The 72,089-nt window shown below is 45.6% G+C and overlaps 1 long non-coding RNA gene across 2 annotated transcripts; it reads right to left on the bottom strand.

Moving 5' to 3' along the window:
- Window positions 1-5,841: 5,841 nt before the first annotated feature.
- LOC108585337 lies at window positions 5,842-37,507 on the bottom strand. Of its 2 annotated transcripts, XR_004184161.1 has the most exons (8): window positions 37,142-37,507; window positions 22,830-23,136; window positions 15,460-15,564; window positions 14,857-15,029; window positions 11,070-11,240; window positions 8,269-8,376; window positions 7,767-8,000; window positions 5,842-7,356 (listed from the first exon to the last, which is right to left on the bottom strand). It is a non-coding gene; the product is annotated as an uncharacterized LOC108585337 (long non-coding RNA). The 2 variants fall into 2 exon arrangements; XR_004184162.1 differs by lacking the exons at window positions 22,830-23,136; window positions 37,142-37,507 and adding an exon at window positions 16,434-16,594.
- Between the last annotated feature and the right edge of the window lie 34,582 nt (window positions 37,508-72,089).

The raw sequence follows: 72,089 nt of genomic DNA on the forward strand, positions 1-72,089 counted from the left end.
CGTAAAACCATCAGATATCGTGAGTACTCATCACTACCATGAGAACAGCAGCACTGGGGTCACTGCCCCCATGACTCATATACCTCCTACCAGGCCCCTCTAACAACACATGGGGATGATGGGAACTACAATTCAAGATGAGATTTGGGTGGGGACACAGCAAACCGTATCATTTCCTTACCCCTCCCTAATTCTGTTTAACACTCCTTCCTCACTATATAAACTCCCCAGTTTTAGTCAATCAAGGAGACAGATTTGAGACAGATCTCCCTTCTCCTCAGCTGCAGCACCCAGTTAAAGCCTTCTTCCCCAGCAAAACTCATCTCAGTGATTGGCTCTCTGAGCAACAAGCAATAAGACCTAGACCAAACCCCTGGTGTTTCGGTAACAGAATCACTTGGGGATCTTCTTAACGTACAAAATCAGTTTCATCAGGTCAGGCCCTAGATGCTGTTTTCTCAGGTGGTTCTGATTCTACTGGTCAGCAGACCACACTTTTAAGTAGCAAAACTCTAAAATGTTTGTATGTATAGGTGGATGTAACCCTCGGAGGAGACTTAGTTCTGTCTGTTCAATTTGTGTGTCGGTTTCATCACTTAGTGTCCATGTGACTGAGGAGAAAGAATCTCTGAGCCTCAGATGCTTCAAGGTGCCCAAGGTAACCATTCCTATAATTATTTCAGGGATTTAAGCAAAGTAATTTTACACTGATACTCATTTTAACAGCCACTTATGGTGAGTGAGGCAAGATAGATACCATTGTCTCCATTTTACAGATGAGAAAACTAAAGCTTAGGGAGGTTAATAATGTATCCAGTGCTAAAGCATATAAGCGATAGTGAGGGCTCAAAACTTCATCTTTATGTGTGTATGTATGTATGTATGTATTTATTTATTTATTTTTGAGATAAGGTCTTGCTTGCTCTGTTGCCCAGGCTGGAGTGCAGTGGCACAATCTTGGCTCACTACAGCCTGGACCTCCTGGGCTCAAGTGGTCCTCCCACCTCAGCCTCCTGAGTAACTGGGACTACAGGCATGCACCACCATGCCCAGCTAATTTTTATGTGTTTTTGTAGAGACAGGCTCTCGCTTTGTTCCCCAGGTTGGTCTCAAACTCCTGGGCTCAAGAAATCCTCTCACTATGGTCTCTTAAAGTGCTGGAGCCCCTGTGCCAGACAAAGGTTTATCTTTTCACTCGGAACCCCTTGGTCTTTGTTTCACTCGAAGATTTTGAGGGTCTACTGTATACACCAGTCTCTTGTCTTTGCGTCATTCTGACTTACGGAAGGGCTTGCTTCGCAGGGAAGTTTCAAGTTACTATCCTTTTCTAGATGGGATCCTTTTTCTTCCTTTTCAAAATGAATTCATTATTCTTCATCAAAATGATAAATGTTCATTGCTTAAAGGAGTCAAGCAATACAGAAGAGAACAAACAACAACAATCTCACCGTGGCCTTCATTAACATCTTAGTGACTGTTCTTCAGTCCCCTCTTTGTGACCTATGGGTGACCCCTTTGGGTAAAGGAAAGGGCAGCAGGGGAGCGGTTCCTCTGGTCAAATAATTTTGAGAAGTTTCTGGGTATTAGAGTCCCCACCTGGAGGTCACAGAGAGCATTAGAGTTTTCAAGACTCACAAAACTTACAGCAAAAAGTTTTGCCACTACAAACAAGTATCCCTAAGTGTCTGTATTTTTTCAATTGTGTTATTATTTTCTTAGGGGAAACAAGGCATGCACGGTGCCCTCCCCAAAGGCTGTGCAACTTTATACTCCCACTAATTGCCCATGAGAGTTCCCATTTCCTAAACCCTACTGCTACAGACTTCACCAATTCCTTTGCTGTTGATCAATCTGATAACACAAACAAAGCTAACTGCTGTTTCTATTGTTTCTTCAATCGTTCATGAGGTGTTTATTAATTTATAAATTGTCAATTCATGTTCTTTCCAAATTTGGATTTTTTTTCTTTTTTTACTTTTTTTTGAGTTCTTTGTTTAATAAGAAAATTTATCTTTTAGTATGTGGGTTGCAAATATTTTTACCAATTTAGTTTTCAACATTCTTATTTTATTGTGTTATAAAGTCATTTTCCCCAGCACTTTGGGAGGCCGAAGCGGGCAGATCACTTGAGATCAGGAATTAAAGACCAGCCTGGCCAACAAGGTGAAAAACCGTCTCTACCAAAAATACAAAAATTAGCTGGGAGTGGTGGCACATGCCCGTAATCCCAGCTACCAGGGACGCTGAGGCAGGAGAATCACTTGAACCCGGGAGGTGGAGGCTGCAGTGAGCCTAGATCACGTCTCCAGCCTGGGCGACAGAGCAGGACTCCATCTTAAACAAACAACAAAAAAGTAGTTTTGAATTTGTGTATCACCAAATACGTGGATTTGGGGTTTGGGGATTTCTGATCTGTTCATTTGAAGGACCTCCTGCAACCAAGATTATAAAAATATTCACCCATATTTTCTTACGCTATTTTATAATTTCTACATTTACAATTAAATCATCAATCCACCTAGACGCTATTTTCATGTGAGGTCTGAAGTAAAGCTCTACCTCTATTTTTTGTCTAAGTCACCAGCCTAGTTATCATACCTCATTTATTAGTTTATTTTTTAACTCAAAGATGACATGACGTCTTTTTAAGTTTGTTTTATATTTTGCATTGCATAAAATTCTCTTCTGGTGTATAGTTGCATGATGTGGGCAAATGTGTCGACTTGTGTAACCACCATCCCAAGGCACCCCCCAAAACTCCCTCCCCCTGCCCCTCTGTAGTGATTCCGCACTCCCAACCCACAGGACTCCACAGCCCTCTTCTCCCTCCCAGGCTTTTGCCCCTTCCAGAATGTCCTAAGGACGGAATGGCATGGAGTGCACCTCTGAGCATCGCTTCTTTCACTTAGAGCCACCCGTGAGATCCCGCGTGTTGCCGTGTGTGTCTGTGGACAGCTGACGGCTTTTCACTGCTGAGTAGTATTCCGTTGGCCATAGTCTGTTTAACCATTTGCTGGCGTAGGCAGATAACCAGCCATGAACAGGTTAGGGAAGCCCTGAAAAAGGAAGCTCTGGAAAATCTCACACCCTTGGGATCCCCTGAAACATGCTAGATACGCGCAGAGAGGAGGGGAGACTCCTGTGCAGAAGGGGACACCCCGAAATGCTCCTCAGGAAACCCAGTCACTGCTCACTCTGCAGTTAACCTGTCAGAAGGTCGATAGCCGTGTGCTGATAAGAGTGGAAGAAGGGCGAAAGGGAAATTCCTACGAGATACACAGGCGCGATAGGCACAAATTTAACCGCTGTAGGACCTTCCTGGGGTGGCGGACATGAGCAAGGCTGCCATCAGCCAAGATTCATGTTGATCTGGACCAGCACATGCATGTTAACTGACAGTAACAGAGAATCCACAAACTTGGGGTGGGAACCAGGCAGGAACAAGGTGGAGACTCCAGACAGAGGCAGGAACTTAAGGAAACAGTCTGACATAATGAACAGCCCAACACAGAGCCCTCAGGCCAGCCCAGCCCTTTCCTGGGATGTGCCCTCACATCCTTCATAACCCACACTTCCCAGTAACACATTCACCAGTTAAAGGACATTTGGGGAGTTTTCCGCTTTTTGTGGTTACGAGTGAGTTTGCTATTCACACTCGCCTACAGGTTTTCGGAAGACAATACATTTTCATTTGTCTTGGGCAAAAGGCTAGGGGTAGCGTCACTGGGCCATCGCATCTAGCAAGTGTTTCTTACCTTTCTGAGAGGCTCTAGCTGGTTTCCAAAGCAGCGGCCCGGCCGGCTTTGCCTTCCCCCGGGGAGCACCTGGGAGTTGCAGTTGCCCCACGTTCCCATCAGCACCTGCTCTTTTCCATTGCTGTGTTGTTCTGGCTGTTTTCTTAATCACTCTAACAGGCTTGTAGTGGCCTCTCATTTCCCTAATGGGGAATGGCGTGGAGCATCTTTTCGTGCGTTTATTTGCCATTTATAGATCTTCTCTGGTGAAGTGTCTCTTCAAATCTTGTGCCAATTTTTTTATTAGGTTGTTTTCTATTTCTGAGTTGACACAGTGTCTTTCTTTGTGCAGCATTTCCAGGTCCGTGGAAGTCTATTTTGAACCTTCTGTTCCAGTCTATTAATCTACCTGTCTATTCCTGGGCCAGGACCACACTGTTTTTATTACTGTAACTGTTTTCTTACTATAAGAATGTATTTCATTTGTATAAGACAATTCTTCCCTTATTATTCTTCTCCAAAATATTCTCAGTGAATTTCAAATATTTATTTTCCAGCTCAACTCTAGAATAATTTTGTCAGGTTCTCCCCAAATTCTGTTGCGATGTTTACCTTTAATGATATTGAATTAAATAGAATAATTGAGGAGAGATTATCCTTTAAAATACTGTCTCCTAGTCCAAGAACAGACAGATTATTCCCTTCATTAAAGTCTTTATTTGTGTCTGAGAGGTCAACTGCTTTTCAGGTGTTTGTATTCAGTCTGTTTTCACAGTCGGCGTGCACAGGATCGGGGTAAAATCAGTCATGAAAACAGGACGCACTGGCAGAACTCTGATTCACTCACAAACTGGATGGGTTTGAGATCAGATGATGTTAGTGATGTGTTTTACCTCTGTCCTAATTTTAGCTATTTGTAAAACTTACAACATTAAACTTGAGGATTAGAAAACAAATCGCCTCCATCACAGTGACAGCTCCATCTCTGTGCCGCCCATAACTCTTCACAGTGGATAAAACTCTTTATTTTTCACAACAGAAAGCTGACCTCATTTTTAAAAAAAATCAGTAGCTTTTGGGGTACAAGTGGCTTTTGGCTACATGGATGAAGTGTATAATGGTGAAGTCTGAGATTTTAGTGCACTCATCATCTGAATAGTGTACAATTACCCAATATGTAATTTTTCTGTTTTGTTTTTTTGAGACAGGGTCTTGCTCTGTCACCCAGGTTGGAGTGCAGTGGCACAATCACAGCTCTCTGCAGCCTCAACTTCCTGGGCTCAAGTGATCCTCCTGTCCCAGCCTCCCAAGAAGTTGGGACTACAGGTGGAGGTCACCACACCCAGAAACTTTTAATATTTTTTTGTAGAGATGGGGTTTTACCATGTTGCCCAGGCTGGTCTCACACTCCTGAGCTCAAGTGATCCACTCACCTTGGCCTCCCAAAGTGCTGGAATTACAGGTGTAAGCCACTGCACCTGGCCTCCAATATGCAGTTCATTATTCCTCATTTCCACCCCCCACCCTCCCCGTTTCTGAGTCTCCAGTCTCCATTATACCACACAGTATTCCTTTGCGTTCCCATAGTTTAGCTCCTACTCATAAATGAAAATATATGGTATTTGGTTTTCCATTCCTGAGTTACTTCACTTAGAATAATGGCCTCCAGTTCCACCCAAGTTGCTGCAAAAACATCATTTCATTCTGTTTTATGGCTGAGTAATATTCCATGGTGCATACGTATCAGTTTTTTGTTTGTTTTGTTTTTGAGACGGAGTCTCGTTCTGTCGTCCAGGCTATAGTGCAGTGGCGTGATCTCGGCTCACTGTAAGCACCACCTCTGAGTTCACGCCATTCTCCTGCCTCAGCCTCCCGAGTAGCTGGGACTACAGGCGCCCGCCACCATGCACGGCAAACTTTTTGTATTTTTAGTAGAGACTGGGTTTCACAGTGTTAGCCAGGATGGTCTCGATCTCCTGACCTCGTGATCCGCCCACCTCGGCCTCCCAAAGTGCTGGGATTACAGGCGTGATCCGCCCACCTCGGCCTCCCAAAGTGCTGGGATTACAGGCGGGAGCCACTGTGCCTGGCCTATATCAGGTTTTCTTTATCCACTCATTTGTTGATGGGCACTTAGGTTGGTTCCATATCTTTGTAATTGTGAATTGTTCCGTAATCAACAGACAGATGTCTTTTTGATGTAATTACTTTTCCTTTGGGTATATACCCAGTAGTGGGATTGGTGGATTGAATGGTTGATCAACTTTTGGTTCTCTGAGAAATCTCCACACTGTTTTCCGTGAGGTTGCACTCATTTACATTCCCACCAGCAGTGTGTGAGCGTTCCCTCTTTGCCACATCCTCCTGAGGCATTTCAGAAGGAATTTACATTGCTGCTGTGGGTTGCAGCCATGCATACGTAGCTACACATTGGTGGCACATTTAAAATGCCGCTTTATTAGCTTTCAATATAAACATGATCCCATGCAGACACTTGTTTTCTTTTGAAAAGAGCTATTTAGCCTGATCTACAAAAGAATTCTTGTGAATAAGAATGCAAATCATCAGTCTGCCTGCTGACTGCCCAGACCCCTTCTCAGCTGCCAACATGATCCATTCCATCCTCAAGTTTTCTCTTCCCGACATTCCCAAGTCTCGCCTTTGCTTCATTTTGAAGAGACTAGTTTCCATAATTTACAGTTTGGGAGGAAGAAAATGACTCTTACATATCTGACTTCAAGTCTCTTGATAAGCTTTCAGTAACATGAGCATTCTCAGTTTCTTTGAAAAACCTTTGTTTCAGGACATTTTGCTTCCTGGAGCCTTTGCATTCAACAGAATTCAAGTAAATGTTTTGGTCATGATGTAGGCTCAGCTTCCTTACAAGACACCCAAAATCATTGTGGCTTAAATGAGAGAGAAACTTATTTTTCTCTAAGAGTCCAAGCTGATGCAGCAGTTGAGCTCTGTGAAATTGTCAGGGGCCCAGACTCCTTCTGCCTTAGAGCCCTGCCACCCTTCTGCTGTCTCCTTTGTGGGCACGGACTGGCGGCATCCCAAAGAGGCACTCCAGCACAGACGCAGCGAGGACTCCGTTACACAGCCACGTCCTAGCTTCAGGGGAGGCAGGGCAATGTCACCTTGTCGTATGCACTTCTCTGCCCTGCTAAAAATTCTCTGTTAATCTAAGAAATAAGAGGAGAACAGATATCGAGACACAAGTAGCAGCCTCGGAGCCCGCCTGGGCATTAAGAGACATTTATAGGGCTAGGCTGGGCTTTAGTCAGGATGGGCAAGATGGAGCAGGAACAAAGGAACCCCAAGGTTTCATTGTCTAACTACACAAAAGGTGAGCTCTTCCTCAGTCCATTGAAGGCCTAGGACACCTTCTGAGACAACTGTCTCCCTGGGAGAGTTCAGTATTCCAGGTTGCTTCACGCATGCCAACCTGGGCTCCGTCATCACACTGGCTGGGAGGATATGGCATGGTAAACCTGGCGCCAGCTCCCAAATGCTTCCTCCTGCAAGTGGCATCCAGTGTGTCTGCTCAGATTTCCCTGACTGAAGCAAGTCACATGGCCACTCCGAACTCCAAGGGGACAGGGCACACCCCTGCATGAACCTGGAGGAAGAAGAGGCCAAAGGAATGAGCAAGAACATGGTCTATGGCACCTTGAGGAGCTGCAGGTCAGCCCCACTGCCGCAGGACAGTCCTAGAAAGGCAGCAGGCAGTCTGGCACCTGTGCGTGGCTCCAGCCCTGGGATCCCCTCACAGCCCACCACACCAAGGTAGGAGCTAGTGGGCCCCTGGGTTTGGATGACAGATCATTCACTTGCTTACAACCAAGTACAGTTTTTGATTTTAGCTCTGAACGAGGTTTGTGAAGGTGGAACTCATTCCAACAGTGGGAACTGAAAGGACCACAGATGAATTATATTGTTTACCCTTCAACATAGACCACCCACCTTTCATTACCCTGGTGCTTGGGTGACCTATTAAATGACTTAGACAGAAAGCATCACGCACAATACCTTCAACATGAAAAGCCCGAACAGTGGAAGCCGACATAAACACACACGCTGTGCCTTCTCTGCCATGGCTGTCACTTAGCGGCATGGACCCCACAGTTTATCTTACTGAGAATCACTCCACCAAGGGTTCTCGTCCTGGATCCTAGTGTCTTTCTTGTGGCATCATGTGGTTTTAGCATTTACCTCCCCTCCACTTGCAGGACCGTATCGTAATACCGACCTAAAAGGAAGATGCTGAGGCAAAATTTACATAAGTAGAGTTTCTTTGGATCAGGCTTTCAACTTGCAAGCTGGGAGCACAGATTCCGGTTGCCCTGAGTATGCCCTCCAATTAGCAACAGTTACAAGGAGGCTTTAAAGGGAAAGAAGGGGCGGTTCCCAAATTGTTTACCAAGCAGATACATTCAAATAACATCAGCTATTGATTGTCTATACATTGTTCTTTGTATCACAAAAATCCAGGAACTCAATGAGTGAGGCAGCTTGTCAGTAACAAAATTACCTGAAGTAATTGTCACTGGACTGAGTGGCTCATGCCTGTAATCCCAGCACTTTGGGAAGTTGAAGCAGGAGGATCCCATGAGCTCAGGAGTTTGAGACTCCCCCATCTCTACAAAAAATATAAAAAAAATTAGCCAGGTGTAGTGGCACGCATCTGTGGCCCCAGCTACTCAGCACTCAGGGCTGTGAGCAGGAGAGTTGCAGGTTGAGGCTGCAGTGAGCCGTGATTGAGTCACTGAACTCCAGCCTGGGTGACAGAACTAGACCCTGTCTCAAAAGAATAAAACGAAAACACTAGGTCCTGAGGATGGGTGCAGGGGTAGGGATTGGCTCAACCCTTTTCTCTCTGGGTCTGCATGCCTCACAGAGCTCAGACTTCTCTGAGCTATTTTTCTTTTCCCAGTAATTAATGAGGCATCTTAGTAGCTTTAGTTCATCCTTCCTAGGCCACCCCAAGTGCTCTGCGGCTGAGGGAGGCAGCCCTTCGCATTTCACTGCTGCCCCCCTTCTTCCGGGGGTGGCCACCTGTCTCCTTTAATCTACTTGCAAGGTTTCTCCATTTGGAAAGAGTAACTGTGACTGTTGTAATGAATAAATCTCAACATTTCCATGGCTTCATATGAAGCAAATTTGATCCTCATTTACGTAAAATCCCAAATGGATATTTCAGACTATCATCAACAGTAGGCTCCAAACCACAGAGTTATGCAGAAATCTAGGCTAAGAGGGGACCCACCGTCTTCAGCAATGCTTCCAAGTTTGTTCTGGACACCCACAGCCCACCCAGCAAGGATAGGAAGAAAGAGAACAGAGGAGGTGCCCCTACAGTCACCTAATGGGTTCTTTCTGCCCACGGCACGGACAAAACTCAGCACACTGAGACAATAGCGTTGCAGAAGAGAAAGACTTGAAGTGACTGGAGGCTGTTCCACACGGGAGAACAGGAGTTAACACTCAAATTAGCCTCCCTGAAGACTCAGAGGTTAGGGTTTTTACGGACAGTTTGGTAAGCAGGGGGCTAGGGAATGGGTGTTGCTAATTGGTGGGGATGCAACAATAGGGGTGTGGAAAATGGTCCTTCAGCATTAAGTCTGCACCAGCTGAGTCACAAGTCTGGGTGGGGTCAGTCTGAAAAACATCTCAAAAAAGCCCTTAGGTTCTACAATAGTGATGTTATCTATAAACGAGAAAGTCACAAATCTTGTGACCTCTAGCCACGTTTTCTATAATCCCAAAGCAGTAAAAGATTACAGAAAATATGTCTATATCTTAGCGGAGTTCAGACCCCTCTCATAGTCCTATTCTTGCTTACAGAGTTGTTGCTGGTCCATGAGCAAGGAGGGAGTTAGTTTCTGGGAAGGACTCTTATCATCTTTACTTTATTATCATTTAAGTTACACTATAAACTAAATTTCTCCCACAGTTAGCCTGGCCTACGCCCAGGAATGACCAAAGACAGCTTGTGTTACCATGAGCTCGTGGCTCTCAATGCGATAGAAATTGACATAAGGCTGGAAGAGCTTTCCAGACAAGGCTTCATTGGAGCTTATGCCTGGACATAAGGGAGGCAGCACAGGAGGCAGAGGAAGAGAGAGAGAGAAGGAGAACTCCCTGACTCACTCCCTCAAAAGAGCTGGTGGGCCTTTTTTGTTAGGCAAAGCATGGGAACTGACATGTGCGCAGGCTGGGCTGGGCGAAGCACCTGAAGGGTAGGGTATGCAGGTCAGCATTATTTGGTTGTAATGGTTCTCTTGATTAATAATAGGTCACCTGGTGGTCTGGCCAACAGCCACAAGGCTACGAATCAATTGTTCAGCATTCCTTCCTGAGGCGGGACACTCCACAACCTTGGTTATCTCCTAAGGCCAGTTTCTGGAATTCTTTAGTAAAAGGCACGGTTAAACGCGGTGTCAGTGAGGTAGTGCTGTGGGTTTTGTGACCAGCGGGAACGCTCTGGTGGGGATGAAACTCCACCTCTACTTGGTCTCACTTGGAGGCCAGAAGCGAGATGCAGTCAGCTATGTCAGATTTATCTTACTGTCATAATTTTGCAAAGGCAGTTACACACCCCGTCTTCAGGAGTCACCTCAGGCTACTGTAACGAAGCACCACCGACCGGGGACTCAGATAGCAGAAGTCTGTTGCCGCACATTCTGGAGCTGAAGTCCAGATCGAGGTGTGGTCAGGTGGGTTTCTCCTGAGGCCGCTTCCTTAGCTTGCACGTGGCCGCTTTTCCCCTTGCGTTGTCATGAGGGTTTTCCTATCTGCCTGCCTGGGTCCTAATTTCCTCTTTTTATAAGGACATCAGTCATACTGGATGATGAAGAAAATCAAAATATTTTATCTGAAAATGTACTCCTTGGACATATTTGGAGGTGCCTGTCAGAGGGCCTGCAGACAGAGGTAGCCCTGCCATGCTGCCTTTTGTGGGGAGATTCGCCTCTATAGAGAAGCCGCTTTGACGAAGCCAGGCTTTCTCTGAGGCCCGTCCTTGGGAAGGATCCTAGAAAAGATTACGTGAGAGTCTGACACCGTGAAGGTCAGAGAGGAACATTTGCCTTCCCTTCTCTCTGAGGGCTGCTAATGTGAGGTTTCATCTATACCACAAGACCAGCGTTGCAGGCCAGACCTTGTCTTCTCTAGCTCCTGTAACTCATCTTGGCACTAGAGCCTGACTCACCACCATCCCTGGTTTTGCATATGCTGTGAGCTTCATTCTTTTTGGAAACTCAGGATGGTGTATAAGCTCTGTACACCATTGAGGGGTTGGGGTAACCACTCTGGGATATTCCCTCCACGCACCTTAACACATTTGTATGCCATTTCTCCTATTAATCTGGTTTTTGTCGGTTGATGTTTCAGTGAAACTTGAGGGTGAAGGGAGAGTTATCTCTTGGCCCCACAGTTTTGGCACTGTCATCAGGACTCCAAAGCTCTGCTCTTCTGGAAGCCACGGTCAAGGGAACCCAGGACCTAACAGGCAGGCAGAAGGGGGAAAATTTCACAGCTAGCTTCGGTCTCTCCGTGTGGAATCTGGTTGAGCAGGTGGTAAAAATCACCCTCTGAAAAGTTTTGGTTAACAGGGGCAAAGGATTTGTGACTAGTCTTGGGCGTAGCAACTCTGTAGTACTTTTTAGTGTGAGCGTCCATACTGCTGGATCCCTTTTCCTCCCTGAGTCTATTCCTTTGTCTTTGTCTTTCTGTGTTGTTTCATTAAGAAGGGTATCACAGGATAGAACACGGGCCGAAGCCCATCGTTTGAGCCAGCCCTGCAGGCTGGTCGGTTTTACCGTTCTAATCAGACCTGTATCTATTTAGACAAAACTTCACTGTGGGTACGTAAATAAAGCTTGGATGAGGATCCCTGTCATCCTGCATTATGTCCCTACGAACCTGACTTGTGACCAAGTGGGAGCTCTCTCTTGGTCTCCACCACCCATGGGGTGAGATTTTTGGGTCCCATCAGGTGGGCGATCTGAAAATGGCTGAGAATCTGAGACACGTAAGATTTAAAGCAGCACACTTTTCACTCCAATTGTGTCAGGCTCTCAGGGGGAGCTGTCTCACCAAGAAGTCCCATCCATAAGGGGTTTTTGTCATCTCAACCCTTGTGACCTGGTAATCCTGGGAAAGTCCAATCCTAAAATGGCCTACACAGTGTCAGAGATTAATGAGTCTGTGACCAGTGCCCCCCCGATAAGTCTGTGGGCTACTGGAGGCGTCATACGCACAAACGTTAACCTTAACCATCTGTGGCAGCCAAAGGCTTTGGCTATCTTAGCTTATTCCTGGGATTGGACCTTTAGGGAAGCACTGGAATTGCTGCTTCTCTGCCCTCTCCAGGAAACACCTCTTACACATATGCTAAAAATTTAATCTAAACCTGGAAAATTATTTCGTGGGCTTCCAATGAAGAGTCTATTGGATTGAGCTGCTATTGGAATAAGTACACCATTGGAAATTCTAATCGTTAGTGGTAAAAAGATGGATCCTTAAAATTAGACTTCTAAATTAAAAAAAAGAGAGAGAGAGATTTTAGAGATCTCTCCTTCTAAACAATTGCCTTATTTTTAAGATTAAATTAAAAAGAAAGACAAATAATAGTGTCATGGCTAGCCTTAGAAATTCCCTTGATAAAATTAAAGAGCAAAAATACCTGACTTTGGCTGGACCCAAGGGCTCATGCCCTAATCCCAGCATTTTGAGGCCAAGGTGGGAGGATCACTTGAGCCCAGCAGTTCAAGATTAGCCTCGGCAACATGGCAAGACCCCCTTTCTTTAAAAAAAAAAAATGAATAAATAAAGACCTAAAGCATTTTTTATTTATTGTATATTTTTTTGAGAGAGTCTTGCTCTGTTGCCCAGGCTAGAGTGCAGTGGCATGATCTCAGCTCACTGTAACCTCTGCCTCCTAGATTCAAGCGATTCTCCTGCCTCAGCCTCCCAAGTAGCTGGGACTATAGGCATGTGCCACCACGCCGGCTAATTTTTGTATTTTTAGTAGAGACAGGGTTTCACCATGTTGGCTGGGCTGGTCTCGAACTCCTGACCTCAGGTGATCCACCCGCCTTGGCCTCCCAAAGTGCTGGGATTATAGGCATAAGCCACTGCGCCCGGCCTAAAGCATTTTTTAAATCCTTGTACCCTCGAAGTACCTGCTTTGAACACCCTGTGGAATTCACAATGAAGGCTACTCTACCTGTAGTTTCCGGCAGTTAAAATTTCATGCTTTCACTGTCACAGCCTGGGTTCAATTCCAAGTCAGGGAACCAGTCCCAACTAAAATAAGATAATAAAAGATTTGAAAAAACAGTTTTGAAGGGCTCTCTGGTCAGAAGTCAGCTTAATTAAAAGCCGATGTTCAAGCTATGTATACATAAAGGCCTTTCTGCCTTTTCTCTTTTAGATCCTGTTTCTGGAAACTTTCTTCAGTTGACTGACACCCCCTTTGTAAGTATATTTAGTCCTTCTGTTTGCTTCCTTCCTTGCTGGTATAACTTTTGCAGGGAAAAATGTAATGTTTTCATTGGCCTTTTAGAAAACTTTAAATATCCTCAAATTGGCTTCTGTAGAAATTGTTCTTTCATTTCCTTCCACTTCTGCCTGTCCTTCCTTTTGCTATCCTCAGCACCACATGCAGCGTTCCAGAGAGGACTTCTAACGACTCCGCGACCCCCTGAGGAACACAGAAAAAGGCTCGACTTGATCCTCTTATGCACTATTCTGTCTTCCTTGTTGTAGGCAAGGTCCATGTTCTTCCCAGGTCTACAGCCCTGCTCTCTTTTCTATGGCGTTACCAGGTCTCGTTGGCTTTTGTGGATACCAGAGATTGCTTTGTACCGTAAGGCCAAGAAGCACTTGGCCTTTGTATGTGCGATGGTTGGCAGGTCACTGTCAAGGGCTGCAGCTTTGGAGGTGGCTGACAGTGTTTGCAGTGAATGATTATCACTGCAGGAGTTATTCGTTTCTTTGTGCATTTATATGAGAAAGGTGTGGTTTGAAACTCAGAGGCTATGGAGCACTCACCATGAAGGAAGAAGACTCCCATAGGCGATGAGCTGACCACAGAGTGGGCTGATGGTCACCGGGTCGTCCTTGCAGCCAGGTGTACTGTGGAGCATTGTGCAACACAGGCCTGTGGAATTTCCCGCTTAGGGGGACTCAAGATCCAGCGTCAAAGCAGGATTCTTGATATTTAAAGATCTGGAGGTTCTGCCTTTCAGCTGTGCCTGGTTCTCACATTTAAATATTAGACCCTGAAAACTGCACATTCTTTGTTGGGTCTGTTAATGGGTTCAGTTGCCCAGTTGGAAAACAGAGATTAAATTAGAAAGTACTTATTAAAATTAGTCTCATTATAAAATCCTGTGGTGGGGGGGCCATGGCATGGCCAGGTATGGTGGTTCACACCTGTAATTCCAGCACTTTGGAAGGCCAAGACAAGAGGATTGCTTGAGACCAGCTCAGGCAATATAGCAGGGGCCCATCTCTATAAAATATATATATATATGTATGTATTTTTTTTTTAATTAGCCAGGTTAATGACCTGTGCCTATAGTAGCAGCTACCAGGAGGCTGACCATTCGGGTATTACACAGTCTGATGAAGAAATTTTGACCTGGCTTTCTGGCCTCAAGAGGCTTTTGAAAGTCTGATTGGAGATTCCTTATGAAAATATTTCAGCAAAGCCAACTTAAAAGGAGCCTCTGTGGCCAATTGCTATTTGTGCTGCACTTTATGCAAATAAACAGGCCAAGTACAACTAAAACTTATTTTGCAAATAAACTGGTCATAATATTCTTGGTATAAATGTGGGACTTGAAAGAGACAAATTATGATTCAGAAGTGTTAAAGCAAACTAAATATGGCCTGAGAAGGACTCTGTGCTTCTGTATTTGAGTCCTTGTGGATGAACTGCAACGTGACTTAATAGATAGACAAGATTGAAAACCTGCCCTAGGAGTATGTGCCTGTAACAATCGCTGAGTCTTAGACGATCCCAGCCACGCCAGTCACACACTGCTGAGTGTTCACACTGTGTTCACAAAAGGCAAACACCAAGCTGTAACCAGTTCAGTTGTTCCCATACCTCACTTCTGAATTCTGTACGTCACTTTACTTTCTTTTGTCCATAAATTTGTTCTGACCACGAGGCACCCCTGGAATCTCTCTGAATGTGCCGTGATTCTGGGAGCTGTCCGATTCTCCAATTGTTCGTTGTTCGATTAAAACTCCTTTACATTGAACTCGGCTGAAGTTTGTCTTTTAACAGAAGAAAACCGTAGCATACCTGTTATTAGATTATAGCCTTGTCCGTTGTTTTTGAGTTTTTATTTTTAACCTACAATTTGGACTAAATCCTGAATCCTTTCCTGGCTATAAGCCTCCAAACTAACATTTTCAAGGTTTTCTCCCATTTTTTTCTGACTTGGAATCACTAGAAAATAAAACTATGCTTTTCTTAAAACCCTGGAAACTGAAGTTAGACAACTATATAAACTTTGGGAGAAATTCCTACAGTAACTCATATAGAAACAGCCTTTGCTCCTGTGGATGCATGGACTACTCAGAAAGCCGACTGTAACACATGATTCAAACTGCAATCCAGAAAAATCTATCAGATTGCCTCTGAAATCTGAAGATGCTTCAGGTTCTAAGAAAACTGGTCTACTAGACTATCCCAGACACAAACCTTTGTTTTCCTTCTGTTTCCATAGAAATGCCTCTTCCTAGAGATCTGTTTGCCTGCGTCCTCTGTAGAGGCCTAGCTCCGAGAGCTCGCCTGCAAGGCCGCCTCCTGGAATGAGACACAGCTATTTAACTGAACTGATCTAGTCTCAGGACTAAGAGAATGGTTCAGGCAGGGCGCAATGGCTCGCGCCTGAAATCCTAGCACTTTGGGAGGCTGAGGCGGGCGGATCATCTGAGGTCACGAGTTCAAGACCAGCCTGGCCAGCATGGTGAAACCCTGTTTCTACTAAAAATACAAAAAAATTAGCCGGGTGTGGTGACACACGCCTGTAATCCCGGCTACTCAGGAGGCTGAGGCAGGAGAATCGCTTGAAGGTGGGAGGTGGAGCTTGCAGTGAGCTGAGATGATGCCATTGCACTCTGGCTTGGGCAACAAGAGCAAAACTCTATCTCAAAAAAAAAAGAGAATGGTTCAAGGAGATATGGGATGATGTATTTAAGTTTGTTCCTTTCTGCTTATCCCAATGTGTTCTGCCCTTCCATTGCCTGTCTCTTATCTAACAACCTCCAACCCAAAGCCATCAACTTGGCTTTGATGGGAAACTTTCTGAAAGTACAGTTTCAAAATGGGGACTGAAGGAAACCAAAATATTTCACCCAAAAGATACTTCTTGAGGTGGCTGTCAGAGGGCACACAGACAGAAGTCGTCCTGCAGAACTGTCCTGTGGACAGATTTGCATCTGCAGAGAACCCGCATCCATGCGGCCAGGCTTTCTCTGAGGCCCTCCCTTGCCCTGATCTAGGAAAGATGAACTGAAAGGCTGATACCTTTAAAGGTCTGGAAGAAACATTTGCCACCTTTTCTTTCTAAAGGATGCTACCCGTGACACTCCATCTACATGACAAGACCACTGCCCAGCCTCTGCTCCTCTCCCAAAACCCGTCTTGCCACTGTAACCTCATTCACTACCAACCTGTTTTTGGTTATGCTGTGAGCCCCTATTCTTTCTGGAACCTCAAGATGATATACAAACCCCAGCTGCTCAGGAGGCTGAGGCACAAGAATCACTTGAACCTGGGAGGCAGAGGTTGCAGGAAGCCGAGATTGTGCCACTGCACTCCAGCCCGGGCGACAGAGTGATACCCTGTCTCAAAAAAAAAAAAAAAAAAAGATCTCTGTACACCATCGGGGGTTGGGGTAACCACTCTGTGATTTTCCCTCCATGCATGTTAATACATTTGTGTGCCATTTCTCCTTTTAATCTGTCTTTTGTGAGTTGATTTTCAGAGGGTGAAGGAACACCTTTTCTTGGACTCTACTATTAGGACCCACCCTAATGACCTCATTTAATCTTAATTACTTTTTTAATGACCCTATCTTCAAATATGACAATAGTGACATTCTGAAATATAGGGGCTTAAGATTTCAACATATACATTTGGGGGTGGGGACATCACTTAGCCCATAACACACTCTGAATCACATTAGATCATGAAGTGGTAGCCACTGGCCAAAGCCACTCACACAGCCCTACCTGGATGCAAGGGCCGCTGGGCAGGTGGGTGCCCCGTGGCTGGCCGCAGCTTCCAGCAAACACTCTCCACTGTGCAGCCAGCCAGCTCTGCCCTAGCAGGAACGCGTTCCCTGGGACCTCTTCCTCCTGTCTCAGCTGTCACATGCAGATTGTCCACGGCAGGGACTTGAAAGCCCCAGAGGATGTGCACAGAATGCTAAATAAAATAAGTCAGCATGCTGCACACATTTCTTTACTTACATCGTGTGACGAAGACCAGACACAAGTTTCCAGTTTCTTCCATTGCACACTTAATGTGGAATAGACTCTTTTAAAGTTTCAATCACGCACTGAAGTAGCAATTACTGTCCTGGGTGTCATCATCCAAAAGAAGAGTAAACAACATGCCTGAAAGAAGAAACCTAGGATAGTTCGAGATGCTGAAAAAGACCATCCATCCATTAACCCCACACAATAAGCAGGGGAGGAATCTTCCGAATGGCCACCATAATCCCAACCCTTATATTCCAGCCCACAAAAGTGTCAACCTTCCAGAACTCTGACTTTCCAGATGTCAGTGAAACCCTAGCTAATGTCAAGATCAGCTATGGAATCCTGTGATGAGCCACAACTTAGATGCCAGCCACGCAGGCTCAGATATGCACACACTTCCGTTCTAGCCGATGGTTAACAAATGGAGAACAAGTCTTGACATATTCACTAGTGCAAGTTGAAGTGGCTGGAGCCTACATTCTATTTACCCTGAAGCTTAGTTTACTAGATGCCGCTGCCTGTTCTGTGAACCTCATGGTCACACGTGAATGGTAACACAGAACGGTCTCAGCAGGAAAAGGGTTTCAGTTTAAAAAGATGATCTTCTGTCAACATGGGGCATTCCCTAATTGATTTCTAGTAGCTGCCTTATCTCAAACTTTAGGACCTTGTTCCAGTGCCTTCTTTCTGGGCAAGATGGTCAGATAGTGCAGGGGCCAAGAGAAAACTCCCCTTTTACCCTTTGAAGGTTTGCTGAAAAATCAACTGACAAAAGGCAGACTAAAGGAAAAAAGGCATACCAAGGTATTACCATGCACGGCGGTCATACAAAATGTAAGCACCCAAAGAAGTAGCCAGACGTATCTAGAGGTTATAAAAAGAAAAAGGGTTTGGATGGCAGCAAGACAGGTTATGGGAGGGGGAGAAGAGAAGGCCTGGCTAGCAAAAGTGGCCTTGCAAAGCAAAATAAACAAATAAATAATAAATAAATAGGCTGGGCATGGGGGCTCACCTCTGTAATCCCAGCACTTTGGGAGGCTGAGGTGGGTGGATCATTTAAGATCAGGAGTTTGAGACCAGCCTGGCCAACATGGTGAAACCCCGTCTCCACCAAAAATACAAAAACTAGTTGGGCGTGGTGGTGAGCGCCTGTCATCCCAGCTACTTGGGAAGCTGAGGCAGGAGAATCACTTGAACCCAGGAGGCAGAGGCTCCAGTGAGCCAAGATCTGAGCGACAGAATGAGACTCTGTCTCAAAAATAAATAAAGAAATAAATAAAATTTCACAGGTAGCAGCCGTCAGAGAGAATAGAGGTAAATGTCCCTTTTGGAGCTTTAAGATGGCAGAGTCTTGGTTACTCTTTCCTAGATCTGGACAAGGGAGGGGCGCAGAGGAAGCCTGGCTGTGTCCGTGCAGATTCTCCACGGAGACTTATCTCCCCACAAGACGGCGCTGCAAGGTGGCATCTGTGTGCAGGCTCTCTGAACAGCTGCCTCAAAATACGTCAAAGACGTATATCTAGGGGTGAAATATTTTGATTTCCTTAAAGGGTGAGTGGAACATTTCCATGTGCCTCACATGGTTTCTGGCCATTTCAGAGGACAAAGGTATTTTAAAACAAAACTAAGGCACTGTTTTTAAAAACCTGAAAAACATGTGTCCACACCTTCCCCTTGCTTATAAACAGATTAAAAACAAATATCTGTATACATGGAGATTTTGTTTCTTTTTATGGAACTAGACTCATTGTATGCACATGTTGATGAAAAAAACAAACTGGGTGATATTTAAAGAGGTTTATTCTGAGCTAATATGAGTGACCAAGGGCTGGGTACAGTCTCAAGAGGTCCTGAGAACATGTGCCCAAGGTGGTCAGGTTACAGCTTGGCGTTATACATTTTAGGGAGACAGAAGTTATAGGCAAAGACATAAATCAATACATGTAAGGTATACATTGGTTTGGCCAGCAAAGGTTGAAATATCCCAAAGTGGAGTGGGGAGATGGTGTTACACATCATAGGTGGATTCAAAGATTTACTGATTGGTAATTGGTTGAAAGAGTTAAGCTTTGTCTAAAGAATTGAGGTAAATGCTTCAATTTATCAAGTTAAGATAAGGAGGGTTTGGCTGGGCACGATGTCTCAGGCCTGTAATCCTAGTACTTTGGGAGGCCAAGGTGGATGGATTGCTTGAGCCAAGGAGTTCGAAAGCAGCTTGGGCCACAGGGCGAAACCCTGTCTCTACTAAAAATAAAAAAATTAGCCAGGCATGGTGGTGCATGCCTATAGTCCCAGCTACTCTGGAGACTGAGGTGGGATGCTCGCTTGAGCTCAGGACGCGGAGGTTGCAGTGAGCCGAGATTGCACCACTGCACTCCAGCCTGGGCAACAGAGTGAGACCCTGTCTCAGAAACAAACAAAAAAACAAAGAAAGATAAGGAGGGTGGTAGAAGCCAAGTTTCTTGCTATGTAAATGAAGCATCCAGGCAGCAGCCTTAGAGAGAATATAGTGAATGTTTCTTCTTAGACCTTAAAGGTGTCAGACTCAATTAATCTCTTAGATCTGGGGAAGACCTAGAAAGGGAAGGGAATTATCTACAGATACAAAATGTCCCCACAAAAGACAGCTTTATAAGCCCATTTCAAAATATGTCAAGGAAATATATTTTGAGATAATTTTTTTTTTTTTTTTTTGAGACAGAGTTTCATTCTTGTTGTCCGGGCTGGAGTGCAATGGCACGGTCTTGGCTCACTGCAACCTCCGTCTCCTGGGTTCAAGTGATTCTCCTGCCTCAGCCTCCCGAGTAGCTGGGATTACAGGTGCCCGCCACCATGCCTAGCTAATTTTTATATTTTTAGTAGAGACAGGGTTTCACCACATTGGCCGGACTAGTCTCAAACTCCTAACCTCAGTTGATCTGCCCATCTCAGCCTCCCAAGGTGCTGGGATTACAAGTATGAGCCACCACTCCCAGCCGAGGTAAAATATTTGGATTGTCTTCAGGGTCTGCCATCTGTCACGTGATACCACACCAGAGTCAGGTTGGAATTCAGTATCTTATTGCCACAAACTCTGCTCTGTCAGCTTTAGGATCTCTATCTTAATCCTATTTTTTAATCCTATTTTAATGATGGTCAGTTCTGCCTAAACTGCAAAACAGAGGGGTGTCCAACCTTCCTTCCCATCGTGGCCTACATTTCACTTTTTCAGGTTTCTCTGGGGACCTCTTGGCCAAGGGCGGTGGAGGGGGGGATCTGTCAGGTTGGTTGGGGACCTTAGGATTTTATTTTTGGCTTGCGCATATTAATTGGCAACAAGCCTTTTTGCCCTAACATATTTCACTTAATGTACCTCCTACCAATGGCAAGAGCAGGGCCCTTTATCTCATTTCTTCTTGCAGACAGATGTCAAACCAAAGACAATGGCCAAAGCGAGTCTCAATCAATAAAGGTTTGTTTTGCCAAGGTTGATGATACGGCCTGGAAATAGCAGCACAGAATTGCAGGAACGTCTGTGATCCAGGCTTTCTCCGGAGAGTTTGGGGACTTCAGCATTTAAAGGCAAAGAGTGGGCAGTAGGGGAAAGAGGAGCAAATGAAAGGGGAGTGTGTAAGGGTCCAGCAGCTGCATTCTTTCCAGGCTTTTATCAGCTTTCAGGGAATCCACGTGTTGCATGTGAGAGGGAGGGGGTCGAGGATCAGTCAGTGACACTCAGCGAATCTGCGTTTTCACATTAGATACACAGAGTAGAGGGGGCAGTCCCACACGCGTTCGTCTCAGGTGAGCAGATGAGTGACTTCCAGTCCTGCCTTCCTTCCCTACCTGTAAGATAAGCTGCTGATTTACACTATCAGGGTGAAATTCAACAGAACCGTTTTAGGGTAAAGATCTTGGGGTTCACAAGGAATTTCCTTGTAAGTAAATTGTGTGGGAGACCCTCTGGGGAGCCTTTTTATTTATTTATTTATTTATTTATTTATTTATTTATTTATTTATTTATTTTGAGATGGAGTTTCGCTCTTGTTACCCAGGCCAGAGCACAGTGGTACGATCTCGGCTCACTGCAACTTCCGCCTCCCAGGTTCAAGCGATTCTCCTCCCTCAGCCTCTCAAGTAGCTGGACTACAGGCATGTGCCATGATGTCTGGCTAATTTTTGTATTTTTAGTAGAGATGGGGTTTCCCCATGTTGGCCAGGCCGGTGTCGAACTCCTGAACTCAGGTGATCCACCCACCTCGGCCTCCCAAAGTGCTGGGATTAGACATGAGCCACTGGCCCTGGGGAGTCTTTTACGGCCTTTTATCCTTGTTGCCATCTACTTAGGAACAAAAAACAAGCAGTATTTGCCTGACTCGGCTCCCAAGCTTGACTTTTCCCTTTGGCTTAGTGAGTTTGGAGTCTTGAGATCCTGTTTTCCTTTCACAGACAGACAGGTGAAAGTTGACATAAATGGAGTCACATCGTATAGATGAAGCTTTGCAACTGACATGGCCTTCTTTTCCTTGCTTGCTTGCCCCCACCTGTTTCTTCTCTATGTCACCTCCCCCTGCCTCCACCACAGCTGACACCTGGCGTGTGTCCTTCAGAGCTTCACCCACGCACCTGTAACCATCGGGATCTATGAACTGTAGGACATATAGGCAGACAGAGGCTTGTCGGTGTTTCTTTTATACATTTTGGGTTCCAGTATTCACACTTCCCCACGCCTTCCTGTCTTCACACTTCCCCACGCCTTTCTGTCTTCACACTTCCCCACGCCTTCCTGTCTTCACTCATACACTCCTCGTGGAAATCCCACCAGGTGAGTTGGCAGGGCGGCTGTCACTCATTCCTTATGGCTACATAAAACTCCATAGAGGAGACCTATCCCAGTGTATTCAACCATCCTCGGCTAATGGGCATTTACTTTGCTTACATCTTTACCACAGAGACCAATAGAACAATGCCACTAAACGTTCTTTAGGAAGTTAATTCTTGGAAATTTTATAACATATGCAAATATATATTCATTGGAGCAAATCAGGTGGAGATTTCACCAGTCTAGGTGGACATTTTTCTTATTTCAGGGCTGCGGCATTTCCCCCCAAGGATTCCCTCAGGTACTGTAAGTGCTGGGCCCCTGCAGGACACTCCACCCAACCATCTGCGTCACACCCCGAAGCCTCAAGTCCTTCCCGGCTCTCTCTTTTAAACGTCTCCTGGTTTGCCGAGCTCTAAGCTTCCTCCTTTACTCCTCTGATCCCAAAGATTTGCTTTATGAATTCTAACAAAAGTATTCAGTTCCAAAAAGCATCTGGAGCAGTGATTTTGAAAAGCAATTGTGGGACTCTGGAAAACTGTACATTTTTTACAAACTAGGCCCTTGAAGAAGGGGTAGGGGTTTTGTCAGAATCCTTGAGGGACGAGGAGACAAAGACAGCATGTACTGATGGTGAAATCACTCCTTTCAAACTGACTATCCAAGAACAACTAGAGAAAGTCACAAATAAAGTTCTGCTCCTTGGTTCCTCCATCTCCTGGCCAGCCCAGGAAGAGGGAAACAGCTTCCAGAGAGCCCTTCTTTCCCCTGGGGGCTGTACTTACCTTAATGCACAGGTCTTTCCTGCCTGTTTGTAATAAGCTTCAGCTGGAAATCATCACGAGAAACCACAGATCACTTCACAGAAGGGTTTTTCTACGTGAGTCTATTCCTGGAACAATTAACACCTCTCACTTGGCTGGGCCCTTCTCTTCTCAGCCCGTCTTAAACACTGCCGATGAGACAGCTCCTCCCTGATTCCACTGAAACCGGCAAACGTACCCCTCTGAAGTCTTCAGCGGTTCCTATTTGCTGAGTGAAATTCCTACCGACACCAACATACTCTGTCTCGTCTCCAAAATTAGTTGTTTTCTAAGTGGAAACAATCAAAATGAGCATCAGGATGAAAAGGCATAACTACAGAAGTAAATGGCAGCTGCGGAGGATTTGTAAAGAGGTGCAAGAACCTTGTGTGATGGCCGTTGGGCAAGAGGGAGAGAGACAACGGTGTTATTTCTATGCGTGGCTGCCCTAAATGTGGGAACAAACTCTGAAATTTTTGAAAAATAGAAAAAAGTTCTATAGACTGGGCAAGGGACAGAATAATACAGTATCAGCTGAAGATAGCAAACAGGTCAGTCTTCTTTCTGATTATCGCAAAATCAACCAATTAGTGGCCCAAACACAGGAGGGAGAGCCCAGCAGGTCCACGGTCCTACTCATACCCCAGGGAGGAGCCATCAGGGCGAGCGCTCAGGGCCCCGGCTCTCAGATCTCACAGGCCCTCTTAGAACTCTTCCCAGGACAAGGAAGGATTGACGGCTTTGGAAAATGCTGACCTGATGCACTGACAATACCTAATAACACTCTGCTGTTCCTTAAGCATCTCCTCTGTGCCTTACCAGGCACCTTAACACAGCCTAGAACCACCCAACACAGCCTAGAACCACCCAACACAGCCTAGAGCCACCCAACACAGCCTAGAGCCACCTAACACAGCCTAGAACCACCCAACACAGCCTAGAGCCACCTAACACAGCCTAGAACCACCCAACACAGCCTAGAGCCACCCAACACAGCCCAGAGCCACCTAACACAGCCTAGAACCACCCAACACAGCCTAGAACACAGCCTAGAGCCACCTAACACAGCCTAGAACCACCCAACACAGCCTAGAGCCACCTAACACAGCCTAGAACCACCCAACACAGCCTAGAGCCACCTAACACAGCCTAGAACACAGCCTAGAACCACCTAACACAGCCTAGAGCCATCTAACACAGCCTAGAGCCACCTAACACAGCCTAGAACCACCTAACACAGCCTAGAGCCACCTAACACAGCCTAGAACCACCTAACACAGCCTAGAACACAGCCTAGAGCCACCTAACACAGCCTAGAACCACCTAACACAGCCTAGAGCTGATCCGTTGCACAACCCCATGAGGTAGGTCCTGTGACTTGATCTGTAACCAATTAGCTTAGCTCCAAAACGCATTTAAAAACATTCTTTTCTTCTCTCTACTTTTAGCCTTGAAATATACTTTGAAACTCTTTGTTTCCCTAACTTCCCAATGGACATTCCTTGTGCTGTGAGAGTTAATCTAATTATGTGCTTGCTTAGAAATTCCAGGGCCTAATCTTGAAACGAACCAGACATGGAGACCCAGCTGCAGAACCCTCCCATCTAGAGGTGACTTCGTGGTGGTTACTCTACGACTCAGCCCTTGTCGAGATGGCTCCAGCCTGCGCTCCAGGTGCACCATAACTCAAGATAGCCATTGAAACAAGACACATAGATCCCATTCCCAGCACCATTCCCACATGCTTCTCGTACCGGGTTTCCCTTCTTAAACCCTTTACTGAGCCAAAAAATATGAAATGGTCTTTCAGAGGCACGCACCTGGCTTTTTCTTGACTGCTAGCACCTAAATAACGTTGCTTTTATTTTTAACTGTACCTTGTTTCTTGTGTGGCGAGCAGGCGAACTTGAATTGGTTACAGTCCCAGTTTACAACGTTGAGATTCAGAGGAGCTAATGACTCCCCAAGGTCAGGCTGCTATGGCAGGACCAGGGCTCAAGTTCAGAACCATCATCCACCAAAGATCAGGCACTAACTGAGTCTAGAGGGTTGTGACAGGACTGTTACCTGTCACAGGCTGTGAGGGTTGTTACCTGAGTCTAGAGGAAGAAATTACATGTCAGACTCTTTAGAGGATACCCTCATTCCCTGCAGATAACACTCCACATCCTCCAAGCTCAAACTTCAACCCGGCATGGCCCCTTGCCCGTCGGGGCTGTGCCTCTCAGCACTTCCTCTCCTGACACACCTTTGGGGTTCACCTCTCCCCTGGCACAGGCCCTCCCTCTCACACATGGGACAGTGTATCAGCCCTAAGTGGGTGTCCCTAGCTGCCAGGTCCTTCTGAAACCCAACTGGGCAAGAGTCTTCTCTGAACACCACATGCACCCCTTTTCCCGTTGCCCCTTCCCAGAGCAGGGCTGCTTCTTCCTGCCGGCTCCTTGGGTGTTTATGCCTCAGTCACCCCATAGCCTCTGGCCAGCTACTAGTCAGAGCCTGAATAGATGAATTGTCAGCTGGCCAGACCAACAGAGGGGAGCTGAGTCGCTCTGAAGGTGCTAGAGGTGTGTCTGCGCGGGCTGACTGAAGCCCCAGGGCTGACAGGACTCCTGACCTGGGACCCCCACACCTTGTCTTCCCTTTTGTGACTCCATTCTGGGGTCACAGCAAGGACGCCTTCTGCCCGCTGTGCCTTTCTGTCACAGAGCCCCTCCATTTGAACCAGCTAAGGGGGAGTTTGCTTTTTGTGACCTAAACACCGTAGGACACACATGTCAGGCCTCCTGACATGAGACCTTGTTCTTAATTGCTACTTCAAAACCAAACCTCTCTCGCCAGGGGCTGGGAGGAGCGGGGTATGAGGAGTTGGTGTTTAATGGGTTCAGAGCTTCAGTTAGGGAAGATGGGAAAAGTCCTGGGAATGGGTGCTGGTGATGGCTGCACAACAGTGTGAATGTGCTTAGTGCCACCAAACTGTACACCTTAAATGGTTGAAATGGTGGATTGAGTGTATTATAACACAGCTGTAGATAGATAGATAGATAGATAGATAGACAGATATAAGTAGATGATAGATATAAGTAGATGATAGATAAATGATAATTGATTGAGAGATGAAGATAGATAGATAATAGATGATAGAAAGATAATAGATATATAGACAATAGTTAGATAGATACATAGGTAGAAGCATAGATACATAGACAGCTGATAGATAATAGATGAATAGATGACTAGATAGATACATAGATACACAGACAGATGATAGATAACAGGTAGATAGATAGATAATAGATAGATAGATAGATAGATAGATAGATAGATAGATAGATACATACATACATACATACATACATAGACAGATGATAGATAGATAGATAGACCCTCACTCCTGCCTTCTGGGCCCACTCAGCCTGCCCTTCCTACGCGGTGCATCCTGTGCTATCTCTCACCCACAGTCCCCTTCCCCCACACCAGCCCTCTCCATCCCCTGACCACCTCCGGCACTCAGGGACCTCCAGGCATTTCCTTTGACTCTTTGGTCCACTTTGAAGTCACACATTCCACTCCAGCTACTAAAATCCCCACGCTTCCTTTCAGGCACAGTCTAAGACAGAGCTCCACAAAGCCCTCCTGACCAGCACCATCGTGAAGGATGCCTTCCCCTCACTTCCAGCCCCCTCGGCCCACTGCAGAGCCTCTTCCACACCTGCACACACTTGCTGTGGCTCATCTTGGTTTCATGTGTGTCTGTGTGTCTGGAGAACATTCCAGGGACAGTGTGAGCTCTCTGAGGACGGAGATTCCTTCCTGAACACCACACGAGCACCTGTCACTGAGTGTCTGTGTGTCTCCACCTCTGGGGAACCTGAGTCATGGTCTCTGTCCACAAGAAGCTTTTATTTATTGTGTTAAAATATACGTAATATAAAATGTACCATTTTAACCATGTTAAATGTAACATTTAACCATTTTAACATGTTTAACCATGTACCATTTTAGCCCTATAACCAAGGGTATAGTTTTGTGGTATAAGTAATTCACATTGTTGTGCAATCATTGTAAAGCATTTATCTCTAGGGATTTTTTTTTATCTTCCCAAACTGAAACTCTGCACCCATTAACCAATAATTCCCTATTCTTTCTTTCCCAGCCCCTGGCAACCACTATTTTATTTTCTGTCTGTATGAATTTTACTATTCTAGGTACCTAAACAAGTGGAATCATACAGTATTTGTCCTTTTGTGACTGGTTTATTTCACTTAGCATAATGTCAAGGTCCATGCTGTAGCAGGTGTCAGGATTTCCTTCCTTTTCAAGGCTGAATCGCGTTCTGTTGTATGGATACGTCACATCTTGTTCAGCCGTTCACCTGTTGATGGAGACCTGGGTGGTTTCCGCCTTTTCCTATTGTGAGTAATAACGCTATGCACACAGGTATAAAGTGTCTGTCAGAGTCTCTGCTTTCAATTCTTTGGGGCATATACTTAGAAGTGTAATCCTGGATCATATAGTAATTCGGCGATTGACTTCTCGAAACCAAAAAGCTTCTAACAAACTCAGAAGACAGAACCAATACACACAAGACCATCTGAGGCCAAAGAGCAGAAGGAACTTTCTGCTCAGGCCAGAACCTGCAAAGCCTGACTCCACCACCAGGATGACCTTGACTCACACCTTAAACCTCACTGGGCCTGCCTATAAGAGTGAGGTCTGAGTAATACATCCTCTTTTCCTACTCTAAGATGTACATTGTCTTCACTTGTAGCAGCTCTAAAATCAGCATTGGTTGTTTTAATTTCAGCATGTTTTTCCTTAACAGAATGTAAAAGGATAGCGCATTCTGTTTATAACTGGTAGAGCCTTAGACTCCAAACACAGCACCGTGGAGGCAAAAACAGGTAATAGAATAAGTACTCGCCACTTTAATTTTCCTTTATTCAGTTGTGTGGTAACGACTATACAAATGCAATTAAAGTCAAGAAAAGATCACCACTCCAACATAACCTAACCTGAACAGACATTTCACCAAAGAAGAGATTGCAAATATGCAATGAAAAGTTGCTCAACTTCACTAGCCATTAGGGAAATGCGAATTAGAGCCACAATGAGATATCTGACACATCACTACACACCTATCAGAACAGCTAGAACAAAAAAATGGTGATGGTTCCAAACACTGGCAAGAAGGCAGACATACTGCATCTCTCAGACATTGCATGTGGGGAGGCAAAGTGGTGCAGACACTCTGAAGAACAGTTTTGCAGTTTCTTATGAAACTAAACATATACTTGTCGCATGGTGCAGAACTCGCCCCTCAGCATTTATCCCAGAGAGACAGAAACTCATGTCCATGCGAAAACCCACACAGAAATATTTGTAGCAGCGTTATTTGCAACAATCGAAACCTGAAAATCATCCAAATGTCCTTGGGAGAATGCATGGTTAAACTGTGGCGTATCCGCACTGTGGCATACTCCTGAGCAGTCAGAAGGAACACAGTGCTGAGGCTTTATGCTGAGTGAAAAAAGCCAGTCTCATAAGGTTCCATACTACGTGATCCCAGTCATACAACATTCTTGAAATGACGTCATTATAGAGATGGAGAAAAATTAGTGTTTGCCAGGGGACGGGGATGTAGGGGGAATGTGCATGTGTAGTGGTATGTGACTGTAAAGAGGCAGTGTGCCCAGCAATTCCATTACTGGGTGTATACCCAAAGGATTATACATCATTCTATTATAAAGACACATGCACATGTATGTTTATTTCAGCACTATTTACAATAGCAAAGACTTGGAACCAACCCAAATGTCCATCAATGATAGACTGGATAAAGAAAATGTGGCACATATACACCATGGAATACTATGCTGCCATAAAAAAGAATGAATTAATGGCCTTTGCAGGGACATGGATGAAGCTGGAAACCATCATTCTCAGCAAACTAACACAGGAACAGAAAACCAGACACTGCATGTTCTCACTCATAAGTGGGAGTTGAACAATAAGAACAGATGGACACAGGGAGGGGAACATCAACACTGAGGCCTGTTGGGGGGTGGGGAGCAAGGGGAGGGAGATCATTATGACAAAAACCTAATGCATGTGGGACTTAAAACCTAGATGATGAGTTGATAGGTGCAGCAAACCACCATGGCACATGTATACCTACCCAACAAACCTGCACATTCTGCACATGTATCCCAGAACTTAAAGTCAAATTTAAAAAAAAAATGTCCACACACACACACACAAAACAGTGTGAGAGTGACGTTGTGCACATAGAACAGTTGGGATTTGGGTTGTGGTGGAAACTACACATGGAACAAGATTGCATGGAATTATACACACACACACACACACACACACACATGAATGAGTGCAGGTGAAAACTGGGGACTCTGCCTAAGGTCTATGGACTAGTCAGTAGTATTTACTCATGTCTGTTTCCTGGCTCTGTACAATCGTCATGTAAGCTGTTACTCTTGGGGGCAAGTTGGAGAAGGGTACACAGGCCTTTGATGTTTAAAACTTCCTGTGGACTAATCATTATTCCAAAATAAAAAGTTTAAAGATTTTCCTGAAAAACAATCTAGAAGTTAGTTGGCTAGATATTCAAGACTCTGTGAAGTATATCAAGATCCTTTGAGTCAGCAGTGATATCCTGAGAAGGGCGTCTCCACCAGACTTTTAGAGGAGAGGCCACCCTTCACGTGAACGCATCAACTCCCGCTCAGCTGCGGGCCATCAGCACCCACTCTGGGCTGCTCCAAAGTCTTCCCACTGGAAATGGGGACTTTCTACCTCCCAATTCTACTATTAGTCAGAATCGTGAACAGGCCTTGGGAGGCTGAGGAGGAAAGAAAGACAACACTTGGAGATATGGGGATGGGTATATGCCTGTGTGCATGTGTATGTGTGTGTGTACGTGTGCACATGCATCCCTGTGTGCAGGTTACAGGGACGGGTTTGCTTCAAATAACATTGCCAGCTGTTTACTTTCCCTAGAGTTGGCTCCAGGCAGATCGCAGTGCTGCTTGGGCTTACCCAAGATTCCAGGTCCACTCCCTTCGATCTAACTTAGTTTTGTTCCAAAGCTACAGAATGTCCTCTCACCCAGTGGTCTTAAAGGGGTCTGAGGATGGAGTGGATCCATACTAGTCTTTGATAACCCATAGTCTAGGTGTGTGCGTTGTCATAGGGGAGAATTCCTGGTAAGTTGGAAAGCTGGGTTTCAGAGTCACATCGAACCAGACTTGCATTCTGCCCCTTACACCCATCGCTGTGGGACCAGGAGCATGTAATATAATTTTCCCCACTGGAGCATTAGAATAGTTGTAATCATAGCTCATATTTGTCCAGCTTCTTCTGTGTGTCAGGCACTGTGCAAAGTGCTCACTTACCTTGGAGTTTTCTTGGAGAACTAAATGAGCTTATGAATCTTAAATTGCCTGGCCAAATACCTGTATCAAGAAGGTAATTGATAAACTGTGCACTTAACTAATTATTATTCCTATTATCATAGTGTCCAAGAGGAAAAGGAAACACACTTCTCAAAGAGTACAAAGAACTCTGAAAATCGCACCAAATGCTCATTTTCACATGTTGAAACAAGGCTAATTCTGCTATGTGATTTCTATTCAGTAAGTGTGCTCTGCCCTGGACATTAGTCACAATCCCTGAAAATTTCAGCACAAAGAATCCATGTGTTTTCTGGCATGTATCTTGAAGTTGGATTTCTCCGCAAAACACTGTGAAGATTAAGTGCTCCCCTTAGCGTTAGCAACGTGGAAAATACAGCTATTTCCTTTCATCTAACTATGTGATGATGCATCAGCCAAAGTAAATACAAAGAACATAGTTAGGTAAGAATGCAAGGAACATCAATGAGATGTAGTCTTGAAATAAATTAAATTCCTCAAGAAGCGTTTGGCTGAATCGTGGGGTAAGATGCGAAACACGACCTGACTTTGATGTATAATCCTTGACATAAGAGAGGTAATGAATTGGTGGAATTTTGTACCAGATGGCTGTTAAATTAGGATTTTAATCCTCTTAAGCAGATTTAGTAAATATAAAGCCTGGGTGGGCTGACTTCTACATGCAAACTTTTTGTCCTTGCTTTTAACCTGAGGTTTCTGCTTCAAACATTGAGAGTAGTGTTTTGGTCATGGTGCTGATGGTGGTGATGGTGGTGGTGGTGCTGGTGATGGTGGTGGTGGTGATAGTGATGATGGTGGTGGTATTGTGATGTGGTGGTGTTGATGGTTATTGTTGTGGTGGTAGTGGTGGTGATAGTGATGATAGTGGTGGTGGTGATGGAGGTGATGGTAGTGGTGGTGATGATGGTGGTAACGGTTATGATGTTGTTGGTGGTGAAGGTAGTATTGTAGTGGTGGTGATGATGGTAGTGGTGGTGGTAATGGTAGGGGTGGTGATAGTGATGATGGTGATGATAGTGTTGTCATAGTGGTGGTGATGGAGGTGATGGTAGTGGTGATGTTGGTGATGATTGTGGTGGTGGTGGTGGTGACAGTGGTGGTGATGGTGGTGACTGTAACAATGGTGGTAATGGTAATGGTGGTGGTGATAGCAATGATGTATTGTGATGTGGTGGTGGTGATGGTATTGTGGTGGTAGTGGTGATGATAGTGATGGTGATGGTGGTGGTAATGGTAGTGGTGATGATGGTGCTAATAGTTATGATGATGGTGGAGGTGGTGAAGGTAGCATTTTGGTGGTAGGGATGATGGTGATGATAGTGTTGTCATAGTGGTGGTAGGGATGGTGATGGTGGTGGTGATAGCAGTGATGGTGATGGTGATGGGCAATGGTGATGGTTGTAGTGGTGTTGGTGGTGGTGGTGGTGGTGCTAACGGTTATGATGTTGGTGGTGGTGGTGGTGGTGGTTGTGGTGAAGGTAGTATTGTGGTGGTGATAGTCACAATGGTGCAGGTGGAGGTAGTGGTGATGTGTATCCATATATTAGTTACACTTAGCCCCTTGGAATGAGACAAACATAACCGTTAGCACCACCACCACCACCACCAACATCACAACCTTTAACACCAACACCACCACCACCAACGACACAAACTGTGATAATCACCACCACAATACTACCTTCACCACAACCACCACCACCACCACCACCAACATCATAACCGTTAGCACCACCACCACCAGACAGAATCCAGAGCCTTTCAAGCAGGTCTTCTCCCTCAAATATTCTGCCCTTTCCCTTCCTCTCCTGCCTTCTTCCCTCAAACTCTTAGTCTTTGAATGACCACATTCAAGTTTGTATTTCAGTTTTTATGAAACTCAGCCTATGTTTTCAGAGCCAATTGTGGCTAACTTGACTTGGGCTTGACTGTTTCCCAGTCTGGAGAGAAAGAAGATGAATGGCACTATCGCATAAGAGGCTCTGTTTTCCAGGGGTTACGTGTCACTTTCCCCTGCAGAGAAGCAGGCGTGGTCTTCTGGGAGAGTGTTTGACATCAAACACATCTGTTTGAAGTTATTTTGAACATAGAGGTTCCAAACCCCAAGTAAAATGGAAAAACTATTTTGTGTGGTTTTCAAAGCAAGTAAAGTGGCCAAAAGCACTTATGTTTCTTAAGCCCCAGAACAACCACTAGGGCCTTCAATCTTTCATTGAGTCTTTTCCAAATCAGTTACTTCTGGAATTTGGTCTCTTTAATCTTCCTCAGCTTTTCTCTCGGTGTAGTTGGAGGTCTATAAAGTCACCTCAAACCTCTGCCCCCAACTAAATTTATAGGTAAGTGCATGTCTCCCAATTTGTTTTTTAAGTTACATTTTAGGTATTTAGGCCCAAAGAAAAATTACCCAGAAAGCAGGTAAGTCTCAGAAATGCACTGAGCAGCCTAAAAAACAATTCAAATGAGCTTCATTCCTGAGCTGAGGTTGTCATTAACCAATGTTAATTCTAAAAATATATATATAAATTCCAATAGTTCCGAGTGTACGTTTATTGAAGTTTAAGGATCAAATGCTTAAAAGAGACTTTGAGCTACAATGGGTTATCCTGTTCCATTTTGAGGAAAGACAAAAAAAAAATCAGAAGAAAATTAGCTAATGTTGGGGATTTTGTGAAAGGAATTTGCAAGAAAATCAAAAAGAATCTTCCAGGGACTTTTCTGAAGTCTGTACATGATAAGCCCAATCCCTTGTGCCTTCTGTTCCTCCATTATCAGGGCTTTAAGAAGAGAGCTGCTGCTCCACACAGGAATCACCGAGGTCTCACAAAACCTTCAAATGTGAAAAGCAATGTCTATTACTATGTAGCAAATCCATCTTCACGCATTCATTTAATAAATGACTTTCGAACGCCTTCTGTGTTCTAGGGCTAGGGTCAGGATACAGTGGTCCTTTTCTTCATGGGGCTGGGCCCAGGGAGGTTCTAGTAGGCTCTCTCCTCTGCCTTGAATTCTGGTCTTGAGCTGCTTACTGGGCAGCTCCACCTGGTACTGCAAACTCAGCCTGCCGAAAGCTGGAATCATTACCTCCTACATGTGCCTCTGCCTTTGTCTTGGATGTAACAAACTCATTAGAAGTAGCTTCAGAAATATATGGGCTACCACAAGGATACAGAGGGAGCCCTGCAGAACCCAAGGACAAGAAGTACAGTGAAGCCCCAAAAGGGATGAGAAGCAGGAAATGGAAATCCTCTACAAACAGGGCAGTCAGCTCTCCACACCAATCTCTGGCATCCCATATTTTTGTCTGTGTTTCTCTTTATTTCTCTGTGGCCCAGTCAGTCTCTCTCTCTCTGTCTCTGTACTAGTTTGCCAGGGCTGCCATAACAAAATACCACATGCTAGGGGGCTTATATTCTTCATAGTCCTGGAGGCTGGAAGTCCAAGATCAAGGTGCTGGCAGGGGTGGATTCTCTGAGGCCTCCCTCCTTGGCTTACAGATGGCCACCTCCTTGCTGTGTCCTCATATGCCACGGCCATCACTGGTATGTCCCTTTTTTTTTTTTTTTTTTTTTTGAAACAAGGTCTCACTCTGTCACCAGGCTGGAGTGCCATGGTGCAATCTCAGCTCACTGCAACCTCTGCCTCCTGGGCTCAGGTGATCCTCCCACCTCAGCCTCCCAAGTAGCTGGGACCACAGGCAGGAACCACCACACCAGGCTGATTTTTTGTATTTTTTGTAGAGATGGGATTTCACCACATTGCCCAGGCTGGTCTCAAACTTCTGGACTCAAGCAATCCTCCTGCCTCAGCCTCCCAAAGTCCTGGGATTACAGGTGTGAGCCACCTCACCCGGCCAGTATCTCTCTTCCTTTAGACACACAGCTCTGCTGGGTCAAGGCCCCATCCTTATGACTGGATTTAACTTTAATTCTCTCTTTAAAGACCCTATCTCCACATACAGACACATTGGCGATGAAGGCTTCCACATGTGAATTTGAGTGAAACAAAATTCAGTCCCTAATCATGTCTCAGTCTTTCTCTGACTCTCTCTGTGTGTCTGTCTGTCTCTCTCTTTCTCTCTCTGGCCATTTTTCTGTGCTTCTCAATGCAGAGGGCAAAAGACAGCTTCTACTTGGTTCCCAAAATTTGTGTCCTCCCAGTTCAAGCTCTAAGTAAGTCTGCTTAGTGACTCCAGTTTCAATTCCAAATTCTTAGGAGAGTAATCATACTGTCATAGCCCAGCTCTGGAGCTATGGAGCACTGCCCAGCTATGTGACCTTAATCAGGAGGGTCACAGCCTGGTACAAACACAGCCACAGGGGCCTATCCACATGGCTAGGGCATGAGAGTGCTGAGGAGTGGCTTTATCGAAAAATCACCCACATTCTTTGATACAGAAGAGCTTTGGAACCATCACGGCAGCCCACCTTCCCAGCCTCCCTCTGCATTCCCTGACCTGATGCCAATCTTCTGGCAACTCTGAGAAACGTCACATGCTCCCATCTCTCCTACTCACCCATCTTCTGAGCCCCTAGTGAGCCCATCTTCCCAGACTCAGCTGAGGGATCGTTCCTCTATTGAAGTCTTCCAGAATGTTCCCAGGTGAGTTTCCATCACATTAACATGATGGTTTGTATTTCTTCCCCATTAGCTTATACATCTTATGTAGTTGATTGCTTCTCATTATTAGTGGTTGTTACGTCTTATAAAGTCACTGCAAAGACTGAATTAGCAAATACAGAAGCATTGCTCCAAAGAGAACTGCAGGGGTAGGTTCCTACAAGCTCTTGGCCACAACATTTTCACCAACTGATCAGTACATCACCTTGTCTTATATATGTTTCTGTTTCAGGATACGCTATTTAGTATATATTGTCGATTCATTAACATCGAACTCACAGCCAATAGCACCATAGCTCATACCTGAAAAATGCTTCTGTCACACACGTATTCCCTCCCTGAGAAAACCACAGACTTTGTGTTCTCAGAAACGCTAGCTAGCACTCAGCACGATGCTTGGAGGCCATTTTAAACAGCAACATTACCAACAAAAGCACAAAAATGTAAAAAACACGGCACCAGATAGATAGCAAGACGGACACTAATGGTATAAGGAGGCAGAGAATTGCTTTGTTCTGCCTCAGCTAGGTACCTGTGTGCTGAGAGACTCCATTTTTACATTACTCTGCACATGCACACATCCACAAAAGACCATGAAAGTGCTGAAAGTATTGATTTTGGGGTTACAAATAAATTTTAGCCAGTGGGTAAATTTATAAATACAAAATCCACAAATAATGAGAAACTAATAATCTAAAAATAATCTAAAATACTATATTATAAAATATATAATAGATGCCAGGGATGGAGAGTGTAGCTCAGAATAAATTAATCAACATTCCCATCCTTAGGTTAACAGTTCAGACAAGAGCATGTGACTCAATTTGGGCCAACATGTCAATAAGAAATCCAAATTAAAATGACATAAACAATAAAGAAACTTGTTTTGTCTCACATCAAAAGTCAACATCTAGGTCAATTTCAGAGATGTTTAATTCTGCAACTCAGGGATGTTATTAAGGACCCAATTTCCTTTCAACTTTCAATTCTGTCATCTTCATGTTCTTAGCAAGTTGGGGTTTATCATATGTGAACTGGACAATATCCAGCAGAAAGAAAAAAGTCATTTTTTTCTCTTTTACATCTTTTTAAGGGTGAAGAAGGGTTTCCTGGAAATCCCTCCACAGGTTTCTACTCTACTCACCCTACACTGGCCAGAGCTGCATCACATGGTCATGTCTAAATCATGGTTTGGGTCAATGATGATTTTTCCCATTGAGCTGGGACCTACATCCCCCGAAGCACAGTCTTTTAGCAAGGATTGAAAGGAGGACCAGCTTTTGTGCAGGAATCAACAATGTCTGTGACTCTGTGTGACACCATTAAATACTAATGCAGAGGCTGAAACTGCTCAGAAATGTTATGTTTAAATCGTTTTACATAATTGCATGGATTCGTGTGTGACAAGGCTTTGAAAAGTTGATGTGTGCATTAACAGGAGTTTTCATCAGGTGGATGTTAGAGGTTGGGGAGGGGTATTCCAGGCCCAAGGGACAGTATGTGCAAAGGTACAGAGACTTAAAATAGAAAAGCATATTCAAGGAAAATGTCAAGCACTATAAGTTAACATGCATGCCTGGGGTAAATAATTCAAGTGGAGAGCAATAATTCAAGTGGCCAGAGACGTAGGCAGGGCTAAATCCCAAAAGCCTTTGGGCACTCTTCTAAGCAATGGAAACTCCATCCTCTGGGCATAAGAGTGTCCTGTAGGATGAGCATTTTAGAAAAATGACACTGGTAGTGATGTGGAAGAGAAGCATATGCCTGGAGGCTGGAAGATGAGTGAGGTAGGTCAGAGGTAAGAGGATGAGGAATGCAGATAGAGGAACAGACAGATTTGAGGGCTATCTGGTAGGTGGAAGTGACAGAACTTGATGGTGGGTGAAACAGAATGACCTGGAGCTGTCTGACATGGGAAGCAGATTTTTTTTTTTACAAAAGGAGAAGTGAGATTTTGTTTTAATCTATTTTTATTCTAATAAATTGGACTAAAAGCACTGGTTAGAGCCTGTGCTCCAGTAAAAGAGTTCATCATGACTGGTAGAGTTGGCCTTAACATCATCAGACTTGGCACAAAGTTCTTGAAAAAATTGTGAAGTTTAACTCTCAACGTCACCAGTGTCACCTTCCTGTTTTGTGCTATTCTCACCTTGAGGAGGCACCTCTATAATCAGCCAATTACTATTTTTTGAGCATTTACTCTGTTCCCACGTCTTACAATGTGGCACTTACCATACGAAACAAAGTCTCTCCGGTTGGGAATTGTGGTGGATCATCTGCAAAGACAGTAGCCAAAAGTTCCTGCTGTCTCTGAGTGCCCATACACTTCTCCCATCAAGAGGTGGAACCTATTTTCCCCTGCTGGGATTACAGCATTATGACTCATTGTGACCAACAGAATGCAGCAGCAATGACAGGTGAGAGTGCTACAGCCTAGACCTTAAGAGGCACTGCAGCCTCCATGCTTGCTGTCTTGAAGTCCTGAGCTATTATATTAAGAAGTTCAAGGGCCGGGCGCAGTGGCTCACTCCTGTAATCCCAGCACTTTGGGAGGCTGAGGTGGGCAGATCGCTTGAGGTCAGGAGTTTGAGACCAGCCTGGCCAACATGGTGAAACCCCGTCTCTACTAAAAATACAAAACTTAGCTGGGCGCAGTGGCACATGCCTGTAATCCCAGCTACTAGGGAGGCTGAGGCAGGAGAATCACTTGAACCCAAGAGGTGGAGGCTGCAGTGAGCCAGGATCATGCCACTGTACTCCAGCCTGGGCAAAAGACCGATACTTCATCTAAAAAAAAAAAAAAAAGAAGACGAAGTTCGAGGACTCTGCCAAAGAGATCTCATGGAGAGAGACGATCAGCCAAGAAGAACAGACCCAAGCTGTTCCAGCCGTCCCGTCTGAGGTGCCAGCTATGTAGGTGAGGCTTTTTTGCATCACCCGGCCCCAGTCAAGCTTTCAGATGACTGTACTTCATCAGTGACCTCAGGTGAGACAGCAGAGGTACTACCTGAGTCTCAGCTGAGCTGGTGTCATATTGCAGAATTGTAGGCAAATAAATCATTATTATTTTAAGTAATTTAATGTTGGAGTGTTTTATTATAGAGTGATAAATACCTGGTAAAGAAAATTTAAGTGTGACAAAGTTTAAATTTTAGAAACTGAATGCAAACTTAGTTGCTTTTTTTCTAAATAAAATCAGAAAGAGGGCAAGACCTACAAGAAATGAACTAGTCCATCAGCCTACACGAATCTATTTAGTACCTACAGCCAAACCTGAGACGGTTATTCTAAAACACGAGAAGCAGAAGGCATGGAGCTTGCAACTTAGTGAAGGGAGGAGACCGTATTTTTACAAGAACACAGCACACACTGTAATAACTGGCAACGGTGAAATCTAGGCATCGGGGCAGTTGAATGTGGTGTACATTTTAGGCAGATGTGTCCAGGTAGGTCATTGTTACCGGGCAAAAGGACTTTCTGCCCGACGTGCTAGAAGTCAGTACTATGATGCTGAGTTTTTGAGAAAAGATTTTACTGTGAGTCAACTAACAAGGAGACAGGAATCCAACTCCAATTTGTCTCCCTGTGCTGACTTCAAGGCAGCTATTTTATTAGAAAAAGCTTAGGGAGTGGTTTCTGGGATTAGCAGGTGATGGGTGGAAGGAAAGAGAAGGTCTGAAGGTCCTCAGGTGTGAGAGTTATCTCTTCCTTCGTTCTCATGGGTGGCACATACAAATTTGAGAGGAGTTTGTATGAGACGTATGGTAGAAATTCTGGCTGTTAGGTCAGCTAGTTCTTTCTGCACAGACTCAAGTTGGCTACGTTGGTTCCAACCAACTTCAGCCGGTTTTGTTATCTCACAAGTGGAGGGAGGCCAGGCACAGTGGTTCATGTCTGTAATCCCAGCACTTTGGGAGGTCGAGGTGGGTGGATCACTTGAGGTGAGGAGTTCAAGACCAGCCTGGCCAACATGGTGAAACCCCATCTCTACAAAAAAATACAAAAAGTTAGCTGGGTGTGGTGGAATGTGCCTGTAATCCCAGTTGTTTGGGAGGCTGAGGCAGGATAATTGCTTGAACCTGGGAGGCAGAGGTTACAGTGAGCTGAGATTGAGCCATTGCACTCCAGCCTGGGTGACACAGTGAGACTCTGTCTCAAAACAAAACAAAAAAGGTGGAGGGAATTTCAGTGTTTCAGCACGTTTTTTTCTTATCTGCTATCCTGTAAGCTCAAAAATTTCTGTTAGTCACTGTTTTTTCTTTAACTCTATGGGAACAGATTTCAGGTAATCAGGGAAGTCTCTAATCTATTAGAAAGCTACAAAGGACAGGCCTCCTGGGGTCCATTTATTTAAACCACACAATAGTCAGGTCTGGACTCTGCCACCCTTTATAAATGGGACCAAGGTCGATTGGTCTCATTGGACCAGTTGAGATTTCTTTGATTCCAATAGAAGTGACTCAGAGACAGGACTCAGAAGGGCCTTAACATTTTTCCCTGGCAAGTTTCTTCTTCAGCACATCTAAGATTTAGGATTCCCAGAAACTGGTTTAAGCTTGAAGAGAGTAAGTCTGTAAGTGGGCCAGGCACGGTGGCTCATGCCTATAATCCCAGCACCTTGGGAGGCCGAGGCAGGTAGATCACCTGAGGTCAGGAGTTTGAGATCAGCCTGGACAACATGGCAAAACCCCATCTCTACTAAAAATACAAAAATTAGCCGGACGTAGTGGCGTGTGTACATGCCTGTAGTCTCAGCCACTAGGGAGGCTGATGCAGGAAAATCTCCTGAACCTGGGAGGCAGAGGTTACAGTGAGCTGAGATCGTGCCACTGCACTCCAGCCTGGGCAACAGAGTGATACCCTGTCTCAAAAAAAAAAAAAGAATAGAAAGAAAGAAAGTCCATAAGTAACCTGTAAACAGATTCACAGTTCCAGAAAGTGGGCCAGGGAGCATGAACAAATGTGTCTCATCAGACTGAGCCTCTGCCCCACTTCAAAGCTTCACATACAGCTGCAGTGATCCAGGCAGCATGGAATCCATGTTGGGATTCACATGGATCAACGCAACAGAATACAAAAGCAAGAAATACACCTTTATGTTTCCAGACAATCTTGCCAAAGTAACTGGATGATGAAAGGGTAGCTTTTCAGCAAATGGTGCTGGGACAATTAGATATCCACATGCAACAACAAAAACAACGAAAAACTTATATTCTCACCTCATACGATACACAAAAAAATCCAAAATGGAGCATCAACTTAAATATAAAAGTTAAAACTACAAAACGCCTAGATGAAAACATAGGAGGAAATCTTTGTGAAGTTTAGTTGGACAATGATTACTTAGAATGACACCAAAAATATCATCAAAAAAGTTTTTGATAACTTGAACTTTATCAAAATTAATAATTTTGGTCTTCAAAAGACACTATTAAGAAAATGAAAACACAAGCTACAGACTGGGGGGAGAATTCTGCAAATAATATATCTAATTAAAGGGTGTCTACCTAGAGTATATTAAGAACTCCTACAGCTTAATACAAGAAAACACCCAATTTTTTTGTTATAAAATTTGCAATGTGTAATTGTATATATTAATGAGGCATAAAACAATGTCATGATTTATGAATACAATGTGGACTAATTAAGTCAAGCTAATTAACATATCCATCACCTCAAATACTTACCATTTTTTGTAACGAGAACTTTTGAAATTGACTCTAAGCAAATTTTTTTTTTTTTTTTTTGAGATGGAGTCTTATTCTATCACACAGGCTGGAGTGCAATGGTGCAATCTCAGCTCACTGCAACCTCCACCTCCCAGGTTCAAGCAATTCTCCTGCCTCAGCCTCCCGAGTAGCTGGGATTACAGGCATGCACCACCACGCCCAGCTAATGTTTTTTGTATTTTTATTAGAGATGGGGTTCCGCCATGTTGGACAGGCTAGTCTTGATGATCTCAAGTCATCCGCCTTCCTCGGTCTCCCAAAGTGCTGGGATTACAGGTGTGAGCCACTGCACCCAGCTGACTCTTAGCAATTTTGAAATGTACACTACACTATAACTATCATTATTAACTATTAACACTATTATTAACTAATATTATTATTAACTATACTCGCCATGCTGTGCAACAGATCTCAAAAGAAACCCTTATTCCTCCTAAGATTTGATATCCTTTGACCATTGTTTCCCCATTCCCCTCATAATCCAATTTTTAAAGGGATGAAGTATTTCAATCACGTTTCACCAGAGAAGAAATGTGAATGGCTAATAAACCCACGAGAAACACAGCAAGCCCACTGGAATGGCTGTAATCTGAAAAGGAGAGCCACTACCAATGACCCATCCTCTAACACAGATGAGTCTCAGAAACATTAAGTTAGGGGAGAAAAGCCAGATAGAAAAGACTACATATTGTGTGATTCGATTTATATAAAATGTCCAGAAATGGCAAATCTGCAGAATCAGAAAGATTCACAAATGCCTGGGACTAGGGTAGAAGAAAGGGCTGCAAGTGAGCACAAGAGCAATTTCTGGAGTGACGAAAACATCCTAAAACCGGGTCGCAGCGAGAGCTCCACAACTCTATAAATTTGATTTTAAAACATCATTGAATTGTACACTTGTACAGACAGTCCTTGACTTACAATGGTTCACTCGACGATTTTTTTGACTTGAGGATGGCTCAGAGGCAATACACATTCAGTAGAAATCATATTTTGCATACCCATACAACACTTCTGTTTTTCAGTTTGGGCACAGTATTCAATAAGTTACAGGAGATATTCAACACTTTATAATAAAATGGGCTATGTGTTGAACGATTTTGCCCAACGATAGGTTAATGTCAGTGTTCCGAGCGTGTTGAAGGTAGGCTGGGCTGAGCTGCGATGTTCGGGAGGTTCGGTATATTGAACACATTTTCAGCTTAACGGTATTTCCAACTTACAATGGGTCTATCAGGATATAATCCCATTATAAACTGAGGATGGTCCATAGTGAGTGGATTTTTATGGTGAGTTATACTTCAATAAAGCTGCTTTTTAAAAACAGGAAAAGTGAATGATGAGGAAAAGCTTGTGAGCCATGAGCGCATGACTAATGAGTCAGCTCCTGTGAACAGTGCACTGTGAAGCGTTAAGCTAGGTATGAATCACAGCAATGATGATGACGGTGCAGGGTGTGGTGTCTGCAGAAAATAAGACAAGGAATGGACTAATTTAATGTGACCTTGACAGCTGAAGGAATTTGGGTTTGATACAAAGGACATAAAAAGCTTTCAAAAAGTTTTAATGGTTGTTAAATTCTACAAAGTTTAAAAAGCCAGTGCCTATTCTGGAAAAGAGAAAGCTATGAAGACAGAAAAAAAGATCAGTGGTTGCCAGGGATCAAGGGCAGGGCGGGATGAATAGGCAGAGCACCAGGGATTTTTCTGGCAGTGAGACTCTCTGCAAGATGCTACGCATCATACGTGTGTCCAAACTTATAGATGTCTAACAAGAGTGAACTCCTACATAAACTCTGAACTCTGGGTGTGAACAGTGTATCAATGCAGGGTCACCTGACTATAACAGATGTGCCACTGTCCTGGGGGATGTCTGTAGTGAGGGAGGCTGTGCATGTGTGGGAACAGGCAGTGTATGGGAACTTTCTATGCCTGCCACTCGATTTTGTTGTGAACCTAAAACAGCCCTAAAAAAAAGGGGGGGGGGGGTTATTTAAAAATAAAATATAGGTGGAATAAATACCTAAATCTCAATGTTGTCATCCCATTCCTGAATGGTAGTCACCAGAATTACATGAGGTCGTTGTCGTGTTCTCACTTGCACAAGCAGGCAGTCTTTGTGGTTATTATCTGGGATTAGTCTTCATTAGACTTCCTCACTTACTGCACACAACATCCACCTAGTCCATAGGTGCACAGGGAAATCTCAAGCCTGTAGACTGTCTTGAGAACTCAAGAAGTGTCTAGGCCTACAAGTAGCCCTCCATTAAAACATCTCCCCATATCCCTGCCCAGAATCCCCCCGTGTCCCCAGATCAGACCCTTGGTTCTCACAGATAGCGAGCTGGACGGGCCAAAGCCAGAAAAATACAGCCATTATAGAGCCGTGGTATTGAGACAGCCATCAACAAGGAAAAGTTAAATGACTCTATTTACCTTGCTTGTTTGTTTATGAAATTACTGTGTGAAAATGTGCATTCTTGAGAACAGAATTTAGGTTTTGCTCTCCCAGCATTCTTATAAAATCTCCACTGCAAGCAGGTCAGCAGGCCTGTGGGGAGGTTTGCATCACAGAGCCCCACGGGGTCACCCCAGGCCCATTTCTCACCTGCCTTTGTGAAGGCCTACTCCAGGTGGTCAGCACAGAGACCCCTTATGACAGGGCTGGCCTGGGGCAAAGGAAGAAGCACTTAGGAAGCCCTGTCCTTAGGGTCAGTGGCTGTGCCACACCCGCCAGCCGAGGGGCCCAACAGGAGGGCAGACAGTGCAGGGATTCCAAGCCGTCTCCCGTCTGGCTGCTGGTTCATGGTTAATCTTCCACTGCAGGCATGGATTTTAATGAAAGGAAAAGCTAAGTTTGTTGTGAGCTAGCCAAAGCACGTTGGTGAGCGGCATTCGGTGCTGGAGTTGGCTGTGTGCCTCTGGCCTGGGCTTGTTGAGGAAATTGTGTGTGTGCTCTGGGAGGGCAGGAGAGAGAGGACAAGGGGCCCAGCACTGAGCAGGGGTCAGGGACTGTGAGGACCTCCCCATGCCGGTGTTCTGAGATGATGGCAGGCACTCAGGGGCAGCTGAATGATATGTCTGAGGAGGCCAGGTCTTGAGCACTGTCTCTCAGCCTTCGGAGAGGTGACCACACTTTGGCAGCAACAGAATTCGTGTCCATTGAGGGTAAGACCTCAAGTGGTGACCAGAATGGTCTCCCTGGTGCTTTGGGACTCTGTAAGATCCAGTCCCCTTTGCCAAATACTTGGCATACCAATTAGGATGGTTATCCAAAGAAAAACATAAAACGTAACATAACAAGTGTGGGTGAAGATGTGGGTATTGGAACCCTTGTGCAGTGCCAGTGAGAATGTGAAATGGTGCCACCACTGTGGAAAACGGTATGGCAGTTCCTGAAAAAGTTAAACTTAGAATGACCATACAACCCAGCAATTCTTCTCCAGATAAATGCACAGAAGGATGGAAAGCAAGAACTCGAACAGATATTGGCACACCCATGTCTGTAGCAGCATATTCAACAGATGATGGACAAACGAGTGTGATTAATCCCTACCAAGGAATGTTACTCCACTGTAAAGAGAAAGGGAATTCTGACACATGCTGCGTGAATGAACTGGATGGCCTGTGCTCAGTGAAATAAGCCGGTCACAGACGGACAAATACCGTGTGGTTCCACTTAGGCGAGGTACTTAAAGTAGTCAAAGTCATAGCAAGTAGAATGGGTATTGCCAGGGGCCGGGGAAGCAGAGAGTGGGGAGTTAGTGTTAGATGGGTACAGAGTCTCAGTTTGGGAAGATGAAATCGTTCTGGAGATGGATGGTGGTGGTGGCTGCACAGCATTAGGGATGTACACTTAAAAGCGGTGAAAATGGTAAACTTAATGTGATAGATATTTTACCACAATGTAAGAAATAAAAAATAAAAAATTGAAAACACCTTGCTCACAGCCCCATTGACTGGGATGGATTTCCCACCAGCTCAGCAGGGGAAGGGCTGAGTCAGATTTAATTTGATTTGAAAGGAAGAGAGAAGAAGAGCAGCCTTTCCTATCTGAGTTTGCATGGTCAGGTTCACACCTGTTACAAAGCCAAGGCCCCAGTAGCCATGCCGGACCCTGCACCCTGAGATGGTTTGGATTCAGGTCCCCGCCCAGATCTCCTGTCGAATTGTAATCCTCGGTGTTGGGGGAGGGGCCCGACAGGAGATGACTGGATCCTGGGGGCAGACTTCCCCTTTACTGTTCTCGTGACCCTGAGTTCTCACCAGATCTGGTTGTTTAAAAGTGTGGGCTGGGCATGGTGGCTCATGCCTGTAATCCCAGCACTTTGGGAGGCCGAGGCAGGCAGATCACCTGAGGTCAGGAGTTCGAGACCAGCCTGGCCAAATGGTAAAACCCCATCTTCACTAAAAATACAAAAATTAGCCAGGCGTGGTGGCACTCACCTGTAATCCCAGCTACTCAGGAGGCTGAGGCATGAGAATCACTTGAATCTGGGAGGTGGAGGTTGCAGTGACCCGAGATCGCACCACTGCACTCCAGCCTGGGCGACAGAGCCAGACTCTGTCTTGGGGGGAAAAAAAAGTGTGTGGCACGTCCCCCTTCACTCTCTTCCTACTGCTCCAGCCACGTGGGACATGCTGGCTCCCTGTTCACCTTCCGCCACAATCGAAAGTTTCCTGAGCCCTCCCTAGCCATGCTTGCTGCAGGGCCTACAGAACCAGGAGCCAATTAAACCTCTTTCTTTATAAATTACCCAGTGTTGCGTAGTTCTTTACAGCAATGAGAGAACGGACTAATACACACCTTCTTCAGCACTCCCTCACCCCATGCCTGAGCCCCTCTCATCCTTACTCCCCAGGGTTGGGGCTGGGTGGGAGGCAGGCAGGGAGCGAGGATATCTTTTTCATTCACTACATTGGAATAACTTCTTTTTGAAGCTGAAAGCTTAATGACTGGTTTTCTAGGTCACCTCAAAATGTCCCCAAGCCATCGCTGGAACTGCCCAATGAAGTCATTCTTCCTCACAAAGTGGATTCTGTTGCTAGGGCTGCCATAACAAAACGCCATGGCCTGGTTGGCTTAAACAGAATTTCATTTCCGCACAGTCCTGGGGGCTGGAAGCCCAAGGTCCAGGTGTGGGCAGGGCTGGTTTCTCCTGAGGCCTCTCCCCTTCGCCTGCAGATGGCGTCTTCTCCCTGTGTCCTCCCAGGGCCGTCCCTTTGTGTCTGTGCCCTCATCTGCTCTTCTAATAAAGACACCAATCACACTGGGTTAGGGCCCACCCTAACGACCTCATCTAACCTGATTTATTACCTCTTTAAAAGCGCTATCTTCAAATTCAGCCATTCGGAGGTCCTGGGGATTGAAACTTCAAGACAGGGATTTGGAGTGAGGACACAGTTCATTCCATAGACAAAGACGGGAGTGGTTTCATCCGGAACCCTGAAAGTCTGTCCCTCTACAGAAACGCAGATCTTACTGTGTCACGTCCCACACCAGCTAGGTCTCTCTCAGCTCTTTCTCAAGCCTCCTGAACTTGCGCCCCTGTTCGGGCATGCAGGGAAGCTTGCAAAGCGTGTCTGGCTGAATATTCTCATTGCTTGATGGACTTCATCGCAACAGAGGGACCTCTTCCAAGCTGATGGCTTATTCAAAGCAAAACTCTAGTTTTCCCATTGAAATTTTTAAGGTCGGGTGTAAGGTTGATCTTATCAAAAGGCTTTGTCAGCACACAGTCTCTGGATTTACATAGGGGCCTCTGGAGAAAGCCACATGGTATCAAGACAAGGCTGGACTGTAGCCTCTCTTTTGGTAACCAGATTGACATACAATACCCTTCTCAGTCTTGTTTTTCAACTTAAATTATATATTCCCCAAGTCCCTGGCTGAATAAATAAATTGAATCGGGGGTGGGGTGTCCAACTTTGAATAACACGGCTCTGGTCTGTGAAACTCTAGATGGCTTTGTCTGGGACCTAGACCCATTGTTCTTGCTTGACAATAATGGTTTGATTCTCACATTAAATGTATTAGTTTGATAAAGGGCCAAGAAGTGCACACTCAAGAATCTGAATGACCCCTTTCCTTACCAAGGCCCTGGCATGGCCAGCTATCTGCAGGAGATGGAAAAGGGCCCAGCTTCTATTTTTGTGGTCTCCCCAAGGAGCAAACTTTTTATTTCTACTTTGATGTAGAAATAAAAAGGTATTTCTATACCAGCAATCCTTTCGCATGAGCATTTAGCATGAACATTTTGTATCTGCCCAGGAATTTCCAAACTTTGATGCCATTATGGGTCTGGGAGAGCACGACTGAGGCAAGTGAGCCAGGAGCACAGGCAGGAGCAGCAGGCCCGGCCGCCTCCCGCACCCTCTCCACCCACACCGTTTAGAGTCCACTGCATCAGCCCAGAGGATAAACCATTTTGCAGCAAAGCCTCATCACTGATAGAACCAGCTCCGCAGACACCCTCATTCCCAGAGATGCACTCGACAGGGCAGAGCCTGAAGCAGAGTTTCCAGGAAGACAAGGCGGCTGACTTTCCCAGGAACTGCAGACGGAGGTCCCGCTCATGTGTTTCTGCGAATTAAGGTGGGGCCTTGGGGAAGGAGCAGAAGAGCTCCCCAAGCTGCCTGGTCCGAGGGCGCAGGTTGAGTAAGGGCCTTGTGCATGAGCTCCATGGATCTCAAAAATGCACACTCACCGTGCCCTCACTGGGCCCGTCTTAGCCTTCCCCATCTTGGGGCAGAAAGGGGCAGAGGGTGGCACAGTGCAGGGCAGCTGGCAAAGACTGGACAGGGAACTGCAAACCCTGCCCCCGCAGGGCCTTCCAGCCAAGTCTCAGTTTCTTTTACGCTCCTCTCTTCCTTAGGATTAGCCTCAGCCCTCACCCACAGGCCGACCAAGGCTAATCCTCTGCCATTTCTAGCTGAGGATCCTGGGCAATATTCACTATACGGTGCTTTACTTTATCTGCAAAATGGGGCTCATTGCCCCTTCCTTGGGTTGTTGGGTGGGTTGTATGAGTGATCAAAGAGCCCAGGGCATGGGATTATTATGACTGTACTTTCTGGGACTGCAGGGTTGCCCTTCACACCATCAGCTCATCAGAGAAGAACCAAAGCCTGGCTGTCCCCAGATGGCCACTGGAGCCAGGCCAGCATGTGGGCCCTCCCTGGTGGTCACACCTCACCATCCAGCACCCAGGGGCTTCTTGTCTCTTCCCACTAACAGAAAGAAATGCTGTGCGGCCACTGGCCTCTGTCTGAGCACGGGAGACACCAAATGGGAGGGTTTGGGCAAAGAGAGAGGGAACTTGGCCCCCTTCCCACACCGTGCTCCTATCCTCTGGAATGCGGGGAGGGAGGCTACAGTTCTGCATGTGGCAGCCCTAAAACTAAACGCTCCTTATTTTATGCACATGCAGCCAAAGCTAACGGGACACTCACCCACCAAGGACCAGCCTCTCCATTCTATCCACGAAGGCCAGGTTTCCCAAAGTCATGCTCAGGGGACCCTACGGAAAAAGTTTCATCTTGAATTGGCTCTAATCTCCCAGGCTGTGAGTTCACTGAGGAGAGAGATTAATTTATTAATTAATACATTAATTTTTTTAGAGATGGGTCCTCACTCTGTTGCCCAGGCTAGAGTGCATTGGCTATTCACAGACGATCATGACGCGATCATAGGGGACCACGTCCTCAAACTCCTGGGCTCAAGCAATCCTCCCTCCACGGCCTTCCAAGCAGCTGAGACTGCAGGCACATGCCGCCGCACCCAGCTCCGGACTATTAATTTTTATATTTTTTATATCCATAGAGTCAGGCAGCATCTGATGCATAGTAACCAGGCAATAAATGTTGAATCAATAAATGTGAATGACCATACCCGTCTATAGACACATGCATCAATATCAATCTCAGCTTCTTATTTTCCTAAGCAATGCTAACAGCCTTGACAGCTTTCGACAAACTGATTAACATCAAAGCCTTGATTTTCCCATCCATAAAGTGGGGCTAAAATATGCCTAAATCTATGGATTGACTTCAGAATTCAGTCTCCCTCAAAATTTCAAACTAAGGGTCTCACCTCATTCGTGCATCACAAAGTCAATTTAGTGAACTGCGACCAACATTTTTTAAAAATGAGGTAGAAAATAAAAGGGCCTAGCAGAAAATATGAGTGGAAATATCAGAGTCGATCGTGGGGAGGGAAGTGAAGTAGGTCACTATCTTGTGAAGCTTTTGCTTTGGTTGCGTATATGGGTATGTGCTGGGTTGGAAATGTAAACTGCAGTTTAAAAAAAAAAAAAAAAAAGGCCGGGCGCGGTGGCTCATACCTGTAATCCCAGCACTTTGGGAGGCTGAGGTGGGCGGATCATGAGGTCAGGAGATCGAGACCATCCTGGCTAACACGGTGAAACCCCGTCTCTACTAAAAATACAAAAAAACTAGCCGGGCGTGGTGGCGGCGCCTGTGGTCCCAGCTACTCGGGAGGCTGAGGCAGGAGAATGGCATGAACCCGGGAGGCTGAGCTTGCAGTGAGCTGAGATCCGGCCACTGCACTCCAGCCTGGGTGACAGAGCGAGACTCCGTCTCAAAAAAAAAAAAAAAAAAAAAAGGCTTGAAAGTCACAGCCCCCTAGTAGAGTGTCCACGGCCAGATCTGAGGATGGGACACGGTGCCGGGCCTCGCTTTGTGGAGCCCGGCTACACCCTGGGTTGGCAGAAACGTTTCTCCCGGATCTGTGGAGTGGCTGCTGTGTTGCAGCCCTTCTGAGATGTGTTTACTTTTTCACAATGCAAAGGTTCCACCTAGAAAATAAACCCTGAGTAAAAAGTCCAGACTCACGCAAGTCTGACATTTATTATTTGAAGGTAAAGAAACCACAATTAGGACTAAATTGGTCTCTTCTCAGGGGATGCATAAACACATCCCCCAGAACCTTTTTTAAAACATTGCAGGCAGGGCCTGTAGTTCCCGTGTGAACATCTTAGATCCAAAGGCCTATCTTTGAAGGAGAAAAGTTGAGGCTTGGAATTATGGAATCCTGAGCTCTTGGAGTAAGAAAGGTCCTTTGGGCCAGGCGCAGTGGCTCACGCCTGTAATCCCAGCACTTTGGGAGGCCGAGGCAGGCAGATCACGAGGTCAGGAGATCGAGACCATCCTGGCTAACACGGTGAAACCCTGTCTCTACTAAAATACAAAACATTAGCCATGCGTGGTGGCGGCGCCTGTAGTCCCAGCTGTTGGGGAGGCTGAGGCAGGAGAATGGCGTGAACCCAGGAGGCGCAGCTTGCAGTGAGCCGAGATTGCGCCACTGCACTCCAGCCTGGTCGAGAGCGAGACTCCGTCTCAAAAAAAAAAAAGAAAAAAGAAAATAAAAGAAAGGCCCTTTAGAGTCACTGGCCAGCCCCATGCACAAGTCCCCTTTGCCAGGTCGCTCCCTGAGCTAGGGATTTCCTCTTCCTGCCAGTACAAAACCCTGCTTCTGTCACTTTCAATTACTGATCCTAAAAGCCAAAGAGAAAAGAACTCTTCCCATATAAAGTCCCTCAATGGATTTATCCTAAAAAGTTATTGACTTATTTTTTCTTTTTTGAGACAAGGTGTTGCTGTTGCCCAGGCTGGAGTGCAGTGGAGTTTTCATGTCCTGACTCACTGCAGCCTGGGACTCAAGATCTTAAGTGATCCTCCCTTCTCAGCCTCCTGAGTAGCCGAGACTACAGGTGCATGTCACCATGCCCAGTTAATTTTTTTTTTCCTTTACAGAGACCGGGTCTCACTCTGTTGCCCAGGCTGGTCTGGAACTCCTGGGCTCAAGCCATTCTCCTGCCTCAGCTCCCCAAGGTGCAGGGATGACAGGGTTGCACCATGCCCACTGAGTTAACACTTTGATATAGCTAAGTGATTGTACAAGCCTCTGAGCTCAACCCCACTTGAATCGTCTTGAGAGACTTGATCATAATTCAAGTTCTTCTTTGGCCTGGTGCATTTTTATCATTGGCTATGGTTTTACATAAAACAAAATGAGTCACAAAGTGGAGACAGCTATTAGATTGGCAGTCCCCAACCTTTTTGGCACCAGGGACCAGTTTCGTAGCAGATGATTTTTCCACAGATGGTGGGGTAGGGGGTGGTTTTGGGATAAAACCGTTCCATCGCAGATGATCGGGCATTTCTTAGATTCTCATAAGGAGTGCGCAGTCTCTGTTCCTCACACGCGCAGTTCACAGTAGGGTTCGCGTTCCTGGGAGAATCTAATGCCACCGCTGATGTGACGGGAGGAGAAGCTCAGGTGGGACTGGTCGATCGCCCGTTGTTCACCTCCTGCTGTGTGGCCCGATTCCCAACAGGCCACAGACTGTTACTGGTCCATGACCTGGGGGTTAGGGACCCTTGTATGACATGTAAGGAAACCAAATACCCATAAAAAGAACCTGACCCGTGCCACCCGCATCCAGTGTCAGTCTCCCTTATGAAGACTTGAACTCCTGAGGTCTAAGCAGAGAAGGGCTTCAACAAGAGAGTGTCTCCAGGTGGACAGAGGAGCTGTTGACATGGCCCCAGGCTACGTGTGTCCTCCTTCCCCATGGGGGTTCCATGCTGACTTCCGCTGTGGGAACTTCCTCTTGTCTCCACGCCCATGTCGCTGCTCCATCAGAGCCCCCTTAGGTGTACTCAACACATTTTATCCGCAGATGCCCTGAGCATTCGGGAGCATACTGAAATTTGCAGCAAGAAGGTCACCCGCACTGTGCAAGAATCAAAAAGGAAATAGACTGGAGGCATTGCTTTTGACATCATGGAGTCTTAGACGTCTCAGTCCTGCCTGGGCCCCGGCTCTCGTTCTCTCCAACATGATGCCATTTGCTCAAGCCTTGCTGGAATCCTGTGTTAGAAGAGCACTTCACTTTACAGCCTTAAAGCTTCTATCTGGCCTTCCGGGTTTCCATCCTGGCCCGAACTACTTCTCCTCCGTAACTCACTAGCTGGCTCTACCCTGCAACAAACCTCAGCTCCCTCTCCTACCAGCCAACAGGACCTGGATCTTATCACACGGAGTCCCCCTGGATGACCCAGCACTGTGATCCAGTAGCCTCATTGCTCCATTTCCCACCCCACTCTCACCCTCCACCCCCGACAGAAGGTGAAAGAGTGCCTTCTCCAGACTCAAGGAGCTCACACCCGAGTTCCTGTGCCCACTCTGATGGGCCCATTAGGCATTCGCTATTTTTCTAAGTAGAGCTAGATAAGTAAACACCACAGTGAATAGTCACATCCTCCCTTACTCAGAGACCAAACTCCCAGGCACTCAGGTGTCCCTAGAGAACTGCTCCAGCTTCTCCACGTCCCTACCCCCACCAACCTAACAGTCATTCATTCATTCACCACTGCCACTTGCTCTGGGACTCTCATCTGTCCCCTGTGCTGTGCTCCACGGCTCCAGACATTCTGATGGTGGTGATGAGAATGGTTGTCACCGTTCTCACACGGGAAGCCCCACCTTCTACCTCCAAAAACATATCAGGCCCAGGTACGAGCCACCAGATCCAGAGAGAAGGAGACAGCAGAAGCTGCCCCAAATCCAGCTCTAGTCGTTCAACCACAAATGCAGAGTAAACTGCATCCCTCCTTCTCAGACCTTCTCAGACAACACACCCTTGACTTCCCAGGAGATATCTGATACGCTTAGAAACCATTTGAATAAGACTTTCCTGGTGTACCTCCATTCACAGAATCTTAGCGCTGGAAACATCTCTGAGATCCTTTGATTTCTCTTATCGTTTTTACAGGGTAGAAGCTAAAGCCCAAAGGATTTGCCCAAAGCCAGTCAACTTGTTACTGAAATGACAGGGGCCAGCACACACCAAATGCCATGCCCTGCATGATCTCCCCAGGGTGCCACATAGGGCGGTTGGACAGTAAGGTCTTTGCCCTTCTTCCTACTGAGAGGTGGGGACGATTCCCTGCACCCTTTAAAGCGGAGTGGGCTCGTGGCTCCTCTGACTAGTAGAGTATGGTGCTGGAAATGATGCTGCATCCTACTGTGAGGTCATCAATAGCCATACAGTTGCTCCTTGGAACCCTCACTCTTAGATCCCTGAGCCACCATATAAGAGGTCCAGCTACCCTGAGGCTGTGGACTGCGGCTGCACTCCAGTCTGTAAGCCCGGCTGTGATCGGGTTTCTCACATTCTACACCCCACCCTCAGCATCAGATGTGTGAGTCTCAGACCACCCAGGCTGGCCAGTCTGCCCACTGAATACCACCAAGTGATGCCAGGCAATTCCACACAGAGGAGAACTGCCTGGCTGAGCCCTGCCTGAAATCCAGACCCACAAAGTCATGAACTATATATATAAAAGACTGTTATTTTAAGCCACTAGGTTGTGGAATAATTTGTTGCGCAGCAGTGAAAAGCTAGAACACTGCCTGACCTCTTATACTAGCTTGCTAGGACTGTCATAACAAAATATTGCAGACAGGATGGTTACACAGAATTTTATTTCTCACCACTCTGGGGCTGGAAGTCCAAGATTTCGGTGTCTGTGGGATTGGTTTCTCCTGAGGTTTCTCTCTGGCTTGTAAGTGGTGTCTTCTCCCTGTGTCCTCACATCCCCTCCCCATGTGTGTCTGTATCCTCATCTCCTCTTCTGATAATGACACCAGTCGGGTGGGATTAGGACCCACTCTAAAGATTACATTTTTACTCCTTTACTCCTGTAAAGGCCCTGTCTCCAAATAGAGTTACATTCTGAGGTACCGGGGCTTCAAACCTCAACATACAAACTGCGGGGGACATAATTCAAACCATCGTACCTCCCTAAAGGGAGACTGACCTGTCAGTAACTCACATTCCCCAAGTACCGAGTTCTTACTTCTCGGGCAGGAACACCGACTCATTGCATGTTCTTCCTAGACACTGGATAATCCTATGTACTAAACTAAAATTGAAATACTGCACAGGGACAAGAATGCAAGTTATGATGATCAACTCACTGCATGTTCTTGCCTAGACACTGGATAATTGTATGTACTAAACTAAAATTGAAATACTGCACAGGAACAAGAATGCAAGTTATGATGATGTGAACTCTTCTCTCATGCACAATGGAAATACCAGTGCCCACCTCCCATGATCATGAGAATAAGAAAAGCGCCAGGGGTGTGATGACAACTGGCCAAGGAGGCTGGAGTCCTAGGTCATGCCTGTGCATGTCACCCCGGGGCCCCTTCTTCAGGGTGCTGGGGGGAGGGCCAAACCTGCCAGAGATTTTCAGGCACCAACACAGATGGCTCTCCTGTGAGCCTGGCTCCCGCGGTCAGGCTGTTAGGTGAGGCACGAGTCCCACCTGCTGAAAAGAGGGACAAATAGGACGCTCAGTGTTCCATTAAGGATCTCGCATTTCACTCAGCTCTGCAAGCTCCTGTCATGAATGATGTGTGTGACGCTGGGCCAGCCAGGCACGGTCAGGGTGGGCAGCAGGTGAGCACACCGACTTTCCCCTCTGCAGAGCCCAGAGCCAGGCCCCAGCCCCGCCAGCCTGACAGCAAAGTGCTCTTGGCAAGCAGAGGCCGTGTCTGGTTTATGTAGAGCGAGAAAACCACTGGCAAGCGGCTCTCTTGGCCAGGGCTGTGGGACACGGCCCAGGCCTGGATTGCAGGGGTGTCTGGTACAAGCCAGCGGGGGGCTCTGCGGCATCCTGCAGGGAAAGTGCCTGTCCTTGGAGGCGAAGCTCAGTTTGCAGCCACAGAGCTGAATCCTTTATCTGGGAAAGCCCTTTTTCCTCTGTCAGGCCACCTCCCAGCATCCTCCTTACCACGTGGTTGTTTTCAATATCCAAGCTTCCCCAGGTGCCCCCTTCGCGTCTGCACTTCAAGTTCTCCTGTGTCTGCGTTGTGCTACCAAATTCTTCACAAAGGGAACTCACAGGCTCTCCCCTCAGCTCCATCTGCTAGGCCCTGGCCTCAGATCCTGCTGGTCCGAGCTGGGTGCCTGTGAGATTGTGCCTTACTGGCTGTTCCTGCCTCTGTAACCTTCTTATGTGAGATGGGCTGCTCTTCCCGAGGCCGGCAGCCCTGCAGCAATTTGATAGGCACAGGACAAGCATCCTTGGGTGTGACTGGGGGAGTCTGGGTCACAATGCGTGCTTTATCATTGGAGAGAGTCAGAGACCCAGGCCAATGGACAAATGCACTTAACCCCTCAAAACTGCTGTCTTTACTGCGTGAGGTTATTTTCCTCCACCAGAGACTCTATCTCAGTAGCAGAAAGTCATTCATGAACAAAGACCCGGGACCAAGCCAACTCATATTACTAGCGGGAAACAGCCGCGCCAGCAGCTCACGCCTGCATCCTCCTCTCCCGCTGTCTCACTGGACCCTGCAGTTAGTTATCTGGGACTTCAGCAGAGCAGAGCAGAGCCTCATCTTACAGAGGTCAAGTGTCCCGCTGCTGCAGGGCCTTCAACCCGGGTGGGACGTGGCCAGGTGAGGAGAGGGAGGGATGTGGGCACATAGCCCACTACTCTTTCCCAGACATCCGCCATCTGGGGCCAGTGGGTCACACGAGCCTCTCAGCCCACAACACAGCAGCCATGTCTCATGCTCCCTCACCATGCGAGTCCACCCACCCCAGATGCTCCCTCCAGCCCAAAGCGTTCACAGCACCAACATGACTCAGCTTCAGCGGGAGGCAGAGATTCGGGGCAAACACAGGGATGTGTTCATGGCATGACCCAAGCCACCTGTCCATCACCTGTGCCCACTGTCCGTTTATCAACAGCTCCATATTCACCCATTCATTGCCTACCTACAAAACATAGCTGGCCTACTTCTTTTGCCAGTTGGCAGTGCTCAGCTTTGTCAGTAGAGGGCATTAGAGAAACATTATAGGAGGAAGGGGCTTTCCATCCTGGTTCCAGGGGGCCCTCTTGCCAGGCTCCTGCAGCCGGCAATCCCCAGTGGCCAGGAGCTCCCTTCCAGACCCCCACCTTGGGTTCAGACCTTTGGCAAGATGCCTCCTGGTGAACACCTTCCCCCTGATACTAGAGGGGAGATTTCTAGCAAGTTCTGAAGGGCGGATTTCCAGAAAGTCCTCCCACACAGTACCAGAGCAGCTTCTCTGCCATTCAGGGAGCCATGACCATGTCTGATGAGGTCTTTCTAACTAGGTCTGGATCTCAGGTTGGGAAATAGGAGCCCTTTCTTGGGAAGTGTATCTCAGCCCATGGGGGACTGGCCACTCCTTATATATGTTATTTCTTTAATCTTGAGTCTACTTCTAACTAGCCAATCCTTCAGGACTCCAGTCCCGTTATGTTCATAATTCTTTTTGTTGTTGTTGTTGTTTTCTGTTTTGAGATGGAGTCTCGCTTTGTTACCCAGACTGGAGTGCAGTGGCACGATCTTGGCTCACTGAAGCCTCCACCTCCTGGGTTCCAGTGACTCTCCTGCCTCAGCCTCCCACTGGGATTACAGGCACACGTCACCTTGCCTGGCTAATTTTTTTTTTTTTTTTTTTGTATTTTTAGTAGAGACGGGGTTTCACCATGTTGGCCAGGCTGGTCTCAAACTCCTGACCTCTGGTGATCTACCCGCCTCAGCCTCCCAAAGTGCTGGGATTACAGGCATGAGCCACCATGCCCGGACTAATTCTTTATATTAAACTTTCCCTGTTCAAATTTCCCTGTTGGGCCCTGGCTGATGCACTAAGTGACTCGCTTTTTCCCTCTGAAAAGCAGTGTGGGTTTCCTAGATTCCAAGAAGGGAGACCAAGTCTTTGACAGAGGCAGAAATCATGCCACACTAGGGATAACTGGCTGGAATCGAGGGCAGCTGGAGGACATTCTAGCAGATGTGAGCCACTGCCTTCAAGTTCCAGGGAAGCTGGCTTTGGAAACAGACTTGGCCTTGTTCTGTTGGATTCAGAAGTCAGATAGAGAGAGAGCCAGGAGGCCAAAGCTATGGGGGAGGGGCCAGATTCCAACTCCACATACGTGAGGCCCTTCTCATCATTCTAGCTGTTTGAGCATGAAACACATGGCTTCAGCCAGGCCTGAGTCTGCTCCAGCACACATGCCTGAGGAGAGAGGTACAGGCTGGACAATTGCCTTCAGAGGATGATATGGAGGGTTTGGGGTACGATGAAGAGGATTTCTAAGAATCAATTATGCTGAGAAATTTTAACAAATAAAATAAGGCAGAGCATTACAATGATAAAACAGTAAGAAAATGCTAAATAGTAACAGTAGACATATCTAACCTAATATCTTGGTGTCCATGTCATTCTAATAATGACATGTATTTGGCCAATGGATTAATAAAGTTGTTATTAAAAGTTTCTCTCCAGTTTTTGCTATCTTGGTATAATATATCTAGCAGGATAAAAATAATCTATCAATAATCACATGGTTATTATGCTGGTGCTCAAAATATACTGAACTGTATGAGTGAAATAATATTTTCAACTAAGGTAAGTATAGTATTGCCAGAATTTATATATTATATAGATCTACAATTTAATTTTCAATTTGTTCATAAAATCTCATTTGCTGTTTTTTATCTTAGGAACCCAAGGGCTGTTTAACTTAGACATTTATGATGTACTAAAGTTATTGTAAGGCTATTTAAATAGTTAAGCATTAAGTGCACATGAATTTACAGTTCTATAAATGTCCTCTTGAACTATGTAAGATACAGCACTCCTAGAAACCCAGCTGAGAAACCCAAACCCAGTTTCACACTGCCAAATAATTCATTTTCAATCAGGAAGCAATGTTTCTATCTTCACAGATTTAAGTTCATGAGCTTGACCAGGACACAGAAAGAGTCTGATTAGTCAATCTGGTCACTTAGCAAATATCTATTCCTTGTCTGAGGCCAGGCACTCTGAATACAGCCATGAGAAAGACAAACACAGCCCCTGCCCTCATGGGGTGAAAACTTGATTATTCATCTCATAAGTGCGACACAGGCTGGAAGCTAACAGGGGTAACGGGAGCTAAGGCTGGGGTGGGGGAGGGCACGTCAGGCACAGCTGCCATGGAGAAAGAACATGTCCTTAAGAACATGAGCCCTAAAGGCTGGAGTGAAGGAGGCGAGGGGGATGTCTGCGGGGCGTGGGGTCCTTGCAGGTGGAGGAAACCTCACGTCTCACCGTGTGAGAACACAGCCCTTCAGACCTGGCAGCCAGAGGCCAGGCAGGGTGGCAGGGACAGGAATGCAGTGCAGATGCACTTTACTCTTTACTTCCATTTATCTTTATCCTATGCATCTTTTTTTTTTTTTTTTTTTTTTTTTTTTTTTTTTTTTTGACACGGAGTCTCGCTCTGTCACCCAGGCTGGAGTGCAGTGGCTGGATGTCAGCTCACTGCAAGCTCCGCCTCCTGGGTTTACACCATTCTCCTGCCTCAGCCTCCCGAGTAGCTGGGACTACAGGCTCCCGCCACCTCGCCCGGCTAGTTTTTTGTATTTTTTAGTAGAGACGGGGTTTCACCGTGTTAGCCAGGATGGTCTCGATCTCCTGACCTCGTGATCCACCTGTCTCGGCCTCCCAAAGTGCTGGGATTACAGGCTTGAGCCACCGCGCCCAGTATCCTATGCATCTTTATTCCTTATCTGAGCACCCATCAAAGTATGCGTGTGTGTGTGTGCACTCGCGTGTGTGTGTGTGTTTATTGGGTCTAGATGTAAGAAGTCCTCCTTACAACTGACACGAGTCAAAAACTGTGAAAAATATGGCTTTCTCCTGAGTGAACTGGGAAACTATCGAAGGTTTTTGAGCCACAATGCTGACCAGACTGCATTTTAAAAGTTCTACCCTGGGGCCGCGTGCGGTGACTCACACCCGGAATCCCACCATTTTGGGAGGCCAGGCAGGGAGATCACCTGAGGTCAGGAGTTCAAGACCAGCCTGGCCAACATGGTGAAACCCCGTCTCTACCAAAAAAAAAAAAAAAAAAAAATGAAAATTAGCCAGGTGTGGTGGTAGGCACCTGTAATCTCAGCTACTCAGGTGGCTGAGGCAGGAGAATTGCTTGAACCTGGGAGGCAGAAGTTGCAGTGAGCCAAAATCATGCCACTGAACTGAAGCCTGGGCAACAGAGCAAGACTATTTCTCAAAAAAAAAAAAAAAAAATGTTCTACCCTGGTGGCAGAGAAGAGAAGGGACTGACGGGGAGTGAGACTGGAAGCCAGGGAAGCGGCTGCAGTGGAGAGAGCTGGTGCTGTCCCGCATCTGGGTGTGCCAGTGAGGGTGAAGAAGTGGATAAGTGTGAAAACTATTCAGGAAAGAGAAACACCAGGATGTGGCAGTGAATTGAATATGCGAAGTGAGGTGACGGGAGGAGACCGCAGTCCGACTCCTAGGAAGCTGGCCTGACAATGGCTTGTACACTGGGGTCACTTTCTACGAAAGGGCATTGTGGGCGGGAAACAGGTTTGGGAAATGCCAAGTGTGAAGTCCTGCAAGCTGTCAATCTGGAGATGTTGAGCAAGTCGTTGGATACGTAGTCTGGAGCTTGGAGAGATGGACAGGATTGGAATGAGGTTTACCCAGCAGGTAATTCCCGAGCCGTACCCTTTGCCAGATGCTGCACCTTATGTTCTAGACCTCCATTAGTAAATGAACACATGCTAACACTGCCACCTGGAACCTAGAGCAGCTGCCATTTAAATGGATCGGAGGCACAGGGATGGACACTTACCTAGGGTGAGTGTTTGCAGTATATTGAAATGGGCTGCTACACCCATGATTGAAATATGAGAATACTCAGTAGAAGGAGACTGAGACATGGAAAAGCCAGCAGCATGTTCCATCCTAAGAGCCAAGGAAACAAAGCATTGCCAAGAGGTCGATGCAAATATCAAATTGAAATGGCAGATGTCGCTCATGTGATGGAGGTACTAACATTTTTCTCTCCTACTTCCCAGATATGCTCTGAGAATGAATAAGGGAAGAAATATTAAAGCCCTAGAAATTTCAGGATAGAAATTACATATAAAATAGTTTTCGTTATCTTTATTATCGTCATTAAAACAGTAATGTCAAAGGTCAATGCCAGAAACCACAACTGTAAAAAGTTAAAGTGCCACCATCCATGATGACTTTTCTTTCAGAGATTAGAAACAGAACAGGGGGCTATATGAAAAAATAAAACATGATGAAATTGTAAAAAGAGAAAACAGAAAAATAAATCAGATTCATATTTCCTGACATTCCCAGTAAACGGTAGTTATTTATTTGTTGATGTGTTTATTTATTTACTATTCACCATATGAAGATGCGTAGAATACAGTTAGTGCTTTTCTGATATTGAATAGTCTCACAAATCAAAGAACTTCCACTCTCTTGATGGCTAAGTCTTATGAACACATAGAAGCTATCAGAGATCTCACGCCAGTGAAATTAACTCAGAGCTTTGACTCCTGAGATGCTGCATTGCCAGACAGAATCCTACATCTTTAGGATGAAACCTAAGCAGTATAATCCCGTGAGATGAGGTAGAAATGTAAAGTGTAATGATTGTCATTGTGGTTATTAATGATCTCTGTGATAATTGGAGGACACTCAGGACAGATGGCAGCTAACTGCAATACGGGACCCTGGATTGCATCCTGCAGCAGAAAAAAGGACATTAATAGAAAACCAACTAAGGTCTGTACTTTAGTTAATATTGGACTAATGTTAATTTCCTGATTTTGACTATTGTAATACAAATGTGTCAGATGCTAACATTAGGGGAAGCTGGATGAAGCGTATTCCGAACAGGAATTCTCTCTGCTTTACCTCACATCCATGACATGAGTCTAAGTCTTCAAAATATTTTGATGCTTCAATTGGCGTTGGCTTTTTCTTCAAGTTTTTTTGCACCTCCGCATAGCAAATCACCTCATTTGAACCCACTATACTAGAAGAAGCCTGGACTCCACACTCCAGCTTGTAACAACAAGTGAAACAGCGTCACTGGCTCCTAAAAATCATGCATCTATCTTTTTACATTTTATTGTTTTCAATTTACTGCCTATTACTCCAAGAAATATTTTTGTATATTTGTTTTTAAAATATCTATGTCAAAATACTCTCTGCACTTAGTCACTTTCTTTGTACCAATCTGCAAATGGTCCAGTTTAGTGTATAAACCATCTCAACTGAGGAAGATTTTGTCAGTGCTCATACCCACACATGTAACACCCATCTCCCTGTGCTACTAATTGGCCTGGCAAAAACATGTTATTGAAACAACGCATGCGTGCAAAACACTGAAATTGCCTCTTTTTGTGGTGGTATCATAAACAATGAAATCTGACTGTATCATCAGGAAACACTTGTTCTCCTGTCTCAACTCAGGTTATTATTTGTAAATGCACTAAATGTTGTAAATGGAAGAGTTTGCCAAAATCAGCAAAGTCCATTTAAAGAATAATAATTAAAAAAAAAAAAAAAAAAAAGCCTGGATATTTGGCTCTGAAAACCTTCTCTGGCCAGATCCTTAAGTCTTTTTTTCCTGCTCAGGACTTGCATGAAAACCACAAGGGGACCTGTACTGAAGCCTGTGGGCTGGGTATCCCAGTGGCAGCGGCACCAGACGGACCAGCAGAGACCCTCGGCAACAGGGAAGCCCCTTTATCTAACCTCTTCTAATGTAAACGCATTTCGTCAGTGCATAATGCACTTTGACGTCTCACTTAGATACAGAAAAATGAATTCCATGGAGGGAAGCATTATCTAGAACAACCTTGATTTAACAAGAATGATTTCATTGAGCAAGCATTGACCCATCCATCTGAAGAACAATGTGCTCAAAGAAACCACTAATCAAGGACTGCTCCCGTGAAAACACTAACGAAGTAAGAAAGCAGCCTGCTGGTTTGGGACTGGGAGACTGCAGAGCGCTAAGAACACGCTGCCTGCCAAGAGGCCGTGCCTCACATTCGAATCCCAGCAGTGCTGCCAGAGGTGGCATTGATGGATCCGCATGTCCAAGCCAGAACTGAAGACACCTCTGGGGAGGATAGCAAGTGACTTGCATGCCGGAACATGTGGTTTTCTTTGCACGGCTTTCCACCTCTGCATTCTCCATTTTCTACTTAGGAGAAAGTGTGCATGCTACATGTTTTACAGGGCGTATGGGATGGCCTAATCCTGTCCAGTCACCAAAAACATGTAGTTTATTTTTCCCTGCAAGACTGTCTTGAACAGCATGGCATCCGTCCCTGCTCAGGCGAAGCACTGAAGAATGAAGCTAGGGGGAGCAAGGAGGCACCAGTGAAGCAAGTGTTGCAAACTGCACGATGGAATTCTGCTTAAGCAGAATGGAGAAGCCATTAAAGCTAATAATTCATGCTGGGATCCCTGAAGGGATTCATTTAGTTCTGTTAGCTACATAAAGCTAGTCCCTCCAGAGCACAAATGTGCAGCATTTGTTTAAAACAGTATCAGTGAAACTAGATGGTCAGAAATGGAAAAATAGGGCACTGACGTCCTTGTATCCCCGCCCAGACACCCAGACTGGCCGCGTCAGGACGAACGAGGCTATCTGGCCTCCTTGCCTCAGACTTGGGTGCAGACAGCCCGGAAGGTCCCAGGTGGCACTGGGGCAGCAGGTGGGGGGACATCGGCACGCCCTGGAAGGTGGCCCTCACCTCCTAGCGGTGGAGGGGAGCTCTTTGTCACTTCCTCAGCCACCCTCAAGATGCAGAAATGAGCCAACAGAACAGAAAGCAGCACAGACAGCCCAGGGAGAGCTCCCTTCTGTCCAGACACAGGCAGGGCACAAACAGGGAATACCTGGTGTCTCCCCATCGCTTTCCTTTTGCTCAGATTAAAGAAGAAAACTGGAAACCACCGTTATCTAGGACGTAGCAGCTCTGCTAGCAGTCAGCCAGGGCCACATGTGGACAGCATCAGAGTGGTCAGGAGCATGAGATTTGGGGACAGAGAAGGGCATTGGGACAGGGGCTGCATCCATGCATTTGCTTCAATTCCCTCTCCTGCCAGAATCAGAGAATCAGAGCTGGTTTTCTGTTGTTGTTTTCTGGGTTTTTTGTTTTGTTTTGTTTTGTTTTAATGGAGATGGGATCTTGAGCTTCCAGCACCTTCTTTTTTAATGTACATATCGCCCTCAGTGCCCACCAGCTAAAATTACATTGAATGGAATGGGACTCAAGACCAGCACCCTTGTGTTAGAGGAGGGACCCCTCCATGAGTCCTGTCTCTCGAACCCCAAATCTGACCCATGAACTGGTCCTGTAACTCTACCTTCTACATAGCACCGATGGCAGCCAGCATTTGCCAGTTCCATCACTGTGCCCTGGGCTGACCACCCCGCTCCTCTCTCACCTGGGTGCTACACGGGCTTCCTAATTGGTGTCCCTGGGTCCTTCCTTGCACCCTTCATCCTAGTCTCCAAACGGCAGCCAAAGCAATGCTGTTAAAATATGTGTCTGATCACACCAGCCCACTGCTCAGAACTCTCCAAGAGTTACGAGCCAAGCAAAGTCTTACGCGGGTGATGAGGCCCTGTGTAACTGGATCCTGTTATTTCTCTGACCTCTCTGGCTATTCTTCTTGCTCACACTACCCCAGCCATTCTGTCCTTGTAACTCCTTGAACTTTCCAGACACGGTCCCACCACAGGCCCTTTGCACCTGCTGTTCCTTCTGCCTATAAGGCTTACTTTTTAGGCTGATTTCTCATCTCTTTCCAGTCTTTACTCAAACATGCATCCCATGCCCCCCCCCTTCCCTTTTCCTGGCTTTATTTCATTTATTTATTTATTTTGAGACAGAATCTTACTCTGTCACCCAGGCTGCAGTGCAGTGGCATGATCTAGGCTCACTGCAACCTCTGTCCTGGGTTTGTTTTACTTCATAGTCCCTGTCACCATGTAACAAGCTATTGATTCCACTTATTTACCTTGCTTACTATCTGTTTCCCTCAACCAGGATTTGAGAATAACAAAGACAGGGATCTTTTTGCTTATTTTGTTCCATGATGTATTCTCAGAGCCCAGAACAGTGTCTGGTGTACAGTTAGTGCTCAGCAAATCACTGTTATATTCACCGGTGGGATAAATAAATATTGAATGAATTGCACCAATCAGGCAGGATACAAGAGCACTGAAGAGCAGGCAAGAGATGCTGAGAACCCGCTGGTTCTGCAGGACAAGGCATTTCTCCATCTATTGATTAAGAGTGGGCAGAAGAGGCCAGGCATGGTGGCTCACGCCTGTAGTCCCAGCACTTTGGGAGTCCAAGGTGGACGGATCACTTGAGGTCAGGAGTTCGAGACCCGCCTGACCAACATGGTGAAACCTTGTCTCTACCAAATATACAAAATTAGTCGGGTTTAGTGGTGTGCACCTGTAATCCCAGCTACTCAGGAGGCTGAGGCAGGAGCATCACTTGAATCCAGGAGGCAGAGGTTACAGTGAGCTGAGATCATGCCATTGTACTCCAGCCTGGGCAACAAGAGTGAAATTCCACTCAAAAAAAAAAAGAGTAGGCAGAAGCATCCTCCAGCACAGCACTTCTCATCCAGCAGGCTGCCCAGTAGAGGGTCCTGAGATCACTGCAATGGGCTGTGACCACCAACAGAAAGAAAACTTTAAAAGAAATAGCCAGCCAGGGTGGCATGTGCCTGTAGTCCCAGCTGCTTGGGAGGCTGAGGTGGGAAGGATTACTTGAGCCCAGGAGTTCTGTACTGTAGGGCACGGTGCCCATCGGGTGACACCCATCAGGTGTCTGCACTAAGTTCAGCATCAAGAGCAGGGGACCCACTGGGCTGCCTAAGAAGGAATGAACCAGCCTGCTTTGGAAACAGAGCAGCTGAAACTCCTGTGCCAATCAGTGGTGGGATCACACCTGTGAAGAGCCACTCCTGCCTGGGCAACACAGACCTTGTCTCTTGGAAAATTAAAAACTTAAAAGTTAAAAAAGAAAAGAAAAGAAATACATAAATTAATTAAATAAAAATAAAATTTTAAAAAATTTAGGCCGGGCGCGGTGGCTCAAGCCTGTAATCCCGGCACTTTGGGAGGCCGAGACGGGCGGATCACGAGGTCAGGAGATCGATACCATCCTGGCTAACACGGTGAAACCCCGTCTCTACTAAAAAATACAAAAAACTAGCCGGGCGTGGTGGCGCCACCTGTAGTCCCAGCTACTCGGGAGGCTGAGGCGGGAGAATGGCGTGAACCCGGGAGGCGGAGCTTGCAGTGAGCTGAGATCGGGCTACTGCACTCCAGCCTGGGTGACAGAGCGAGACTCTGTCTCAAAGAAAACATAAACAGAACCAAAGACAAGAACCACATGATTATCTCAATAGATGCAGAAAAGGCTTTTGACAAAATTCAACAGCCCTTCATGCTAAAAACGCTCAATAAATTCGGTATTGATGGAACATACCTCAAAATAATAAGAGCTATATATGACAAACCCACAGCCAATATCATACTGAATGGGCAAAAACTGGAAAAATTCCCTTTGAAAACTGGCACAAGACAGGGATGCCCTCTCTCACCACTCCTATTCAACATAGTGTTGGAAGTTCTGGCCAGGGCAATCAGGCAAGAGAAAGAAATCAAGGGTATTCAGTTAGGAAAAGAAGAAGTCAAATTGTCCCTCTTTGCAGATGACATGATTGTATATTTAGAAAACCCCATTGTCTCAGCCCAAAATCTCCTTAAGCTGATAAGCAACTTCAGCAAAGTCTCAGGATACAAAATTAATGTGCAAAAATCACAAGCATTCTTATACACCAGTAACAGACAAACACAGAGCCAAATCAGGAATGAACTTCCATTCACAATTGCTTCAAAGAGAATAAAATACCTAGGAATCCAACTTACAAGGGATGTAAAAGACCTCTTCAAGGAGAACTACAAACCACTGCTCAGTGAAATAAAAGAGGACACAAACAAATGGAAGAACATACCATGCTCATGGATAGGAAGACTCAATATCGTGAAAATGGCCATACTGCCCAAGGTAATTTATAGATTCAATGCCATCCCCATCAAGCTACCAATGAGTTTCTTCACAGAATTGGAAAAACTGCTTTAAAGTTCATATGGAACCAAAAGAGCCCGTGATCTCAAGACAATCCTAAGTCAAAAAGAACAAAGCTGAGGCATCACGCTACCTGACTTCAAACTATACTCGCTACAGTAACTAAAAATAGCATGGTAATTGCAAATTAAAACAGAGATATAGACCAATGGAACAGAACCGAAGTCCTCAGAAATAATACCACATCTACAACCATCTGATCTTTGACAAACCTGAGAGAAACAAGAAATGGGGAAAGGATTCCCTATTTAATAAATGGTGCTGGGAAATTGGCTAGCCATAAGTAGAAAGCTGAAACTGATCCTTCTTACCTTTTTATAATGAAAATTAATTCAAGATGGATTAGGAGACTTAAATGTTAGACCTAATAATTCATAAAAACCCTCGAGGAAACCTAGGTAGGTACCATTCAGGACATAGGCATGGGCAAAGACTTCATGTCTAAAACACCAAAAAAGCAACGCAGCAAAAGCCAAAATTGACAAATGGGATCTAATAAACTAAAGAGCTCTTTCTGCACAGCAAAAGAAACTACCATCAGAGTGAACAGGCAACCTACAGAATGGAGAAAATTTTGCAATCTACTCATCTGCTGACAAAGGGCTAATATCCAGAACCTACAAAGAACTCAAACAACTTACAAGGAAAAACAAACAACCCCATCAAAAGTGGGCAAAGGATATGAACAGACACTTCAAAAGACATTCATACAGCCAACAGACACATGAAAAATGCTCATCATCACTGGCCATCAGGAAATGCAAATCAAAAACCATTAATGAGATTCCATCCTCACACCAGTTAGAATGGCAATCATTAAAAAGTCAGGTAAACAGGTGCTGGAGAGGATGTGGAGAAATAGGAACATCTCTTTTACACTGTTGGTGGGATTGTAAACTAATTCAACCATTATGGAAAACAGTACGGCCATTCCTCAAGGATCTAGACCCGATGTACCATATGACCCAGCCATCCCATTACTGGGTATATACCCAAATAATTATAAATCATGCTGCTATAAAGCACATGCACACGTATGTTTATTGCGCACTATTCACAATAGCAAAGACCCGAATCAACTCCAAATGTCCATCAGTGACAGACTACCAGAAAAAATGTGGCACATATATGTACCTTTCATGGAATACTATTATGCAGCCATAAAAGGATGAGTTTGTAACCTTTGTAGGGACATGGATGCAGCTGGAAACCATCATTCTAGCAAACTATCACAAGAACAGAAAACCAAACACTGTATTACGTTCTCACTCATAGGTGGAACTGAACAATGAGATCACTTGGACTCGAAGGGGAACATCACACACCGGGCCTATCATGGGGAGGGGAGGGGGGAGGGATTACATTGGGAGTTATACCCTGATGTAAACATCATTGATGGGTGCTGACGAGTTGATGGGTGCAGCACACCAACATGGCACAAGTATACATATGTAACAAACCTGCACGTTATGCACATGTACCCTAGAACTTAAAGTATAATAATAATAATAATAATAATAAAAAGAAAACAAAAAAAAATTTAAGGAAATCAAATTTTAAAAATTAGAGTAAATCATATATAGTAAGAATAAGTATTATTTCAAGAAATTTCTGTTTCCAATCCACACACACATATAGGTGTTAGATTGTTGCAGTGTAAAGTGTATTGCTTATTGTAGTTCTCAGTCAAAAAGGTTTGGAGGCTGGGTGTGGTGGTTCGTGCCTCCAATCCAAGCACTTTAGGAGGCCTAAGCGGGAGGATTGCTTGAAGCCAGGAGTTCAAGGCCAGCCTAGGGAACATAATGAGACCCCATTTCTAAAAAATAAATTTTTTAAATTAACCAGGCATGATGTGTGTGCTGTAGTCTCAGCTACTTGGGAGGCTGAGGCAGGAGGATTGCTTGAGCCCAGGAGGTTGAGGCTATATTGAGCCATGATTGCACCACTGCACTCCAGCTTAAGCGACAGAGTGAGAACCTGTCTCCAAAAAAAAAAAAAAAAAGTTCTTTATTCCCTGTGACCAAAAGACTTTAGGAGTTTAAAGTATTTTCTGGTTTGAGTCATGATTACAACTGTTGTTATTGTATGCAACTAATGAAAACAACATAAATGTTATAAATACTGATTTAAAAATTGTGTTACTAAATGCAAGGAAGAAATTTTTATTGGAAATGTATCACTTGTGTGATGAATGTTCTCTCTTTCTCTCTCTCTCTCTCTTTTTTTTTTTTTTTTTTTTTTTTTTTGAGTTGGGATCTCATGCTGTCACTCAAGCTGGAATGCAGTAGTGTGATCATGGTTCATTGTAGAGGTCCTGGGCTCAAGGGATCCTCCTGCCTCAGTCTTCCCAGTGGCTGGGACTACAGGTCTATGTCACCACACTCACTCTATTTTTTATAGAGATGGAGTCTTGCTGTGTTGCTCAGGCTGATCTCAAACTCCTGGGCTTAAGTGATCCTCCCAAAGTGCTGGGATTACAGGTGTGAGCTACTGCGTCCAGTTTGAATTTTCTCATTTTAAAATGTAACAGGATAAATATACCACTGCCAGAATGCAACGCAGCCCGGAATTAATTCTTTTCCTACTTTTTGTGCTTTGTAGCTATAACTTGTGGAAAACTTCATCACAAAATTAAGCTGATGTGAATGGAAACGGTTTGTTATAGAAATGTCCGTCAATTCTCCCAATTCTTTCCTCATTTTATTCCCCAGATCATCCAGGTCTTCACAGGACTCCCCCCAGAATGATGCCTCCTTTGACAACAGTTGGAGATGTCAGAGTTGAGATCATTACTCAGCACTGGATGCAGTGGTGCGTGTCTGTGGTCCCAGCTACTGAGGAGGCAGAGACAGGAGTCTTGCTTGAGCCCAGGAGGTTGAGGCTGCAATGAACTTTAGTCTGCACCACTGCACTCCAGCCCAGGTGACAGAGCAAGACACTGTTTCTAAAAAATAATAATAATAATAATAATAATTTAAGTTTGGAAAATCTGTTATAGCTAATACCCCTGGAGTAGCTGAAATACTCCCATTTTAACGGTTTTGTAGAGAGAGATCTTCCACGGCCTTTTTGGATCTCCCATTGTGTGTGCTCACGTGTGGTGAGCTTGTGTTCAACATTTCCCCAGCGCTCTGCTCATTTTTCTTATTTTTTTCTTTCTGTTCTTCAAGCTGCATAATTTCTACCTATCCTATATATCTACCTTCAAAGTTTGCTGATTCTTTTTATTTGAACGACTCAACATGTTCAAATAACATGTTCCTGTTGAGCATTTCTAGCGATCTTTAAATTTTTGTCATTGTGCTTTTCAACTCCAAAATTTCCATCTGGCTCTTTTTTGTAACTCCTCTCTTTAGTGACAATCTCTCTCTATGTCATTGCTATCAAACCCTTTTAAAATTATTTACATGTGGTTTCCTTAGTCCTCTAAACACATTTACCATCCTACTTTGAGTATGTACCTGCTTGGTCCAACATCTGAGCCCCTCAAAGGCAGTTTCTATCGCCCGTTGCTTTTCCTGGGTATCAGTCATGCTTTGCTTCTTTGTAAGCCCAATTTTTTTGTTGAAAACTGGACATTAAATAGTACCTTGTAGTAACTCGGGATACTGACATCCCATTTGGTGGCTTGATTTTCTTTTTTTTTTTTTTTTTTTTTTTTTTTTTTGTCATTTTGGTTGTTTACTTGATTCGTGACGTGGCTGGGCTGAATCTGTGAAGTTTTATTTTCCTTACAATGCGATGTCCCGGCTCAGATATTTTCCCCTTGAGTATGTCTTTTACCCCGGCATCCTGGGGTTCACCCTGGGTCTGCATAAATCACTTATTGGTCAAAGACTGTGCCTAAGCTGCTTAGCCAATTAGCTTTTCACCTTTAGCACTGTGTCTGTGTGTGGCTGCAGACTGCTTTCACTGCGCAGAGAGTTCACGATTTCGCCCTGCCTTTAGCCAGGGTCTGGTAGCTCAGAGTTTCTCTTTCCTGAAGAGGTATAGCCTTGGGTGTGTGCACAGTCTTCCAAATGACCAGGAACCAGTATGATTTTATTTTTAGACCTGGCTTCCTAGGAGTCAGCCTTGGGTCAGAGTAACTGTTGTTTAGCCAGTGTGTGGTCAGAGGCTGCGTCAAGTCCCTGGAGCCAGAAAGGCTAAAGGCCCCTTAATGATGGGTCTTCTATTGCTAGACCCGGAAGCTCCTTCCTACCAATGAGCTGGAGGGGGGCAATCGAGCCCCTGTATTCTTCGTCCTGGGCAAAACACTCGCCCTGCTACTGGAGTCTGTGTGACGAGGGAAGCCCCAGTCCTCCAGGCTGAGCCCAACAGGTAGCATTTCCACAGCACAAGGCTGGGGAAGATGGGAGATGCACATGGCCCGCCCCCACTGGTGTGAAGCTGGAGCTGGGACTGGGAGCTGAGGGTAGAGGGAGCCCCCACCACACAGAGCTGATGAAAAGGCTGTGGGGATACAAGCCCTGGCTCAAATGCCATAGATTCCTGCTATTTTGATTGAGATTTCATAGGTTTTCTTGAATGACGGTTTTCCCTTTGCTGTTTGCCCTTAGAACAATTACCACAGGCTTTAAATGGTTGTTGATTTACGTTTTACCTTTTAATTAATTTTCTCCAGTTCAGTGGTTGCTCTGCTGAGGAAGGGGGCTGCCTTTCTAGAAGTCCTGTCCTCTGGGCCTTTTGTACAATCCACGTCAAGGTCTTACTGTGTGAAAGTGGCTTTCTGTGTGGAACTCAAGCCTAAAGTGCCAGGGCCAGCCTGCTACCTTTCAGCGGGCACCTGTTCAGTGGGGCACCCCCAAACCCAAATCTCCTGGGCCTGATGCAAAGAGGAGCCAGAGGAGAATGAGGAGGAATGGGGCACAGAGCTCTCGCTCAGGGGTGGTAGGGCCCAGTGGTCGAGAATTCAGTCCCAGACAATAAATATTTACGGATGGAGTTCCCCACTTCGGACCGGATGTACTGCCTGTTCTTCCACCAGACATGAGGCCCAAGCAGGTGGAGTTTTGTTTCTTCTGTCCTGTGCTGTATCCCCAGAGCCTGGAACAGAGCCTGGTACACAGTAGGGCACCTGCTGACCGGGTGCAGTTCATGGCCCCCACCTCTAGCTACCTGTGATTGGAGATAAGACAGTAATGAGGCCAGAATTCTTCAAGAATCCTTTGAGCTTCCTAATCCACAGCTGTGCAGCCTGTGCTGCGTTATTTACCGTAGCCCCAGGAGGGCTCCCACCCGACTCTGTGGCAAGTTGGACGGAGAAGCAGAGTTGCGGTCACATGTCAAGCCATAGCACTGGCAGAGCTCCTCGAGAAAGCTGCGTCCTCCGCCACAATGCACTCCTGCCTTAGTGCCTCGTGTGTAAGAGGAGAGGCAGGCAGAGGAGGTGCTTCTGCCTCCATCCCAGGAGTTGGGCTTGAACTGCATGGGTCCACTTAGCTGTGGATTTTCTTTCACCTCTGCCACCCCTGAGACAACAAAGCCGACCCCCCCTCTTCCTCCTCCTTCTTGGCCTACTCCATGTGAAGATGAAGAGGATGAACACTTTTGTGATGATCCACTTCACGAACAGTAAACGTGTTTTTCCTTCCTTGTGATTTTCTTAATGCCATTTTCTTTTCTCAGGCGTACTTTAAGAAAACAGTACATCACACACATACAAAATATGTGTTAATAGACTGTGTTATCAGTAAGGCATCTGGATGACAGCAAGCTATTAATAGGGGAATCAAAAATTATACTCAGAGTTTCAACTGTGCAGGGATCAGTGCCTCTACCTCCACATTGTTCAAGAGTCACCTGTGTGTCCACTTTATTTTTTAATGTTTATTTTTATGTCAATAGCTTTTGGGGAACAGGTGGTTTTGTGTTACATGGATAAATTCTTTAGTGGTGATTTGTAAGATTTCGGTGCACCTGTCACCTGAGCAGTGTCCCTTACCCCCCTCCAATCCTTCCTTCCAAGATCCCAGAGCCCATTATATCATTCTTATGCCTTTTCATCCTCATAGTTTAGCTCCCACTTGTAAGTGAGAACAGATGATATTCTGTCTTCCACTCCTGAGTTACTTCACTTAGGATAACGGCCTCCAGTTCCATCCAAGTTAGTGCAAAAGACATTATTTCATTCCTTTTGATGGCTGAGTAGTATTCCATGGTGTATATACCACATTTTCTTTATCCACTCGTTGGCTGAAGGGCACTCAGGTTGGTTGCATATCTTTGCAATTGCAAATTGTATATTTACTTTATTTTTATTTTTTAAATTTCATTTCCATATTCCAGAAAACCTACTTGAATACACTTTGAAACAAGAGTCCAACAAAATAGAACAGACTTCAAATGTTGAATATACAAACTATTATAGTTCA

The sequence above is a fragment of the Papio anubis genome, chromosome 6 (genome assembly GCF_008728515.1).
Source record: "Papio anubis isolate 15944 chromosome 6, Panubis1.0, whole genome shotgun sequence".
NCBI lineage: Eukaryota > Metazoa > Chordata > Mammalia > Primates > Cercopithecidae > Papio > Papio anubis.